A 72,089-nucleotide genomic window follows, 5' to 3' on the forward strand; every position below is an offset into this window, starting at 1 on the left:
GTTAAAACCGCACACATTTAATAGGTCAAAACCGCACAATTTTAGAAATTGTCGTATCTAAAAACCGCACAGTTATGATTTTGACCCCAAAAAGATCGATAAACAAAAAACGCACGTGTATATGTACAATTAATAATTTGTTCTATTTTTTTTTAAATTTTATTTAAAAATTTTAAAAAAATGTCAACTTAAAAATGTATAAATTCAATAATTTAAAATATTAATTTAAAAAAAATGTAAAACAAAAAATGTATAGGTATATTAAAAAATTTTAAATATTAATTTTAAAAAAAATTAAAACTTTCAAAGTTTGATTGGCTGAAACCGACTGCCGACGTTTTTTAAAAACTTTATACGATCTCCGTCACGTAAAAATTCTTCCTAAAATTGAAACAATAGTACATATCATATAATCTTATCTTTTCACTATTTTTACTAAAAATAGCGTGCCGTTTTAACCCACTATAAATGTACGGTAATTTGTTATACAATGACCGTTAAGCTGTGCGGTGTTTGGCTATCGACCTTTTTTGGGCTAAAATCAAAAGTGTACGGTTTTTGGGTGCAACCGTCCTATCCATATCTTTATTATCTATGATGGAGCCATACCCAGCTCACTCGTGTAAACTTGTTGCCGGTTGGGATGTCAGCGCACTATTTGTTTTCCATCTTTGACCCACGCGTAGCATACCAAATGTACGATTAAGAAAACACTAAAATGATTGGGTCAGAGAGAGAAATAAATGGTGCGCTAAAAATCTGACATCCTATTAGTGTTATCAAGTTGAAGAAGCAGTTGATTGTTGACAATTTGACATTTAACATTAACTGTGGTAGGTATTATGATTGGAAGTAAAAGTAATTAGCAGGGTTGTGAATTTAATGCAATGAAAAAGTGTTAAATATTTGCCTGCATGTATGCACTTAAAATTCAAAAAAATACTGAATGAAAACATTTTTATTAAAAATTTTTTAAATTGATAAATTATAATTCAAATTGGTCTACAAAAAAAATTCTTTATTTACACATTTGGTAGGTAGGTAACGGTATGTAGGTAGGTAACGGATGAACCGAAAATATAAAAACATTTTAAGAAAATAAGCATAAATACGAAATCATGAAAACATGCAATTATATTAACTAACCCCCAAAAAAAAACGCGTATTGGTAACGGTGTTGTAATAATAGGGAGATAATTGGAAGACTTGATTAAGTATTTAATCATTTATCTAAAAGAGATGTGCCGGGTCGCCACATTACTATATCAAGGGACCATTCCAATCGGAAATCCACAACAGGCGCAGCATTCCGCCAGTACTGGCTAATGCTGGCATATTACTGGCAGGCAGATTTAGACCAGTACTGAATAACATTATTGGTGTAGTACTAAGTAATATTACTGGCGCAATAATATTCTGTACTGGTGACTGGTCTACCATTGCTGGTTCTGTGCTGGCATGCCCTTACTAATAAAACTTATATAAATATTTTATAATATATTTTTAATGATCTATAATTGTCAGTTTATGTATTGTGCCAACATGCAATGTAACAATGATAAATATATTAATATCTATTCCTATGTATGTATAAATATAAAAAAATATGTTATAAAATGAGTAGAATATAGTAGGTAACTATAAAAAAGTTGAATACAATTTCCAAATTAATATATAACTTAGCATGTTTATGCCTAGTTCAAAAAATAAAATGTTCTTATAGTGATCAATCTTTAGTATTTCTAAGATATAAATAATTTATAAAGTATAATTCAATTTAGTTCTTCAAAATCTTTATTAAACAACACCTTTTTAAAATACAATTAATATATTTTAATCACTTTTATCTTCTCTACTAAGGCTGTGTTTCATTTTCTTAAAAATCCTTTCTTTCTTCCCACCTTCACGATCCTTAGCACCCGAAAACCAACGGCTTAGTTGGCTTGAAATATCCTTTAGTTTTAAATTAGGGTCTTTGGTAGTAATGGTTTCTGAAATCAAAAATAAATAACACTTAAAAAAATAAAATACAAAATATGAACAATATTATATACCTAATAAGTATGATTGTGTCCCAGAAAAGTTCAGTTTCTTGCTTCCATTTGTTTCCCTTCCAAAAGCACTATAATTATTATAATAATTGTACTTCCTTCGAAATTATTCTCGGAATAACTGCTTTTAAACTTTCAGATAATTTATCTCCACTTTTAATGGTGATCAACATAAAACATTTCTAAAAAATAAAAAAATAGATTTACAAATCAAATAAAACCGTGCAGTTTCAGTAGTAATTCTACCATCTTTTTTATTAACTCCAAGTTATGTTTTAATTCATTATCAAACTGTTGGAAATCTTCTAAGTTTAATTTGGGCATGTCATCTAAGTTTTCTTCTTGCATGATTTTGTTAATATCTCCTATATTATAGTGGGATGCAAATAAGTGCCTTGTTTGTTTGGCCTCTTCTGTGATTTTATATTCTAAGCTTCTTTTGACCGATTCTAAATTTGCTTTTGAAACATAAGTTTCTGAAGGTGGCATACCTAATTTAAAAAAAATACATTAGGTGAAATTGGTAAGTGGCATAACAAATATTTATTTTTTTTTTTTAGATAATCACTAAAAAGTATACTTATAAAGTAATATTTTATAATGTGCTTGGTATTGTAAAAATGTGAAGAGATACTAAAGTGAAAAAATAATGAGCATACATGCAATGATACTTAATCTTATTGATTAAAATATAATTAGAAGTAGTATGCTAACATATGTGACTGGACGACATAATATAAAAATGCATACCAATGTATGCCCATGTATACCAAAAGTTAAAACCCATTAAAGGGGGTTGGGGGGTCTCAACTTTTTTTAGTCTTCAATTACCTACTGCACATTAATTGTTGATGTAATTTAAAAACTATTATGCTTTACTCTTATAAATATTTTTTATTTTGGTATAAACATAGGCGTGTGCAGTTGCCCCTCCTACGAATCCAATTTTTGCTCTAATAAAGTCAAATTATAAAGAATTACAAATGTTAATTTAAAAAAATGATTTAACTACCATATGACTGCCCCTCCTGCCAAGGACTGCGCACGCCTATGAATTAAACATTAATTACAATTATACAAACCTATTGGCTATTACATTGAATGAAAATAATCAATATGCGTATACAAAATTGAATACCTATTTTTTATATTATAGCATAGGTAACCTATTATTTTTATATTAATTCTGATTCATGTAAACAGTGAGTTTTAGTACGAAGTTACAATTTATAATATTAATAACAATAATGAGAACGATAATAATTAAAAAAGTAGATTAGTATGTACTTACCGAAAATGCACCTGCACAACTAAACTTTTTTGATGTAGGTACGTGGTACGTTACGTCAACACGTGCGTCGTAGCTGGGTTTAGTAAGTAAGTTTAGCTGGGTTAGTAAAAAAATTTAAAAACCGACGACACAATATAGTTTACATAATTTAACAATATTCATAAACATTAACAAGACGTATTGCGCTATAACACTTACACAGGCGTAGACGGTAGAATAGTAACTATTTTTTTTTTATAGTCACTGTTCAGTGAACGCTGTAGTACGTATGTGTGTATCGTATTCGTATATATCGTGTGAGTGTGTGAACGCCGTGAAATGATCGAACGATAATACATTGGCAGTGCGGCGTACGGCGGGGGCATACAGCCGTTATATTATGGTTTTCTCCGAAAATTGGCTGATTAACAACAACAGAAATCATTATACTAAACAATATAATAATTAATAATACAATACTATATTATAATATATTTGTTTATTAAACTGTCATCTTCATGAAACTGTGTAACTGAAATTTGAATATTTGTATTGGAATATACTAATATTATAATTTGTACGACTTCGTGAATCGTGGCTAATACAAATATAATACTTAGGTAATAGTATTTTGTTACACATACATTTAAATAAAACAAATGTGGTTCAAATCGCTTTTAAATATTAACCAAGTTAATTGTAAATCATTATAGTCAAATACGAGTATACGACATACCTTTGATACACTGACACAAAGACAAGGCAAAATACTGTTTTAAAAACAATACAATTAAAATCAAAAGGTACCCCTATAAAACTATAAAATAGCTACCATTATAGAGTAGAACTAGAACAAACCTTTACAAAAATATGTACCTACCAATATTATATCGTAATTCGTAATATATACCCACACAATTAGATATTCAGACTACTCAGTCTTAAACGATTACCCTTTATAACACAGTAAGTAAAAAACAGCTGTACATGATACCTATGTATTTAGGATGACTGAATACGCCGGTATATTTATATTATTTGCACAGCTATATTATACCTACCCCTAAGCGCTATGCCGAACATTGGCATGGGAATAGGTATACTGATAAAATGTATGATATCAATTTAGAAAATTTAAACAGCTTGAAAAAAGTTTATCATTGTGGATGGTTGGTTTTATTAGTGTCCTGGATATTTGTCCTGTAATATTAAATACCTACGAAATCAGAAAAAGTGCCAAAAAGCATTTTATTCATAAAAAATATAAATTAAGTATTATAAGTTCAAAACTTCAAACAGAGCCCGTAATATTCTATACTTATATACTGTCAGTATCAAGTATCAAGTTAATGTTGATCTGCCATTATATTTACTTCTATAGTTGATTGCCGCTAATCATTATCTGGTACTCGACTTGAATGGGTATCCCCCCCCCCCCCAAAAAAAAAAAATCATCCACTGGCTGTGGGACGAGAAGCTATATATTCACCGTCGAAACCATTGACCGACACCGACCGTGACAGCGTCGCCGCCAAAACCGAAGAACGAGTTACGGACTAGGATGGGTCAACTATATACAATAATAGTTATAGACACAACTACGAAAAACACTGGCTGGCCCTTGCTCGCCATTGAAACAAAGCCCGTAAAATGCCAGTACTCAGTCAACCTAGGCTCAACTACGAGGAACAGTGGCTAGCCTTTACTAGCATATCGATTGGAGCACGTAATATGCCCGTATTATGCCAATGTAGGCATAACTACGACAAACACTGGCTGGCCCTTGCTCGCCATTGAAACAGAGTCCGTAAAATACCAGTACTAGATCAGCACTAAACTACCAGTGCTGGTTTTCCAGTACTACACCAGTACTGGATAAAATTATGGCCAGTACTGTACCCGTAAGGGCCATCCAACTGTTGGCTTCCAGTACAGTCACAGTACTGCGCCCTTCGTGAGTGTCGGCGTAAGTCACAATTTTCCGATTGGGATGGTGCAAGTGTCGTATCATAACATATATTATATTAGAAATACAAACTTAATATTTCACTAACAGTAAATATTATAAAAAAATATTACGAATGTACTATACTCATATTATATTATGATTGTATTAGTTACAAGCTCTTGAATTAAGAGTTATGTTTGAGGATTTAATTAATTTCCTAAAAGGAAATGCCTCAAGGATATGTACTTCAAATTGTTTACACGAGTGAGCTGGGTATGGCTCCATCATAGATAATAAAGATATAACATAATGGTCTTATCAGCGGTCTTCGAGGGGAACAATTGATGCCAAATAAAGTATACCTATATCGACTATCAATATAAATGAGCCTCAATCCGGGAACGCAACCTCAAGTGTATTCAACATAGGCGTGGACTATCCATATCTTTATCATCTATGGGCTTCATCCATAGCATGGATTAAGGTGTCAACAATCTAAGGATCAACTTGATAATCAATCACTTATAAGTTCGGCAACCTGCAATTCAGGATCATTTTATTCAAAGTGTCCTAATACTATAAGAAGGCTAGTTTGGTAAACCTAAGATTAGTTGAAGCTATGGTGAGGATAGACGACTACAATCACTAGTCGAGAGCTTTGCGATGATCTTTTCCTACTAACTATAAAGGTATTCGATATTGTCAACATAACAATGAAAGAAAATATTTAAATATTATTAATTTGGTTATGTTAGGTTAGGTTAGGATAGGACAGTAAATTAGACGTTAACTAATTATTATAGTTTTTAACACGGTCTTAAAGACTGTCAGCTGTTGTACCAGTATAGTTATTAAAAACTTAAATACAGCCAACATTAAATAATGATTTTTCCAACACAACAAATTATAAAATGTATTTTAAAATATAACAAAATATAATTTTTTTAGGATTTTATAAGGTTTTTAATACTTATGAGCTTTTGTAAATAGAAAATGTATAAAATCAATAGTTTTAATTTAATATATAGTTTTGTGTTTTATTATCCTACTGTCAAAGAATTCTCAGGATTTTCTTTCCACATTTTTTTACATTGTACTATATCTCATTTTTTTCCGCACATATTTACAAAGACTAAAACAGATATCTGACTATGTTTTTATTTGCATTTAGACTTTATAGTTTGTTATTTAATATTGACTGTAGACCCAGCCAAACATAATATTATTTTAAATTAAACATTATTTTGTGTCCTTCATAAATTACAATCACATAATAGACTCCGTGCAGGACCTTTTTCTGATTTAATTTTTTTGCATCCTTTATAAATTACATTCGTTTTTATACATTTTCTAATACATATATTACGGTGATACACCTCTGATCATAATAACTGTTCGTATTATTATAATGTAAACAATACCTAGTTTTTGGATTGTAGTTAATATGTATTGCAGTATTTAGCTTCCAGCGTATTCTTTTGTTTAGTGTTATTTCACACAGATTTCTCAAACAATTTTTTTTTCAATTCATTGAACTCTAGTAGATTTATTTATGTATTTGTATAAATATTTTTCAAGATTAACCGGCTATACCTGGGAGTACGCTGAGTACCCGTGTACTCCTAAAATGTGTTCCTACAGTCAAATTTTTTCTAAAATCTATTTGCTTGCGGGCGCCAACATCTCCCTTCAATTTTTTTTTTTATGTTTTTAACTCTAGCCAAATTTTTTAAACATTGACAATCTGGTGCCCCATGAATAATCATTCTTTAATGAACTAAATATTTTGAATAGTTTTTTCTGTTTCAGTTTCGGGACATTTTAGTTTGTACTTTGTAATGTGTAGTCCTACAGTTAAATTTTTTCAAAATTTTTTTTGGTTTCCTAAAATGCATTTGCCTGCGGGCGCCAACACCCTCCTTCAATTTAAACATTGACAATCTGGGGTACCTCTCGAATATTCCTTGTTTAATGAAATAAATATTTTAAATAGTTTTTTTGTTTAAGAATATGGGCATTTTAGTTTGAACTATGAATTGTATTTTTCTTCTGTAAAATTTTTTCAAAATTTTTTTTTTAGGATTTAACCTCTAGCCAAATATTTTAAAAATTGACAATCTGGGGTACCTCTTGAATAATCCTTGTTTAATGAAATAAATATTTTAAATAGTTATTTCTATTTAAGAATATGGGCATTTTAGTTTTTACTTTGTAATGTAGAGTCCTACAGTTAAATTTTTTCAAAATTTTTTTTTGGTTTCCTAAAATGCATTTGCCTGCGGGCGCCAACACCCTCCTTCAATTTTTTTTTTAGGATTTAACCTCAAGCCAAATTTTTTAAATATTGACAATCAGGTACCCTTGAATAATCCTTATCTTTAATGAACTAAATATTTTAAATGGTTTTTAAGTTTAAGAATATGGGCATTTTAGTTTGAACTTTGAATTGTATTTTTCTTCTGTAAAATTTTTTCCAAATTTTTTCCAAATTATTTTTTTTTGTTTTTAAAATGCATTTGCCTGCGGGCGCCAACAACACCCTCCTTCAATTTTTTTTTTTAGTAATGTAACTCTAGTTGAATATTTTAAACATTGACAATCTGGGGTACCTCTTGAATAATCCTTGTTTAATGAAATAAATATTTTAAATACTTTTTTCTGTTTAAGAATCTGGGCATTTTAGTTTGTACTTTGTAATGTAGAGTCCTACAGTTAAATTTTTTCAAAATTTTTTTTTGGTTTCCTAAAATGCATTTGCCTGCGGGCGCCAACACCCTCCTTCAATTTTTTTTTAGGATTTAACCTCTAGCCAAATATTTTAAACATTGACAATCTGGGGTACCTCTTGAATAATCCTTGTTTAATGAAATAAATATTTTAAATACTTTTTTCTGTTAAAGATTCTGGGCATTTTGGTTTGAACTATGAATTGTATTTTTCTTCTGTAAAATTTTTTCAACATTTTTTTTTTTTGTTTTTCAAATGCATTTGCCTGCAGGCGCCAACTCCCTCCTTCAATTTAAACATTGACAATCTGGGGTACCTCTTGAATATTCCTTGTTTAATGAAATAAATATTTTAAATAGTTTTTTCTTTTTAAGAATATGGGCATTTTAGTTTGAACTTTGAATTGTATTTTTCTTCTGTAAAATTTTTTCCAAATTTTTTTTTTTTTGTTTTTTAAAATGCATTTCCCTGCGGGCGCCAACACCCTCCTTCAATTACTTTTTTAGGATTTAACCTCTAGCTAAATATTTTAAACATTGACAATCTGGGGTTCCTCTTGAATAATCCTTGTTTAATGAAATAAATATTTTAAATACTTTTTTCTGTTTAAGATTCTGGGCATTTTAGTTTGTACTTTGTAATGTAGAGTCCTACAGTTAAATTTTTCAAAATTTTTTTTTGGTTTCCTAAAATGTATTTGCCTGCAGGCGCCAACACCCTCCTTCAATTTAAACATTGACAATCTGGGGTACCTCTTGAATATTCCTTGTTTAATGAAATAAATATTTTAAATAGTTTTTTCTTTTTAAGAATATGGGCATTTTAGTTTGAACTATGAATTGTATTTTTCTTCTGTAAAATTTTTTCAACATTTTTTTTTTTTTGTTTTTTAAAATGCATTTGCCTGTGGGCGCCAACACCTTCCTTCAATTTTTTTTTTAGGATTTAACCTCTAGCCAAATATTTTAAACATTGACAATCTGGGGTACCTCTTGAATAATCCTTGTTTAATGAAATAAATATTTTAAATACTTTTTTCTGTTTAAGATTCTGGGCATTTTAGTTTGTACTTTGTAATGTAGAGTCCTACAGTTAAACTTTTTCAAAATTTTTTTTTGGTTTCCTAAAATGCATTTGCCTGCGGGCGCCAACACCCTCCTTCAATTTCTTTTTTAGGATTTAACCACTAGCTAAATATTTTAAACATTGACAATCTGGGGTACCTCTTGAATATTCCTTGTTTAATGAAATAAATATTTTAAATAGTTTTTTTGTTTAAGAATATGGGCATTTTAGTTTGAACTTTGAATTGTATTTTTCTTCTGTAAAATTTTTTCCAAATTTTTTTTTTTTTGTTTTTTAAAATGCATTTGCCTGCGGGCGCAAACACGTTCCTTCAATTTAAACATTGACTATCTGGGGTACCTCTTGAATATTCCTTGTTTAATGAAATAAATATTTTAAATAGTTTTATCTATTTAAGAATATGGGCATTTTAGTTTGTACTTTGTAATGTAGAGTCCTACAGTTAAATTTTTTCAAAATTTTTTTTTGGTTTCCTAAAATGCATTTGCCTGCGGGCTCCAACACCCTCCTTCAATTTTTTTTTTAGGATTTAACCACTAGCTTAATATTTTAAACATTGACAATCTGGGGTTCCTCTTGAATAATCCTTGTTTAATGAAATAAATATTTTAAATAGTTTTTTCTGTTTAAGATTCTGGTCATTTTAGTTTGTACTTTGTAATGTAGAGTCCTACAGTTAAATTTTTCAAAATTTTTTTTTGGTTTCCTAAAATGCATTTGCCTGCGGGCGCCAACACCCTCCTTCAATTTAAACATTGACAATCTGGGGTACCTCTTGAATATTCCTTGTTTAATGAAATAAATATTTTAAATAGTTTTTTGTTTAAGAATATGGGCATTTTAGTTTGAACTTTGAATTGTATTTTTCTTCTGTAAAATTTTTTCCAAATTTTATTTTTTTTGTTTTTTAAAATGCATTTGCCTGCGGGCGCCAACACCCTCCTTCAATTTCTTTTTTAGGATTTAACCTCTAGCTAAATATTTGAAACATTGACAATCTGGGGTACCTCTTGAATAATCCTTGTTTAATGAAATAAATATTTTAAATACTTTTTTCTGTTTAAGAATCTGGGCATTTTAGTTTGTACTTTGTAATGTAGAGTCCTACAGTTAAATTTTTTCAAAATTTTTTTTTGGTTTCCTAAAATGCATTTGCCTGCTTGCCCCAACACCCTCCTTCAATTTTTTTTTTAGGATTTAACCTCTAGCCAAATATTTTAAAAATTGACAATCTGGGGTTCCTCTTGAATAATCCTTGTTTAATGAAATAAATATTTTAAATAGTTTTTTCTGTTTAAGATTCTGGTCATTTTAGTTTGTACTTTGTAATGTAGAGTCCTACAGTTAAATTTTTCAAAATTATTTTTTGGTTTCCTAAAACGCATTTGCCTGCAGGCGCCAACACCCTCCTTCAATTTAAACATTGACAATCTGGGGTACCTCTTGAATATTCCTTGTTTAATGAAATAAATATTTTAAATACTTTTTTCTGTTAAAGATTCTGGGCATTTTGGTTTGAACTATGAATTGTATTTTTCTTCTGTAAAATTTTTTCAACATTTTTTTTTTTTGTTTTTCAAATGCATTTGCCTGCAGGCGCCAACTCCCTCCTTCAATTTAAACATTGACAATCTGGGGTACCTCTTGAATATTCCTTGTTTAATGAAATAAATATTTTAAATAGTTTTTTCTTTTTAAGAATATGGGCATTTTAGTTTGAACTTTGAATTGTATTTTTCTTCTGTAAAATTTTTTCCAAATTTTTTTTTTTTTGTTTTTTAAAATGCATTTGCCTGCGGGCGCCAACACCCTCCTTCAATTACTTTTTTAGGATTTAACCTCTAGCTAAATATTTTAAACATTGACAATCTGGGGTTCCTCTTGAATAATCCTTGTTTAATGAAATAAATATTTTAAATACTTTTTTCTGTTTAAGATTCTGGGCATTTTAGTTTGTACTTTGTAATGTAGAGTCCTACAGTTAAATTTTTCAAAATTTTTTTTTGGTTTCCTAAAATGTATTTGCCTGCAGGCGCCAACACCCTCCTTCAATTTAAACATTGACAATCTGGGGTACCTCTTGAATATTCCTTGTTTAATGAAATAAATATTTTAAATAGTTTTTTCTTTTTAAGAATATGGGCATTTTAGTTTGAACTATGAATTGTATTTTTCTTCTGTAAAATTTTTTCAACATTTTTTTTTTTTTGTTTTTTAAAATGCATTTGCCTGTGGGCGCCAACACCTTCCTTCAATTTTTTTTTTAGGATTTAACCTCTAGCCAAATATTTTAAACATTGACAATCTGGGGTACCTCTTGAATAATCCTTGTTTAATGAAATAAATATTTTAAATACTTTTTTCTGTTTAAGATTCTGGGCATTTTAGTTTGTACTTTGTAATGTAGAGTCCTACAGTTAAACTTTTTCAAAATTTTTTTTTGGTTTCCTAAAATGCATTTGCCTGCGGGCGCCAACACCCTCCTTCAATTTCTTTTTTAGGATTTAACCACTAGCTAAATATTTTAAACATTGACAATCTGGGGTACCTCTTGAATATTCCTTGTTTAATGAAATAAATATTTTAAATAGTTTTTTTGTTTAAGAATATGGGCATTTTAGTTTGAACTTTGAATTGTATTTTTCTTCTGTAAAATTTTTTCCAAATTTTTTTTTTTTTGTTTTTTAAAATGCATTTGCCTGCGGGCGCAAACACGTTCCTTCAATTTAAACATTGACTATCTGGGGTACCTCTTGAATATTCCTTGTTTAATGAAATAAATATTTTAAATAGTTTTATCTATTTAAGAATATGGGCATTTTAGTTTGTACTTTGTAATGTAGAGTCCTACAGTTAAATTTTTTCAAAATTTTTTTTTGGTTTCCTAAAATGCATTTGCCTGCGGGCTCCAACACCCTCCTTCAATTTTTTTTTTAGGATTTAACCACTAGCTTAATATTTTAAACATTGACAATCTGGGGTTCCTCTTGAATAATCCTTGTTTAATGAAATAAATATTTTAAATAGTTTTTTCTGTTTAAGATTCTGGTCATTTTAGTTTGTACTTTGTAATGTAGAGTCCTACAGTTAAATTTTTCAAAATTTTTTTTTGGTTTCCTAAAATGCATTTGCCTGCGGGCGCCAACACCCTCCTTCAATTTAAACATTGACAATCTGGGGTACCTCTTGAATATTCCTTGTTTAATGAAATAAATATTTTAAATAGTTTTTTTGTTTAAGAATATGGGCATTTTAGTTTGAACTTTGAATTGTATTTTTCTTCTGTAAAATTTTTTCCAAATTTTATTTTTTTTGTTTTTTAAAATGCATTTGCCTGCGGGCGCCAACACCCTCCTTCAATTTCTTTTTTAGGATTTAACCTCTAGCTAAATATTTGAAACATTGACAATCTGGGGTACCTCTTGAATAATCCTTGTTTAATGAAATAAATATATTAAATAGTTTTTTTGTTTAAGAATATGGGCATTTTAGTTTGAACTTTGAATTGTATTTTTCTTCTGTAAAATTTTTTCCAAATTTTTTTTTTTTTGTTTTTTAAAATGCATTTGCCTGCGAGCACCAACACTCTCCTTCAATTTTTTTTTTAGTAATGTAACTCTAATTGATTATTTTGTATTGACTTGAAAATTGATAATTTGGTGCCCTATGAATAATCATTCTTTAATGAACTAAATATTTTGAATAGTTTTTTCTGTTTAGGATTCTGGTCATTTTAGTTTGTACTTTGTAATGTAGAGTCCTACAGTTAAATTTTTCAAAATTTTTTTTTGGTTTCCTAAAATGCATTTGCCTGCGGGCGCCAACACCCTCCTTCAATTTAAACATTGACAATCTGGGGTACCTCTTGAATATTCCTTGTTTAATGAAATAAATATTTTAAATAGTTTTTTTGTTTAAGAATATGGGCATTTTAGTTTGAACTTTGAATTGTATTTTTCTTCTGTAAAATTTTTTCCAAATTTTTTTTTTTTGTTTTTTAAAATGCATTTGCCTGCGGGCGCCAACACCCTCCTTCAATTTCTTTTTTAGGATTTAACCTCTAGCTAAATATTTTAAACATTGACAATCTGGGGTACCTCTTGAATAATCCTTGTTTAATGAAATAAATATTTTAAATACTTTTTTCTGTTTAAGATTCTGGGCATTTTAGTTTGTACTTTGTAATGTAGAGTCCTACAGTTAAATTTTTTCAAAATTTTTTTTTGGTTTCCTAAAATGCATTTGCCTGCGGGCGCCAACACCCTCCTTCAATTTTTTTTTTAGGATTTAACTTCTACCCAAATATTTTAAACATTGACAATCTGGGGTACCTCTTGAATAATCCTTATTTAATGAAATAAATATTTTAAATACTTTTTTCTGTTTAAGATTCTGGGCATTTTAGTTTGTACTTTGTAATGTAGAGTCCTACAGTTAAATTTTTTCAAAATTTTTTTTTGGTTTCCTAAAATGCATTTGCCTGCGGGCGCCAACACCCTCCTTCAATTTTTTTTTTAGGATTTAACTTCTACCCAAATTTTTTAAACATTGACAATCGGGTACCTTTGAATAATCCTTATCTTTAATGAACTAAATATTTTAATTGGTTTTTCTTGTTTAAGAATATTGGCATTTTAGTTTGTACATCGTAAAGTGTATTCCTACAGTTAAATTTTTTCTATATTTTTTTTTGGTTTCTAAAATGCATTTGCCTGCGGGCGCCAACATCCTCCTTCATTTTTTTTTTAGGATTTAACCTCTAGCTAAATATTTTAAACATTGACAATCTGGGACCTCTTGAATAGTCCTTGTTTAATGAAATAAATATCTTAAATAGTTTTTTTCTGTTTAATATTCTGGGCATTTTAGTTTGAACTTTGAAATGTACTTTTCTTCTGTAAAATTTTTTCAAACATTTTTTTAGGTATATCTACCATTATAAAATATGACTGATAGAAACATTCAATTATATATTTTATACAATATGATTTTTTTGATATAATATTTTATTAAATGTCGTTGTCGTGGAATTTAAAGCGGGCCGCCGGTTGCCGACCACTGGTATAGTGTGTACTGAAAGAATTCAGATTTGTTTGTTTAATTAATATAGTATTAAAACAATTTTGTTAATTTAACACAAGAAATCGATAATATATTTAATATTTTTTAAAAAAATTAACTTAAATTACAAACTTGCTGTATATTTTATTATGATTGCTTTTAATAGTAATTCAAGATAGATAATGTGTTTATTGGTGCAAATGTATGTTTTCTTGCCAATTATAAAAATATTGAGTGCTGAGTGGGTATAATATTACATATAAATAATAATGTTTATTTTAGTAACAGTATAAAACTGTATGATGGATACATTTTCAATTCAGAATTAAATTAAAAGTGTAAAATTAAATGTTATACCCAAAATACGTATTATATAAGATGTAACAACTAATAGTTATTAGGTTAAGTTGCGTTCGGTTGTATACGACTTAAACAATTATTATATTAATTTATAACTTTTTATTTTTAAGTTAGTATTGCTAACCTGTGATTATAATTTATAAGCGGTAGTTATGTTTTTAGATATTTTAAATTAAGATCTTTGTATTTGTATTTTAGAAACACTGGTATTTAATTTTTAAATAACCTAGGAATATTTATAACATAATATTATTATATTATTCATATTATTATAATACAATATTTAAATATAATATATTATGAACCTGCTGCCCTACTATTTCTAAACGTTTACATGGCAATAGTAAAATTCTATTAAACCTATTAGGTACGTAAACAACATTTATTAATATGAAAAATATTTAAAATTTCGAAGAAGGGCGACCCTCGTGTTAATACCCCTCACTTTGTTTTTTGGATAGTGCTGGGAGTTTTTGTGCACAAACGTCGGGACCTGGTGCACATTTCTGCACAAACGTTTGGCACCTTAAAAATTTCATTTCAATGCCCCCCCCCACTTTATTTTTTGGTTAGCGCCGGGAGTTTTTGTGCACAAACGTCGGGACCTGGTGCACATTTCTGCACAAACGATGCACAAACGTTTGGCACATAAAAAATTTCAATTTTCCAAAAATTGGGTGTCTCGTTTCAATGCCCCCCCCCCACTTTGGTTTTTGGATAGCGCTGGGAGTTTTTGTGCTAAACGTCGGGACCTGGTGCACATTTCTGCACAAACGATGCACAAACGTCGGCACATTCAAAAATCCAAATATTCAATGTGGGGGGCTACAGTTTCAATGCCCCCCCCCCCCCCCATTTTGTTTTAGGGATAGAGCTTTCAGTTTTTGTGCACAAACGATTGGACTTGGTGCACATTTCTGCACAAACGATGCACAAACGTTTGGTGTGGTCAGAAGTTCAAGTTTCGAAACTTGGGGGGCCATTGACATGGACCTATTTGAGTTGAGAATTCATAAAAATTTTTCTTTTTAAATCTAAGATTTGAAAATGTAATATAAGATTACTCATAAGTTTTTCTACCTTTATCAAAAAAAAATGTCTACAAGAAACTTAAATTCAATTTTTATGAGCGTTTGAAATTTATATTTTTACAACATTTGATATTCACTCGATTTGTCATGTAACAATTTTCTTATTTTATAGTAATTAAAAAACGAATGACTGTAGATACTTGAAAATTTCACTGAATGTTTATATTAGTATTATCTATACACATAATATAAGGCTCCTGATATATCGTTCTAATAGCAGTTAAAAAATATTAAAAATACATAGGCACAATTTTTTTTTATAAGCATTTAAAGTTCAAATGTTGACAACATTTATCAAATTTATAATTTATTAATTATTTTGTAGTTGAAAATGTATAAAATGTTTAACTTTTATGGCTAAGGATTGAAAATTTTAAACAAAGCTCCACGTTAATAGGTTATATATAAATTACTTTATTCACAATAATATCATCAAATATATTTGGTAATATGATGGGCTGACTGACCGTTTTCGCTCAGAATCATTTTTCTTATACAATGATATTATATCATTGAATTCAAATTTAACACCATCCATTACAGTGACCCACTTGTAACCAGCTACTGTACAGCAGAGCGACATCCACTTATCCACCTTTTTTTTATTATATTGGAGTAAAAGTATAGACCAGTGTTTCTCAATCTGGGGGTCGCCAACTTATTATTTAGGGTCGCAATCGAATGATTTAAAATTTAAATCAATGCGAAAATTAAAAGCTCAAATAATAAAATAATAAAATCAATAAAATATTATTATATTACATACCTATTACGAGTATAGATTATTTATATTAAAATGGAAAACACACTATTATCATTTTTAAAGCGACATTACTCTATGACGTCTATTAAAGAATCTATAATAAACGTCGAATATAGATTATCAAGTATCAACCTAAGATAAGGCTACCGCGGCGGCCGCAGTGCACACTGCACATATTATATTATTATATATTTATGTCACAGTTCATCGTTAACATCGCCGTGTCGTGCGCCGTTGTAAAATATATGTTAATAAGTTGCATTTTTATATTGTTTTTCACATTTTTATACACTTTATCTTTATTTGACTTTATGTATTATTATAAAATATTTCTAAACAGTCGCAAATGACGAACTTTTTCAAACAACCGCACAATACATCGACTTCTGATAATCAAAACTCAAATATTACAAAAAAACATAATTGGGATACTACTCAAAATGTTGATGAACCATCACTCAAAAAGGTAAAAATATTAAAATATAAAGATAGTTACATTGAATATGGCTTTACATACTTAAACGAGAATGGAAAGGATGTTCCTCAATGTGTTATTTGTGGTATGACATTAGCAAATGCATCACTAAAACCAAATAAGCTCATTAGGCACATGGAAACTAGTCATGCTCAGTATAAAAATAATACAAGGGACTTTTTTTTAAGAAAATTCGAAGAATTAAAAAAAAATAAAAAAATGATAAATACTTATACGGTCGAAAACAAAATCTACCTAAAATGTTCTTATTTGGCAGCCTTACACATAGCTAAATCAAAAAAACCATACTCAATTGGGGAAAAATTGTTAAAACCGTGTATGATTGATATTTGTACAGAATTATTTAGTAATGAGCACGTGACAAAGATTAAAAAAATACCTATGTCTAATGATACGATAAGTAGAAGAATAAATACTATGTCTAATGATATTGAAAATCAGCTTAGTGAAAAAATCAAAAAATCAATTTTTTACGCAATACAGCTCGACGAATCTACTGATATAAATAATGAAGCTATATTATTGATGTATGTGAGGTATGTAGATACTGATCTGAACGATATACAAGAAGAGTTTTTCTGTTGCTTAAATTTAAAAACATACTGTACTTCTGAAGAAATTTTCAAAACCATTTCATCTCATTTCCAAAAAATTAATTTACAATTTTCTAACTGTTTCGGTATTTGTACTGATGGAGCTGCAGCTATGACCGGAAAATTTAATGGTCTTGTCACACGCGTTCAACAAATTGCTCATAAAAATATTATATCAACACACTGTTTCATCCATCGTGAGCAATTAGCCGCTAAAGATATGAACGAAAACCTATTTAACGTTCTAAATATATGCATAAAAATAGTAAATTTTATTCGAGCTAGTGCCGTAAACACTCGCATTTTTAAAGTAATGTGTGAAGAAATGGGTTCAGGTTTTAAAAATTTGCTATTACACACTCATGTTCGATGGTTGTCGCGAGGAAAAGTTTTGACTAGGTTATTTGAACTGAAAACGGAAGTAGAAATATTTTTGAGAGACAAAAAATCACCACTTAGTGATTATTTCGAAAATAATGTGTGGTTAGCCAAATTTGCATATCTTTCCGATATATTTTCAATTCTTAATGAATTAAATTTAAGTATGCAAGGTTCACATACTAATCTTTTTATATCGTACAACAAAATTGACGCATTCCTAAAAAAAATAAGACTATGGACAAATCGAATAAAAAACTACACATTTGATATGTTTCCAAATTTTTTTAACATGACTCAGGAAAAGATATTAACAAAAAATGAAATAAATGAAATGTGTATTATCATAAAAGAACACTTAGGTAGATTAAGAGAAAAAATGTCCAAATATTTCGACCCCACAAAAGACATTCGTAAAAATTGTAATTGGGTAATAAATCCATTCGTACAATCTGATCAAAATATACTATCATTAACAAATAAAGAAAAGTTGATTGAATTGAGTGCAGATGTGGGCTTACACGAGATTTTCAGAAGCAACAAAAATATAGGTCAATTTTGGATAAAGGTTCAAAATGAATATCCCTAGTTTGGCTGAAGAAGCATTAAAATTACTTATTCCATTTTCTACTACATATTTGTGTGAAAATGGTTTTTCCACATTAACAACAATAAAAAATAAAACTAGAAACCGTCTGGAAATTTCATCGGCTATGAGAATTAGCTTGACGAAGTCAATTAAACCAAGAATTGACGAAATAATATCACATCAACAGCAACAACCAAGCCATTAAAAATCTTAATATAAAAATATATTTATATAATAAAATGAAATATTTAATGTACGTTTTTTTTAATTTTAAATAAATATAATATTATAATATGTATCTTTTATATTTCTAGTGTATAATATTTGTAGTAACTATAGACTCTAGATTATTTATAATGATAATCTAAGCGAGTATGTAAAAATATATATGTAGGGCCGTAGGGGTCGCTAAAAAATTTAAATTTAAAAAAGGGGTCGCCACAGTAAAAAGGTTGAGAAACACTGGTATAGACTATAGGCTATAGGGCGAGGGGGGCCCATAAAATATTTCGCATCAGGGCCCCACAAAACCTAGTTGTGGCACTGGTTTATACACAATAATATGATAGTAATAATAGTAACCAGTAACCACGGTTCTCTCAGATAACTTTGATAGTAACTGGTAAGTATAAAATTATGTAAGAAGGCTATTTGTATTGAGATAAAAATGCAATTGTAATGTAATTGTTAGCGCGTGGTTTTTTTTTCAGTTTGTAAAGGAATAGCTTTACGTACTAATATATAATATATGTAGGTAATCGATTCACGCATTAGTGTATAAGTGTTACTCTACTCGCAGAGGCGTAACCTCATAGTTAGAAACCACATTCTATTTTGGCAAGCTAATCAAGAGGAGCGGGCAACAACTAATTATCATTACGAGGCGGCGGTTGCGAAAATAACAACTTTATGAACCAGCTACATCCACCTCAAGGACACACTGTCCACGCGCAGGATCCACCAAACTATCAAAGGAACCGACATCATATATAGGAGGGCTGGGAGCACAACATAAACAGATGCACCTGGACCAGCAACGCAGAAGCGACTTCACGCCACTAGCCATATACAGGACGACTACTACTACTACTACTATTACCACGACGATATTATACATTTTATTCTTTTATAATAAAAACATTCCATTTACTATTCTAATTTGACTACTATTATTTTCAAAATCATCTACATAGTGAATCCCTGAAGGGGCAGCACGTAACAAATTTTATTATTATTATTTTTATTATATTCGTTTTGATAATACAACAAAATATCAAAATCGATATAATCGATCCTAACCGAATCGGGACTATACCGGCACGTACCTTTATGGTAGATGTAGCGGCGTCCGGTTTGCGTTCACCGTCGGCAGCCAAGTCGGAATATGTATCTGATATCCAGCATAATTTCTAAAAGTTCGACGACGACAGTAACTGACAGTTGTAGGCGTGGTGTTTTGTTTCTTCTAGCACTGTTATTTTGTCTATTCTCGGCAGCGACGACGGCGGTTAAATTATATAATACGAACGGTATTGCAATGACATAAAGATATTTCTATAACTGTAACTGATCGAAAATATAATAATTCGTCGATGTCCGTTTTTAGTATTTATTCGAATATCTCCGAGACAACGTTGTTAAATGTTTTGACCGTCAGCAGCCAGTATAATATAATCGCGACGCATAGAATGATTTACGGCACTTTTTTTTCCCAAAAAGCATCGATACACGGATATTATATAATTAATATTAAATACAATTACCTATTATATGCTGTAATAATTAAATTATGAATGAACATAACACATGTTTTAATTGTTCATAAAATAATTATTATGTTTATTGAAATAAATACGTGAAATATTTATTAGATCACAATTTTTTTTTTAAGTAATTATATCACTCAATGGTGATTTGACACATAACATGGAAATATATTTGACGGATTCAATGACTTTGGACTTACGATACTCCTTTGCTCTTCCTTCTCGGGACGGCTGGGATGTGATTGAATTGACAGGTTGGTTGATGGTCGTTGATATGAACGTAGGTATCGTATTGTAAAATACGGGCAGTCAGTCGGCGGCGGCGTGGACGAGCGACGATTGACAGATATTAATACGGTTTTTATGTAATCGTTAGTTATTACCAGGGCTCGGAACTTTATGCGCTAAAAAACCATGAAATATGTGCATACGTATGCACTAAAAAAAACCAAAATATGCGGTATAATATGCATTTATTATTTTATAAAAGATGTATTTAAAAGCATAATTAATAATTACAGAAACAAAATTTTTTTTTATTTTATTTGTATTTTTCTTTTGATAATGAAGCTGTTCTATACTGGATCTATTCCCAGAGTCCTAAATTTAAAAAAAAAATAGAATTTATCAAATACAGCGATTATTAAATCATGTTAGGTATTCATTATTATATTTACCTGAATTACACTGAATGATAAGATGCTTTTGCACTGGGGCCCCTGCAAGGTCGGACAAGCGGGGTCCTCGTGGTCTCGTCTAAGTCCTATAAAACCTAACTTAACTTGCAGTAGTGCAATTAATCCAAAAAAACCTGCTCTAACTTATTACTAGACAATTTCATTTTACTATTATTCATCTATTCATCATCATATTATAGGCCATAGGGAATGCTGGACAAAATTGACGACACTAAAAAAAAAAAAAAAGGTAGGGGCCCCGGCCGCATTCGCGGCCCAGCGGCCATGGCCAGTCCGACACTGGGTCGGACGGCAGCTGCGGCTCGTTCTCGAGGTATTTTAAAAGCGGCGATTCAAAGTGTGCGGGACATCCAACGGCGCGTGCGTGTCGTTCGCGGTATAAATAACGATAGTCGGACGACGGCGGCGTGTCGGCACGTCGTTCATGATTTGCGGGGAACGGATAGATATTTGACAATTACTATCGAATGACGGCTATGCTCATTCATTAACGATATTGTGTATTGTGATATATATGGGGACATGTTAACTTCTAATCGTCTCGTTTGACATGGGTTCACCATATCCGAATACGATAGAAATGAAAAGTACGGCGGCGGGATAATACGTATTGGCTAGTTTGACCTGGTCTGGTGGACCATATCCAAGCACAATACGTATTGTCGGAACGCGTCGGCGGCGGCGGTATTATTCGTACCGGCTCGTTTGACATGGTCTTACGATCATATCCGAGCTCGGCAGAGGTAGTGGGCGGCGGAGGGCGGCGGTGATATTTAACTCTAGAGAGTTTGACCTGGATTAACCATATCCAACCACAGAGGTAAATACGTATACTAGTGACTTGCATTACGGAAGACGACCTTAGGCTCTGGCCTATATTTGTTAGTGTATGCGACTGCTGGCGTGGTTAGGATTAATAATGACGGTAGTACATGTTTTCGTAGTTTATAGATGTTTCACTTGATGTTGCGGACGCATGGTTATTATAGTGATCTATTGGGATGACGCGCTTCACAATCTTTTATTTGTTGTTGCATATTAATTAATATAAAATGATTAATTAATATGCAATGATGACAATTTGAAACGTGTTTCTTACTGCACGCTATCTGTTGTCCATGCTCGGCGGCGGCGTTGGCGATTTTTGTTTTCTAATGTTATTTTCTTCTACTGGTGGCGCGTCGATCTACGGCTACAGCGATGATGATTCGTATAATCATTGATTATAAATACTAAAATAAAACAAGGTTCCACGTAGGTAGTTTATAATATTATATAAATTACTTTATTTACAATAGTATCATAAAATATACTTGGTAATATCATAGGCTAACTGACCGTCTTCACTCAGAATCGTTTTTCTTATAAAATTATATTATATCACTGAATTCAAATTTAACAAAAATACACAATCCAATACTTGTAACCTACTGTTAAGCAGAGCAACAACCACTTGCCCACCTTTTTTTTATGTGCTTAATCATTACAGTTAGATCGAAAGAAAAAGTAAAAACAATAACTATAGCGGTACTTACCTACTTAAAGATAAAGTGATTATCACAAAATTACAACAAATCTCTTATCCCTAGGACGTAACCATAATATATTTAAGTAAATTGTATTTATTAGATTTACCGGATTCGTTACCTAATTTTTTATTTATTTTTTTCATTACATTTGTGGTTTTGTATATTATTTTAGTACTTTTATTATTGGCATTTTAAAACCGGACTCGACAAGAAGAAGAATAGTAAAATGCACTGTTTCTCAGGTATAAGTAACTCCTATGAGCTCTAATATTTACTACGGTAACCATAGGTGGTCTTGGGATTTGGATTTTGAAAGGAATTTTTAACCTCGTACACATTTTAAACATAATAAATGAGCCTATGTGCCTCCCGCAGATAAATTATTCAACTAAAAGCCGGTTTTTAATAAATTTGGCCTATCGAATGTATCCTAAGTGAACCTATCGTTCTATAACTAATTTCAACTAGGTTAAGTAATATTAACGCAAGTAAAACAGAATCTAACTACAACTGAACCTATTTAGTATAACTTCGACCTGCAGCCACATCTTAATGTTGGTTGACAGCGCGTGAAACTTAGCACGCTAAGTACTAGTCAGTAGTCGGCAGTAGCCACTAGTCGAGGAAAAAAAATTGATTTAATTGATTTTACATTATTTTACTTTAAACACTATAATATATAAACCAAAGTTAAACAATTTAAAAATTATTCAGTTAAATATAAATAAAGTAATTTTATTCGATTAAACATTTACAAAGTGTATATTGTCATCAAAAATAAACCAGCTTCCTATAATAATAATATTTATAGCCATGCAGCCAGCACAGTATTACATATAATATATAAATATTTTTATTTAAAAATAAAAAAAGTATAATATAATATAACACAGTATAATATAATATCAATTTTATATACGACATAAAGTATATACATAATATTAATATGATAAAAAAATATAATTACAAACTAAAGTTTAACAAGTTAGAAAGAAATATAATACTAATAACCTATGTAGTTGATGCTTAACCAAAAAAAAAAAAAAAAAAATACTAATGCATTTTTATATCAACATAACATTATAACAAAAGTGAATGTTATTTGAAAACCAACAATGTGTAGATTTAAAGTATATAAATAATTAATTAACAAGGGTTTCGTTTTAAATTTAGTGATATCAATATTTAATTTCCTAAACATGAGTCTATTCCTACATTAACAGTATTACATTTTCCAAAATGTCTGTTTACTTTTATACAGTTTAAATGACTTAAAGTTTTTAATCGAGTATTGTAAGAAACAATAAATGTAATCAAAATTTAAACATCGTCACAACGGCACTTTTTTTCCAAAAAAGCATCGATACACGGATATTATATTATTATTATTAAATACAATTACCTATTGTACTTAAACGAGAATCGGTAATGCGTAATTTCAGTTTTTTAATATATATTGTCACTCGTGGACACGAAAATGAGCCCTGCTACATGGTGTATACCTATAATGAATAAATATACATTTTGCACAAATAGTGGCAGTTTATAGGTAGTGATAATCAAATCTTAAAACAAAAACCTGTAATATTTTAAGGAATTCAATAAACACAAATAACTATTGTTTATAGTTTATATTATAATAATAATATATTGTAATAACACATTATCAGAGCCCGTTTTCATTTTTGTAAATACGAAACGTTAGGCAACCTACACATTATACATATATTACTTGTATTGCATTATAAATAACTTCTATATTTTAAAATATTTATATTATAGTAATTAGGCGGATAGATCGTATAGTCACTCAGAATCGTTTTCCTCGTATTTTTGTCATGGTATTAGGTACAGGCATTGGCGTAATTGTAAATGTTTCATGGGAGGGGGGGAGATCGAAATTAATTTGTATGGCAAACTTGTGGGGGGCTTTGCCAGTGATACATCATCAGATTTCTCTGTTTTCCTTAAATAATAAACAAGAAAATGTGTAGGTAAAATTATTATTATTATTATAAATTATTAAATTCTATTTTTTTTTAATAAACTCATTCAATTTTTATATAATAATTAGTATGACATAATAGTTTATTGAATAAACTGCAGTGACTGCAGTTAAATTTTGAATACATTTTTTAACTGGTGTTTATTTAATTTTGTATAATTTTAGCGAGAGTTGTAATGCTAATTATAAATTATAATAAATGTATAAAATACGTCATACATATTTTGTACGATTTTAAAACATTTAATTCCGGGCCTAATAATGTTTAGTATTTTGAATAATTTAAAATTGTAATACTTACATCAGTTCCAGGCTTCTTTTCAAAAAATTTCATTAGAGTACCGAGTACCTACTACTAGTTGCTGGTAATTTTCTTTCTTTTTACTCCATTTTTCGTTTAGCTTATAAAAATAAAATCAATTACTATGTTATGTGACACTGTGACTATGAGGGAAAGACACGGTGTGTACCTACAGTACAGTAGGTACCTACTGCAGTGTCTATACGTAATCGCAATAATCGATGTTGATACTTAGTGTCGGCGCTTCGTAGTATTCGTTCTACGAAATGTAAATCTTCAAGTTATATTTTTATTATTATATTATGTTTTTGGAATGGTGGTTTTTCGCATTGTCGAATTACTCACCGTCTATAATCTTTATGCATGTAGTGTATAGGAAGTAGGTAGGTAATGTAATTTGGTACAGTATGTGACTGGCACCCAGTGTTTATTAATAAATAAGAATTAAAATTAATCAGACCATTTATTTTGAAATCATGCTTATCCTTTACCGGGTAAATATTTATAACCAGGTAATATTTATACCGACACAACCAAACATTTTATTTTATTTTCTAGTTGCGTAATCATTTATAAGTTTGTATTTGAACTATTTGTAGATATAAGAAAATATATAAATACAGCTAATAGGGGGGATCTATCCCCCATATCCCCCCGTAATAACGGCCCTGGTCCAGGAAGTCAAACTGAGTTTTAATGTTTCGGATTTCGTATATTAGAAACTGAGAAAAAAATTTTATAAACGGGTTGTGGGTACTCCCTCCATTTGCTGTATATAATAAAATATGCAAAAGTTTTTGGATTCCTAACTTAAGGTTTCTAACTTTAAATGATATTTTATAAACATAAAAATGTCCAAGGTTTCAATGATTTTGATGAAACCATAAAATTTACTTATACGATGAACAATATATTTGATGCATTAAACAGAAAATATCTGAAAGAAGGAATAAAAATAAAATAGTGAAGATTTAGAGGTTTATTGTATTTGTATTGTCTGTGTTGCATACTTGTGTAAGTAGAAATGGAAGTATAGTTTATATTATGATTAATGTATTTCTTATTCAAATGGTGTTTGCATAAAGCAAAATTAAAACATAACTTTTTATTTACTCGGTTACTGCTCACTGAAAAAGTTAATAATTGTTGTTTGGTTTTTGTGATGGATGATGGATCTAAAAAATCTCAAAAATGTAATTAAATTTAACTAAGATTTAACAAAAATATATATTACATATATATATTGTAATGCTCCTTATATTACTTATTATTAGTTATGTTCTATATCCAATATTATATTGTACTTTTTCCCATATTATTTATTAGATGGCATATAAAGATCTAATAAATACTTATAAATGTTTTAAATGTATTTGAAAGGGCATACTATTTACCTGTTTATATTAATAATATTATAAAATTAAAATTGATTATCATTATTGATACAATTGTTTAGATAAAACATTTATAATATTATATGAAATAACTACTTGGAGTGCTACACATTAATTATTGCAATAGCCAATAGTAATTTTGTATACCATCTTTGCAGTTACTGCTGTAGTTGTTGTGCAACCTATATATATTTAATCATAGTCCGTGGTCCATGGATAGTTCGGATTATGATAATATTATACCTATGGTATGTTAAATGTTAATTAATATTAAATTATTAACTACACATTTTGTTTTACACATGGTTGTAATTACTATAGTTATTAACGTCCACAGGGGTTTATTACAATTGTTCATAGTAATTCATAATGCAGTTTAATAAATGGTATGAAGTGTGGTATAATTTAGATATTAATACATTGCAAAGTAATTAAATTAGAAACATAAATGACATGTATTTAACCATGGAATATATACATTTTTGACTATTATATCATTGTACATAATAATAAGTTATTTTTATTGCCTATAGTATAACTAAATTGAATACAAACTAAATTTTAAAAATTTTGTAGTATGGCTAATATTGTTAAGTTTTCATTTGTTTTTGCCTATCATATTATTTATATTAATTTTTTTGGTTTTGTGAAAGTTTCTGATCCTTGATTCTTGATTTTCCTGTATTGTCCAGTGCTCCCAGTACCCACAACTGATATAAAGAATTTGAAATGTTGTCCTAAAACATAATGTTGACTTAGTAAAAATCATAATAATTTATTAAAGTCGTTGCCAGTTAGATAGGCATGGCGGCGGTGGAGCGATAATGGTACACCTGCAGGGCAATCTCTATTTTGTGACTAAATGTGAAACATATTTAGTCAATTGAATTTTGGCATCTTGTTATTTTAATGATTCTCTACTTTGATAATTTAGATGACTTAATTTCAAACGGCCAAAAGTATGAAAGTGTCTAAAATATCGAATGACTTAATGTGACAACGATAATATTGTAAAATATATAGTAGAGCCAACGTTATTTTACCATAATATCAATAAATCATATGATATATTGATAATAATTTTTGAAAATTATTAATCGTCTTACAAATTCTAAACATTTAGCATACCTAATTATATTACTTCTTTTTGTTCGAGTTAATTTTTATATTTTTAGTGTTCACCATTCTGTATTTTTAGTTTTAATTTTTTAAAACATAAAATATACAATACAATGGCTTCTCAAAGGTAAGTTAAAGATATAGACAATAATATTTTGGATATTAATAGTTCAGTGTTGAAATATGAAATATGATTTTATTTTTTTAATCAATAGTACCTACTAATTGTTATATGTTAACTTTTTAGATTCTAAGCGGAGTAATGAACTTATTGATTTTACAATTTAGAAATTTTTTTTAGTTTAATTAATTCAACCATTTAATGTTGTATGAATAATGTCTAATAGTAAAATAAATTACTTTAATAACAAGTGGAATCATTAGGTACTTGGCCACCTTTTAATGGCTAATGTATTTATATTAGTGTGGAAAAGAAAAAAAACGAGTATCCGACCAATTATCTGTGCTTATTCAATATATGGATGAGCACAGGCAATTTGCTGCCGGAAAATTTCAGGATCCACATAATGGAAAACGTCGAAATGAGTTGGAGTGGTCAGAATTGACATCATGTCTAAATGAAATTGGACCAGCTAAAACATCAGATCAATGGAAAAAGGTAAATTTTTATTTGAAATTTGAATGCATATAAATACTAATTAATAATATATCTATCAAATGTAATGTACAAATAAAGTGGTATTCATTTATTGTAAGTAATAAGTAAGTATACTTAATAGTAGGTTACCTACTATTGATACCTTAGTTATTGATAATGTATATTTGTGTATCATTGGGTATCAATATATGCCCATTGCCCATTTTGTACTCAAATAACAATGTAATTAGTTATAAAGTGTAATGATAATATGACAGATTATGTTGTTATTTTTAAGTTAAAATGGTACTTTGAAGACTATTTTACAAGATTCTTCACTAAATGAATGTTAATACTCTATTACTCTAGTTAAAAAAGCATAGTTTATAAATAGTACTATTTTTTTTATATAATAAATTAACATATATTTTAAAAGTAAAAAATATGTAGTATTTCTAAAATGTTGTTAACTTAAAAGAATAATCGATTACTATTTTTATTTTTCAGTGCTGGCGTAATGAAAAATGCATTCTAGCAGCAATTTACCTCCTGAATCAAATGACCGCCAGAGTCTCATTCTTTAAATCATCGGGACTGAAACATCTGAAGGAATTGGTACAGGGTTTGATGAAGTAAACGTATAATTATACCTATTAGATGCTAATTTTATTAAAATTTAACCTAAATCACAACTACATTTCAAATTTAAATATTTATATTTTGTTAATTGACTGCTATTGTTGATAGGGAAATGTTGGTTGATGCCACAAAAGGGTTGGAGGATTAAGAAGTATTTACATTCAATGTTATATCTAATTTTTTTTGTATTTAATTTAAAAATATCTATCATTCTTATATTTTTATCTATAGGAAATTATTGAGGTATCAAATGTTATAAATGGAGTAGAAGTCCTAAAAACAAATATTGAAGTATACTCTATTTCAAATAAAAAACACCATGAAAACCACGGGCAAAAACAGTTTTGCTACGTAAAAGTGGGTGTTTTTCCTTATTTGAAATAGAGTATTAACTAGTAAATATCCATCTTAATAAATTAGTATATTCAGATATTACATAGTTTCCATATCACATTAATTTGTTAATACTGTCATTGTCAGCCAAGGTCATTTATTTTATACATTTACAGTACTCCCTCGTTAACACGAACTCGGTTAACACAAATTATTGTATAACGCGAACCGGTTTTTCAGTCCAGAGAAAGGCTCTATACTATAAGATAGGGGTTTTTTTATTTCCTCGGTTTATACAAATTATTTCGGTTAACACGAAACTCGAACAAATTTTAGGTACCATATTGTCGTTTTGTTGATTAACACGAACAGAAAAATGTCAATCTGTACATATGTATCTAATTTCGTTTTATTACTCGTATACTAGTCGTTAGTAATTTAATCTTTATAACACAGTTTTATCGATATCTTATCTTATCCCTACTATGTATGTACATATTCTCTATTGTAGGTACATACATATGTATACATGTGTACATTTGTATGTGTGCAATCTAGTTCGGCGATAATCGCTCTCGTTTAAACTAATAATTGCTCTATCAATCAGTTGGTCAGTTGACAAATATTTGTTTATATGTAGTATGTACCAAAGAAATGTAAATTTTTATTTTGAAGATTACTTAATAAAAAAAATGTATTTGAGTGTAAAATAACGTATTAGATTTAACCTTCTCTGATAACACGAACAAATTCGTGTTAAGCCTATCAGTTTACACAAATTTTTTTAACACGAACAGGTTATTTTGTGGTCCCGTCGTGTTCATGTTAACGAGGGAGTACTGTATGATAAACAACTAGGTGAGGCGCGTGTTGTGGCCCAAAGTTTAAACACTGTGAGTTGCAATTAGTTTGGGGTACACCTACTGAAAATTGGCGCCGTAGCCTTGCCAATCTATCTGGTAACACTGTTACTGTTGTAAAACTATATTACTTGTGGAGGTGGCTGGAGGGTCCATTAAATGAAACTGGAGTAAGTATTGGATTCCCAATGATTTCAGTAATAACACGGTGTTAGCTTTAGATTGGTTCTTAGGATTTCAGGAACTATACTGATTGGTAAATCGTCTATGTATTTCTTTTTTGTGTAGAATCTTAAAATTTAAATAAAAATATATATGTACAACTAAAAAGCTTATTCAATTATTAAATTCTTACAAAAAAGTTTTTATACCGGAAATATTGCCTGGGACTTCTATACGACCAGCTATACCACTTCCTTGATTAGTATTTGCTTGTCTGGATAAATTTGCAATGCATTCACACCAATTTGAAGATTATAAATTTTCATTTTATAATAACTAGTAACAACAACAAATTTAATTCCATCAACTGTTTTATTTGTTGGCATATGTTTCGCTGATATCACTAAATGGATTTTTAGTTTCATCAACTCCTTCATCTGAATTATACCACCGCCTATCTAATCAGTTTTGGGCTTCGTCCCATTCATCTCTATCAGTTTCACAAGCCCACAATAGAACATTTTCTGTAATAAAATACAATTTACTGGTCTTAATATAATATAATTGTCATACTTATTCACAATAATCGCTAAACAATATTACAACAAATAACTAATGCATAATAATAATAATAATTAATAATGGTGTCAAATTAAAATATTAAAAAGGTAATTTATTTATAGTTAATTTTAATAAGAACACCTAATTATTTGAATTATACCTTTTCCAGGATTAGGTGTAGCTCCTGAACCACGATAACTATCCCACTTGTTATACTTCTACGCTGGCGTAAATCTTGTTGTTTAAGTAGAATCATCATCAATACTTGATATGGGTGGGCATGTCCCAAGTAGATTTATATAAAGACATATTTTGATTATCTTCATCTCAAGTAGTTCTAAAAAATAAGAGATTGTTATAATTTTGTACAAAAAACCAATCACTTGGCTATATTCTTGAAAATGTTTACAAATAATATTTATAAATGACAAAGATAAGTGGGCAGGTATTTAAATATTAAAAAAAAAATGTATTTTAAAATTTAATATACGTTTATAAAGTAAAATACATGAATAATTTATTTATTCATATTATAACTTGTTTTTATGTAAATATAGGGAAAAAAATTCTACTCGGGCCTTGTTTGATCATATGTTAATTTGCTTTAATTATAAGTTAACTGTAGTAGGAATCCAGTAATTAGATTTTCTAACACGAGTGCAAGATAAAAATAACACATGCGGGTGAAGATACTAGGTTCTACACTTTTAACTATTTTTAATCCGAGAGTTCTCCAAATACTTTTAATTATTTGAGTATTAGCACCGGATTTTAGATTCACAAAATTCTTAGTGATAAAAATAATACTAATGTCTATATGCACATGTAATGAAAATGCATTTGGACATAAATCAAGTCAACTGATACAAATAAACAATTTTATGGCATTAGGACTAAGAGATTTATAAAGACAACATGTATACTCAGTTATTTTAAATATTATAGTGAATTTACCAGTTATTAAAATTAAAGGTAAGAATATTATTTAAGACCCCAGTACCCCATATTAGGTTTTTTGATACTTTAATTTTGTAAACAAGTTATGAGTAGGTATTATAAAATTGACAAAATTATATAATGTTAAAACGCTCATAACTTGTTCAAAAAAACCATACATAGACAACAAAATATAATATTAAAAGTTTATGAAAATGTAACTATATTATCAATATTAATGTAGGTAATCGATTCAGTTACAGAAAACTAACTATTTCATACTAGTACAATTTTAAAAATCCACGAGGTCCCTTTCACTCACTCGAAGACTGTTAAAAAAACTCACCTAATTGGTATATCTTGAAGTCTGACATTAGGAATTGAAGGTTCATCTTTATTTCTAATAGATGGTATTTTACTGGATCACAGTTAGATACCACTTTTTCTTGTTTTTTTTATAATAATATGGTTAATTTTGTTGGTTCCATTTATCACTTTTGTTACCTATAAAAGAAGTATAATATGATAATTTAACTTCAAAATGTTTACTAAACAATCATTACTTACTAGTTACTAATCCTCCTCAAACGATAACGTTTCTGCTTATCTTTAGAATCTGAAGATGTATAATTTACACTACGGTTATATGATTTTTTCAATATTTCTTGTTTTGATAACTCTCCAGCGTCTGTTGCAGTTTCTTCAAGAGCAGATTGATAATGTCTATCCATTACCTATATATTAAAATATAAAATTAATATATTTACCACACAACTTATTGTTAAGTCATAAATTCTTAATGGCTTTTGATTGTATGTTTTAGATTGCTTTTTAAAATTGTCTCTTTAACATCTTGTTCTTCATTGTCGTTATCTGTAAAGAAGTGTCAAGTCGATTTCTTGGTTTTCTACAATTCTTTTTCCAACAACTTTTGGGCTGAAAATTATTATACATTTGTAATGGAATTTGGTTTGTAAATAATTTCTCAAGTTATAATATTGTATCAAATACAGTGGTTAATAGACTACTTACCAACCTATTTGTCCAATCTGAGCAATGAACCTTTCGTTAAGTGAGGTATTTTAAAGGCTGTGTCCGACCATGGTCGGTATTATAATGTACGCCCGACCATTTCGGATATCCAAACTGAACCTCAATAACTTAAATGCCACAGAATAAGAAATAATAATATAATCCTTTAATTATTCCGTTCTTATACGTACCAAAGAATCTATTTTTTCTATTCATCTATTCTATGGTTATATCAAGACAAATCAAATAGGTATCACCACCATTATGATGACTGCGAATGAGCGCATTTTGAAAAGCTATACAGCACGAACAGGGTCGACGATATTATGTCCTAGTATGGTCAAAGTTTTAAGCAGTGACAACAAAATACGTTGGGTCGGTGAAAACAGCAAACACTGGTACGGACAAACAACCGGCGATTGTAGAGACGAAAATCAACAAAAGCCGAGGTCGAGAGTAGCGTAAAGTTCGAGCTGCGAAACAGTCGTCGTTCGTATAAAAAAACGGTCGTAGGTACCTACTTCGTGACGGTGCGTGAGACGTGAGTTGGCGCTTGGCTCGACGGTCAGCTGGTCGCGGGTGGGAAACTTGGAAAAACGTTTCGCAAAACCCACTGTAAAATACAACAATATTATAACATGCGAAAAGGCGGAAATTAATAATTATTAAATTTTTCAGGGTTTTCTTTACGATTTATGATCATAATATTATTACTGTATGATCTGAAGTCCGAACCTCCGAAAAACATGGAAACGAGCTGGCGCGGGCGCACTGATATGACGTTAGACCTATGTTCACCCGATAACGTTAACTTCCACGGTTGGCGGACAGTCTGTATACGCTTGATTAGTGGGACGTCACAAATGTTATCAATCCTTATCAAAATTTTGATTTGGATCCAAACAAAATAATGTAATATTATAGTCTCTGCTAAATACCTTCATAATATTCGTTTTAATTTTTTTAATTCAAATTTAAAATTGAAAGAAGAAACTATTATTATTATTTTAAGTTCTATTTGCAAATGGTAATGGCTGGAAATCATTTATCATCAATTACATTAATTTCAGACCATTTAAAAAATAATATCAAGCAACTTAAAAGAGGTGAAATAGCTTATGAGGATAACCATGTACTTAAATTTCAAATGGATCCTAATCTAGGTATAATTGTAGGGTAAGTTAAACCTAGTATGCGTAGTAAAGTTTACAAATAAAAGTTGAAATTTTAATGAATGACGATTGTATTACAAATTCTAAATGCTCTTGCCCCCGAGGCACAGCTATTTGCCATCACATAGCTTTATACACTCATTATAATCTAAGTTCAACAGACAAAGCTTGTTCATGGAGTGTTAGAAAAAATAATTTGTCTACAGAAATTAAAACCATTAATCAAATATATGGTAGTATTGATTTTCCAAACGCCATTGTTTCAGAAATAGATATAAATAATTTTAAAAATGCATTATTCAATTTAGCAGAACCTGATGGTTTTTTTTGGTTGTTACAACCTGAACCAGAATCATTTGAAAATAATGTGGAATTAGTTGAAACCATTGGTAATATTGTTCTTGATCCAGAATTTAGACGTTTAGTTAAAATTAAAGATTTTATTTCTCTTAAAAAATTGTTATACACTAAACTCCATATTGATGATAGTACTATATTACAGTTGGTTAAAGACACTACAGGACAGCAAAAAAATCATTTATGGTTTCATGATAGGCAACATAGATTGACAGCTAGTAATTTTGGAAAAGTGCTAGCGGCTTGTAAAAGAAATAAGTTCCCAAAGTCATTATTTAAATTATTGGAAAATAATAATAATATTACTGTTGTGCATGCTGTATAATGGGATAATACCAATGAAGTTGGCGGTATTAAGGTTCTAGAATAAGACCAAAATGTAAATGTAATACCAACTGGGCTGTGGTTAAAAAATTGTGGATTATTAGGTAATACACCAGATGGACTTGTTAATTCAAGTCATATTGTAAAAGTGAAATGTCCGACAGTGCACTATTGTTCGTTTCCAGTACTGTCAATCAAAGTCTGTGGTCGCCGACTGCCGGCTGCCGAGTTCCCTGGAATTCATTTATTTCATTTATTTGCGGTTTCATTGTACAATTAGAAGGCGAAAAGTAAGTACTCGAAATTCGATCCCGGCTGTCGACGATCCACATAGGTAATAGGTAACCTACCTATTATAATATTTATAGTCTCGTCAGGCATTTGCCATGTTCCACAGAATATTTTGATTGAGCAGTTCGGTCGGCCAAACTACAGTTTTGCGATCTCTCGTCGCCAAACACCATCATCGTTACTACATTGTTCCAAAATTGTGTACGAAGAGTATGGCGATCCCATAAAAATCGTAAGTCTCGTAGAGCAAACGCTACCCGACAAACTTGACGACGAACAGGTACCTATGGGCTATGATGCTACTGACAGTCTTTACACAAACAATTTAATAATATATTTACTTGTTTATTCCTAAGGTCTTGGTGAAAATGATTGTTGCGCCCATCAATTCTGCCGAGATTAACACTGTTCAAGGTGTGTATCCCGTGAAACCGCCGTTGCCTGCTACTGGAGGCTATGAAGGAATTGGGAACGTATTGGCAGTAGGATCGTGCGTTAAAAATATCTGCCCTGGAGATTGAGTTATAGCTGACGGTGCTATGGGTACTTTGTGTACAACTGGCATGTTCGATTCTAGACTTCTAAGAAAAGTTAGTAGTATAATACTATAACATAACATATTAACATATTATAAAATATGTTTATTTTGATTGACTTGTAATGTTACAAAAATAAACATAACGAAAATCGTCATATTATTTAAGGTAATTCACAAAACATGCTCATCCCCATTTTACCTTTAAAAATGAATTTATTCAATTTCTTATTTTTGGAATTTTTAAATAAACTTAGGTATTTTATAATTATTGGGATGTATAGTACTACTTAAGGAGTGTCCTGTACTGACACAAACTTCTGTTTTTCAAATGATAACCCCCCAGTAATGAGTTGTTGTAATTAGTAAACAAAATTATTTAGCTGATAATTTTTTTGAAAATGTTGACGTATAAAATCAAAATTTGAACATGTAGGTAGTTTTTGATTTATTTAACTTTATATATTATAGATAATGTGTTTGGAAGATATGGTGGCTATAGAAATTTAAAAATGTTAGTAATTTTATCAATATTTATAATTTATTAAAATGGTCAAGTACCTATCTATAAATTATAATAAATACTAGATATTACATAATATATTTTATATTCGTGTAAAACCATTTTTAAGGACTATTATCTGTATTGGTCTGGCACACCAAAGGCCCATCATGGTCCATCGATCAGTTTTTTTAGGGAGTTTGGTAATGAAAAACAAAATTTATTTGACATTTTGATGAAAAAATGCTCACCGCCTTTTTTCCTTTAAAAATACCTTTGTTCAAATTTTGATTTTTAGAATTTTTAGCAGATGATGTTTTTGTAAATGTAGATGTATCTAAATCGAAATTCTATTAAGTAGTTGCTGAATTATTAAAATGTTTATACTAAGGATAATAGTCCTTAAATATGGTTTTACAATAAAAAGTTATAAGTACCTAATATTAGATGTAGTACCTATTCACTAAACCTACTTAATAATTTTTACAAATTATTTATCTCAATAGATCAATGGTAATTAGTACTAATTACTAACATTTTCAAATCATCTAAGCCTCCAAATCTACTTAGCCAATTTCCATATACATATAAACCTTAGTATACAAAATTATATAACTCAAAAACTACTAGTTCAAATTTTTATCTAGGTGCATCAAAATTCTCAATAAAAAATATATGCTGAATAAAAATTAAAAAAAGAAGATTCCTATTTGAAATACAGAAATTTGTATTGTAACAACATCCTCCTTAAATGGAATAAAAAATCTTAAGTATTCAAAAATCTTAAAGTGCATTTAAAAATTCTAAAAATTGTAATATAATATGTATAGTTTAAGTAAAAAAATACGGTGAGCTCTGTATAATATTAATGCAAAGCCTGATGAGGGGAATCATTCGTTTAAAAATAAACAATGAAATTATTGAAATATTAGAAACGGCAAAATAATAAATAATAATTATTAATTACAAAGAAACAGAATTATGAAAACCAAAAGTATATTTATATTAACTAAATAATTTACAGTAAAAATGATGGTCCTCATTTGTAAAACAGAAGTTTGATTCGCTGCAAGATACTCCTTAAGCGTACTACAAAAAATCTCAACAATTTAAAAATATCGCCTTTTTAAAATTTTAAAAATGAGATTTTAATAATTAATTCATTATAAATAATAAAAATAGGGATGAGCATGCTTGGTGAATCATCCTATATTCGAATATGTATGAAATACAACAATATTCTAAATACATTTTTGGATACATTATGATACGTATGTCCTATCATGATTCTTGATTAATAATTATATTATTATGTTTCAGGTAAGTAAAGAAATCAATATATATGCATTAAGTGGTATTTCTTCTAATCCGTGTGCCGCGTATAGAATGTTACATGATTTTGTTTCACTAAACAAAAATTATGTTATTATACAAAATGGAGCAAACAGTACATGTGGTCAGAACATTATTCAATTGGCAGACATTTTTGGCTATACAACTGTAAATATTATACGCAGTCGACCTGAACCAGACTTGGAAAATTGAAAAAAAATAACGTCTAAAAAAAGAGTAAATATTGGATATACTAATCAAATTATTATTAAATTGTTTTTAATTACTTTCATTAACTGGTGCTTCAGCATAAATAATTGACCAACACTCATCAATCTCTTCGATAGGCACTAGTGCTAAGGCACATATTCTTTGAACAATTTTTATTACTACATCATTGTGTGTATAATTGGCACTAGTCCAACTTTTTGTACTTGATGCCATATAGATTGTCTAAAATAGCATCTTTTTATTTCTATTTTATATCCAAACTAGGATTTCATTCATGTTCTCTTATTATAGTTTAGGTGCTTATGTTATTAATATAATTTTTTTTTTTATAATTACCTTCCTATAGTATATCATGTGATACACATTTTTGGTAACAAAAAATGTTTTGATATTAGAATATTTATAGGTATTAGTATGTATTAATATGATTACTGATATGTAAGATTTAAAGAAGATGTATTATCAGTTTCAATCATTTGTATTTTTTTTAAATCTAAGCAAACCTATTTTACTATTTAATATCTGTCCCTCAATAATTACATAATTACCTATAAGGAATCAATTTATTTTATAATAATATTTTACATTTAAAATTTAAGTTATATAAGCTTATTTAAAATATTTTTAGGTGGTTGTGGTGCAATTTTTGAAGTATTTATTTCCATTTCCACGACAGAATTCAAGGGAATGAGTATGGTAGTAGTATTACCGAAGTATATACCTAACTATTATTGATATAAATTATAAACCAAGCATGTATACAGAAAATAATTCTAAGAGGGAGGTGTGTGTTTATAACTAAAGTGAATTACAAATTAACCATAAATAGCCTTGTTAAGAAAAAAAAAAAATGTTTTTGAAATATTTCGAAGGATTGAACCCTTCCTTATCTATTCTGTTTATGGGTCTGTTATTAATTATAATTTATAATCTTATAGAAACCTATGCTTTTCCAAATATTTAAATTAATTATAGTCATAATTTTTTAGATGACATTTAAAATATATTTATTTTTTTTTGGTATGGGAACTTCCATTTTTTTTTACTAAAAACTCTTGTTTTCCATACCAAAAGAAAATTATTAACCAATTGAAAAGTTTGTAATATTATAGTATTTAATATATTAAATATTCTGTCACATCAATATACTTATACATTTAATTCTTATATATTTTGAACTTTATACATTTAATGCAACAATTTACAATAGGTGTTAATTAAAAAAAGTAATTTTTATATTATTTGTTTCAGGTTTTAAAAGATGAAACTAAGTCAATGCATGGAATACGAATACATACAGAAATACCTAAATACCTGTTGAAAATAACAAATAGAATTAATTATGTATAATAAAAAGAAAATAGTTATTGTAAAATAGAAAATGACTTTTCTGTTGTATACATTTTTTTCATTAGGAATAATATGCTTCACATGCGAAGAGCCGAGGGCCATTGGCTGTTTAATGTTCATTAATTTTGTACCATTATATCTACCGGTGCCGGCTCCACAGGTGTTACGGGGGCAGGTGTCACGGGGGTGGCGGTTGATGCTGGAGGTGGTGGCCTTGTCAGTGACGGTGTGCGGCTGCCAGGTGTTTGTGTCGATGGTGGTCGTTGTGGCCGCAACCAGTGGCCGCGCAAACTTTTTCGACAGTGAGGCAAGAAAAATGTTAGTTGCAGCACACACGACCCACCTTTTTATTTTGCACACCCCCTATTATAATTCTATATCAAATTAGCCTTTCTAAAAATTCATGTTACGGTTACTACAATAAAAATAACTTTTATAAATTATATAAATACTGCTTTCCATCACGTTCTGTAGGTTTAAAAAAGTTTGAAATGGAACTTGAAGCACTTCTTTTAACAGACTTTTTTTTTTTACAAGATTCCTTATGTCGAATCCAGTCGGTATTGTTTATAAAATCACGATTTTTTCCACAACTGGGACACAGTGAATTCATGTTTCAATAGTTAGTGATTTAAGGGATGTGGTAACAAATTAACGTAATACGTAAATAAAATAATAATTATAAAAAAAAGGTGGATAAGTGGATGTCGCTCTGCTGTACAGTAGGTTACAAGTGGGTCACTGTGATGGATTGAGTTAAATTTGAATTCAATGATATAATATCATTGTATAAGAAAAACGATTCTGAGCGAAAACGGTCAGTCAGCCTATGATATTACCAAGTATATTTGATGATATTATTGTGAATAAAGTAATTTATATATAACCTATTTACGTGGAGCCTTGTTTTAAATTTTCAATCATTAGCCATAAAAGTTAAACATTTTATACATTTTTAACTACGAAATAATTAATAAATTATAAATTTGATAAATGTTGTCAAAATTTGAACTTTAAATGCTTATAAAAAAAATGATGCCTATGTATTTTTCATAATTTTCAACTGCTATTATAACGATATATCAGGAGCCTTATATTAAATTTTCACGCTTTTTTACCCAACAGAAAAAATTTTATTGATATTTATAGAAAAAAAAACTAAAAAAATTGAAAACTGACAATGTCCGTAAACAGTTCAAAAAGAGTCAAAATATTTTCAAAATTGTATTGTGTATAGAAAATGCCAATATAAACATTTAGTGAAATTTTCAAGTATCTACAGTCATACGTTTTTTAATTACAACAAAATAAGAAAATCGTTACATGAGAAATCGAGTGAATATCAAACGTTGCAAAAATATGTATTTCAAACGTTCATAAAAATTTAATTTGACTTTCTTGTAGACATTTTTTTTTTTGATATAGGTAAGCTTATAGATAATCTTGTATTACATTTTCGAATCTTAGATTGAAAAAGAAAAATTTTTATGAATTCTCAACTCAAAATAATTTGATAATTTTCGTGATTTTTCCATATTTTGTCAATATTTGAACTTAAAATGCTTATAAATAAAAACCGTGACTAAGGATTTTTAATTTTTTTTATCTGCCTTTGAAACAATAACTTAGGAGCCTTCTATTAAATTTTCAAGCTTTTTTAACCAAAAAATAACATTTTATTGATATTTATAGAAAAAAAAACTAAAATAAAATGGAAACTGAAAATGTCCGTAAACAGCTCAAAATAAGTCAAAATATTTGGAAAATGTTATGGTGTATAGAAAATGCTAATATAATCATTCAGTCCAGGGCCGGCGCTAGCAAATATTGATGGGGGGGTATAAATATACGAATTTGCCGACTACATTCATAAACATGAACCACAAGTGTTGTCTTGGTCGACTGTCTTACACGCAAATAACATAGCAAATTTTTGCGTTCAAAATAATCAATTTTTTTATTTAATTAAATTAAATTATTGATCAATTTACTCTAATTTTTAAAATAATAGATACTAGAGTGAAATACATACTAAACGCAAAAGTTGTAATATAACGCGTGTGTAAAAGAGAGTCAATAATTGGTGTCTTAATAATTTATTGGATATTAACAAAGTTAAACAATAGAATACAAATTATAATATCATATTATTCATATTATATAAAAATACAACAACTTCAACATTGTAAATAGGTGGGTAGTTGAATAAATTAAATTTTAATCCTTCTCTCCTTTAATAGTGACCATGATTTCACTGAACTTTTTAAATCTATAGAATCCAAAATATCTTTGTTACTAAAAAGTAACATTAAATGTTGAAGACGATCTGCTCCCATAGTCGATCGTAAATAGTTTTTAACGATTTTCAGTTTACTGAAAGCACGTTCGTTTGAAGCAGTACTTACGGGAGCTGTAAGTACTAGCCTGCATAGCTTGTTTGCAGTTGGCAAACAAGTTTTACAATCTTCAGATAATTTAAATATTTTTGTCAAGCTATCCAATTTTTTCACGTTACACTGGTGATCTAAAACTTTCAATTCGGCAATCACTCCGTCATAGTCATTCATTTTAAAATCTTTGCATCCCGGTGGAAATAGTTCGTAGTTCTGTAGTTTGAAGCAAATCCTAAAAAAAAAATTTGAATGAGTCACTATTATGTTATAAATACAAAACCACTCAAATCATATTTTTACAATCAATAAGTTTAGAGTGCAATATTTTATTTTTAACAATAAAAATGTTAATGCTTACCGATTCTGTTACTTGCTTTTGCTTAATGTTTGCTGTAAACGGATTTTCTGGTGTTCCTGCATACTTATTTTCACTGCTATTATTCTCATTTACAACTGATTTTTCAACTTGAAATTCATTCTGATGTAAGCAATTATAATAGAATATATAATTTAAACTTGTAATTTTAAATAACATGGGAGTATAAAAATTATTATAATAAAAGTAATTACTAGAGGCTCTAAAATATGTTTTCTATCCTCGGTGATAATTTCTTCAAAGTATAATTCTGTAGTTTGAAGCGAATCCTTTAAAAAAAATTTGAATGAGTCACTATTATGTTATAAACACAATTACACAAAAAATCTCAAAGCATATTTTTATATTTAAAAAGTTTATTATTTTTTTTTTACAATGAAAAAAGTTAACACTTACCGATTCTGTCACTTGCTTTAGCCTAGCTGCAGCTATAAATGGATTTTCTGGGGCTCCAACATGCTTCACTAAAACTCTTTTACCCTCATGTTGTTTAGTTTCATGTTTCTTTCTATAATCATCATCAAATATACTTCCACATGCCAAACATTCTAATTTCGTTCGTTTTCTTTTTTTCGTATTTGTGCAATTCATAACGAACAAATTAATAAAACACAAACGAATAAATAAACTGTGTTAAGTCAACTCGGTATAACACTCTCACAGTCATCACAGAACTACAGAACACAGAAGTACAGAATAGCAATAGGCAATTGTCGACAATCTTTATTATTTATTATCAATTATAATATATTGTACTATTGTAGCGGTGAAGTACGATCGTCGATCACAACAATAATCAATAAATCAAATCAAATATCTAAGACTAAGATAACGACGTACGTATATTCCGACTACGGCTATAAATACATTCGTTGCCCTATGATTCGGGAATTGTAGCCGTAGCCGTACACGAAAAATGTTTTTGTAATACCAACTAGCGGCTAGCGCAATCTAGTTCTATAGTTCAAATTATTGCCGACTATTTAATTTTATTCAGCGTATGTCTATATATGCCGACTATATAATTGGGTTATTCGTTGGTGGGGGGGTATTGCACCCCCCCACACCCCCCCTAACGCCGGGCCTGATTCAGTCAAAATTTAATGTACCTAAGGTCATTTGTTTTAGAGTTGCACCAAAAACCAAAATCGATTTTCTCGAAAACGGACTTTGCGTAAAAAATTCCCGTTTTTCCTTTGTTTTTCACGTCACTTTTGAAAACTTACTTTTGACCCCCCCATAGTACCAACTAGATTCACTTTCCTATAAGAAAAGTTACTGTTAAAGGAAATTCAAGCACTTTTACTGTCCTTAAAGGTGATGACAGACAAAAAAAAAAACACACATCATTGTAAAATCAATACATTCATCGCTTCCCTCAGAAACTAAAAAAAAAAATTGGAAGTGACTCTGCTGAACAGTAGGTTACAAGTGGGTGACTGTTATGGATAGTGTTAAATTTGAATTCAATGAGATAATATCATAGTATACGAATAATGATTTTAAGTGGAGACGATTTGTCAGCCTAGAATATTGTATACTATATTTATATTGATATTATTAAATATTATTAATACCGTAGCCGGTTAAGTTGAATTATTATTATTTGTTTATTATCGTATTTGTATATGATAATATATTTTTGACGTTTCAATTACCCACGAATAATATTTTTAAAATAGGCATATGTATATATTACAAGTAACAACGAATTAAGAACGATATTGCAAAAAATAATTGCCGGAAATCATTAGTTTTTAACTGAAAACAACAGGGAAGTCTGAATTTGGCGGTCAGTCTTATTTTTAAGTTATATGTATTATAACCAGGGCTCGGAACTTTATGCATTTGCATCTTTCTCAGGAAGCTGCATATTTAAAATCTGATTCGATACAAATTCGTTTCATGAACCATACAGTTGAAATACAAAAGTTGATGTTGCATATTTTTGCATATTTTACCAAATTTATATGATTATGCATATTTAAAGATTTTGAGTATATAAATGCATTTTATGGCAAAAATGTATAAGAAATCAACAACAAACAAGTTTTTGATAATTGAATATTGTTTAAAATGTTTTCAAGAATAAAATATTTATTTTTCCAATAGCTGTCACTATTACCGTCGGCGACGTTTATAGTGTTTTTACTAAGAAATAAGAATTGGCTGTTACTCTTACCGTAATGACTGCACAGATTATAATTTATATTGAAGTCGCTCGTTAGATAAAATTAAACAAAATACCCATATACCAATGGGCAATGATATTGGCATATTGTATATTTGTGGTGTGTGTTAGTATGTGTTTGATCGTGTGTCGAAAACATATTCGATAACGGTGGTCTGTTACTTTAATAAATTAGTGTGTTCACTGTGTTCGTAGTTCGTATTGTTCGCTTACCGTGCTCGATTACCGCTTATGTGCCACGTAATATTCTGATTTTAATATTTGTCAGACAAAAGTTAAAATGCCTAAAGAAAAAAAAAATTTAAGTAGTCGTTTAAATACTTTCGTGTCTGAGTTCGGTAAAAATGTTTTTAGTATTGACACTAGGGTATTATTTTGCAAATATTGCGAAACGAAAGTCGATTCGGAAAGAAGATCCAGCGTAATACAGCACTTGAAAACAGAAAAACATTTGCGTTCTGTTAAACGTAAAGAAAATCAAAAAGAGACCAAGTGCCAACAACTATTAACCAATGATTTACCGTCTAAAAAATCGAAGTTCAACCTGGATTTATGCAAAGCTATGGTCTCGGCTAATATACCACTAAATAAACTATCAAATATAGAGTTTCGGACATTTTTGGAAGTTTATTCTGGAAAAGATGTCCCCACAGAATCTGTGCTTCGAAAATTCTATTTAGACGACTGCTACAACGAAATGATGGAAAAAATTAGGCAACGTGTTTTCGACCGAAAAATTTGGGTGTCACTTGATGAAACAACAGACGCAGAAGGTCGGTATATAGCTAATGTAATAATAGGGACTTTAGAAGAGGATACTGCTGGTCCAATTTTTTTACTGAATACTGAAGCCCTAGAAAAGACCAATCACTCTACAGTTTGTAAACTTTTTGACAAATCTTTAAGCATTTTATGGCCTCATGGGATAAGACACGACGACGTTTTATTATTTTTGTCCGACGCTGCGCCGTATATGGTAAAGTGTGAAAAATCTCTGAATGCACTCTACTCCAAAATGGTACATGTGACTTGTGCTGCTCATGGCCTCCATAGAGTTTCGGAGGAAGTACGAAATCAATTTGGTACTGTTGATAAAATTGTAGCTAATGTAAAAAAAATATTTAAAAAAGCACCATCACGCATACAAATTTTAAAAAAATACGCACCGGATATCCCTTTACCTCCAGAACCAATCATAACCCGATGGGGTACCTGGATCAATGCTGTACTTTATTATTGTAAATATTACGAAAAAATTCGTGATGTTGTAAATATGTTGGACTCCAATGATGCTTTAAGTATAAAAGTTTCAAAAAAAAATTTGGTAAAAGAACACGTTCAAAATAATTTGGTTTATATTACTTCAAATTTTAAAGTTCTTTCTGAATCAATTTTGAAACTGCAGACTAAAAACATGCCTTTAGCTGAATCATTGAGTATCGTGGACAATGTTCAAACACAATTAAAATCCGTTCAAGGTGAACCAGGGAAAAAAGTCTATGAAAAAATGGAAAATGTTTTGTCTAAAAATATCGGTTTAAAAACATTAAAACAAATCTCGTCAATACTTAGTGGATCTATCTCCACCATGGATGGTCTTCCCGAAGATCTAACAACAAATGACCTTATTTTCTACAAGTACGCACCAATTACGTCAGTGGATGTCGAAAGATCATTTTCTGTTTACAAAAACCTTCTGAGCCACAACAGACGATCATTTAAACTTGAAAACATAAAAAAGCATCTTATCATTCAGTGTAATTCAGGTAAATATAATAATGAATACCTAACATGATTTAATAATCGCTGTATTTGATAAATTCTATTTTTTTTTTAAATTTAGGACTCTGGGAATAGATCCAGTATAGAACAGCTTCATTATCAAAAGAAAAATACAAATAAAATAAAAAAAAATTTTGTTTCTGTAATTATTAATTATGCTTTTAAATACATCTTTTATAAAATAATAAATGCATATTATACCGCATATTTTGGTTTTTTTTAGTGCATACGTATGCACATATTTCATGGTTTTTTAGCGCATAAAGTTCCGAGCCCTGATTATAACTAATTGAAATTTTTGGTATTTTCAAATGTACCCGGTGTACCACACTGCGCTTGCTCGAACAATTAAAATCAAAAACATCCCTCGACTTGTTATGTAAAACCACCATGGGTGGGTGTCAGAATTATTTTTGCATCATCAATTTTAAAACGTTGATTTACCTAGATTAAAAAAAAAATTAATTTGTAATACTTAAGCTCGGTAAACTTTAAGCGTTGTACAGGTGCGTAAAACACCGAAAATCGTGAACTTCGTAAGGCCATACCATAAAAACCAATGATTTGCAGGTAGGCGAGTTTTGGACAAGTACCTACATAGGTAACTTATAATAATTCATATTGTAAATTAGTTAGGTACCAAAAAAATATAACTTCTCAAACACTTTGTCTATTGGCACTGGCGGGAGAATGTATTAGAATGTCTATAAACTTGCGGACCAGTTTGTATAGTTAAATTTGGCATGCGAACTATAATTGAAATAGAAAACCAGAATAAGTGCATTGCAGATCACAAAGATTTCTGTAAAAGAACATACGATTTATAAATATACCGTATAGGTATACTGAGTACTTATATAATAATATATAAGTTCTTTGGATTTATCATAGTAAATAATAATATATTTTATGATATCTATGGCAATCGTCAATTGTCGAAATTCTTCGGCGACGGTTAACAATTCTAATAATTTCAGCAATACTATTATATTATAAATATAATATATTTTATATATTGTATATTTTGATTTCGGTGAACAAAAAAATAATAGGCCACAAATATAAACGGACAGTTCGTTAAACCGTATATATTATAATGTAAGTTTTAACACAAACTTCGCAAATTTCGTTATGATCAGGTTATTTTCATAAAATATTTCGATACTTTCAAGTTTCAGTTCATCGGAGTGAGATGATTAGATAAAGATGGATGAAGATAGCTGTTTCTTCGGCGATGGCGGGACTCTAGCTACGTTTAACCGGAAGAGTAGATGTTTACGAGTAAGTTTGTTTTCATTTTATTACCTACTATTTAACATTTACTTTTTAGACTTAAATTAAATATTTATTGCCACGGACAATCTGTTAACTAGTTGACGTAGAAGCATTTATAAGTTTAATCCCAATAGCGCAATGTATAAAATACGCGAGACCGTCTTCGTTTCACCACGACAAGTTTAATACGCACCTTTTTGCGGGTCTAGGCCAAAATAGCGAAACAATTTACCGCGAATGTAAAAATCGCGAATCAATAATAGCGTAAATAAAAACAGCGAATTTCAAAATAAGCGATCATGCATAATAACGAAACTTAAAATTATATATCATTTTAAATATCTCGCAGGGAAATAAATTTAGGACAAAACCCTATGCAGGTAGGTCACAATAATATCGTTATACCTACTGATATCGTCAATATGCTATCTTAATTATTATTGAACTTATACAATGTCATATACTAATGAAAATAAGAACTTCATAAAAGGTATAGCATATAATTTGTCACTGAATGTCTAAATATAATTATATTTAAATTTTTAAATTGAATATAATTATTTTATTTAAAATTATTATTATTGCTACTATAAATACTTATTATTAGAACTTAACGATATTATAATTATAATGAATGTATTCAAAAAATATATAAGAGACAAATAAAACACTAAATATAATGATTTTTCATTTATATTCCATGATCACTCCATATTTTATTGTATGCTTTACTTTTTTAAATTTATTAATCTCATTTATAAACTATGTATATCCATTTTTTATTTTAACAAATATGTTTGATTTTTACACTGTGTCATATAAGCAACCCGACAGACAGATGTTTCTCTTTTCGCTATTATGTATTTTCGCTCTTTTTTACAATTCGCTATTTTTATTTACGCTATTATTAATTCGCGATTTTTACATTCGCGGTAATTGTTTCGCTATTTTGGCCGGATACCCCTTTTTGCATGTTATACTATACGCCGGGTATCACCTTAGGTTTGCGCGAAGTATTTAAAACAATATAATGTTATTAATCTTTATATTTTATATTTTTATATACATAAATACATTATACACCTCATATATTTTATTAGCATACTTACACCTTTTTTAGTGTAGTTTATACCCTAGATGGCTATAGATATAGGTATTAAATGTCTTGCAATTATATATTTTACTATAATTATTAAGTTCATTATAATATAATATAACAATACACTCTAAATTAAATTAGTTGTTATCAAGACAGACAGTCTTAAAACAAACTCTTTTCTGGACGTTTTCAAAACGTATTGTGCTTAAAAAAAATTGCACAGTTGTCGTAGCAGTCAGTTGCTAGATCAACCCGTGTGACATCAAATAGGAATTATTCTTGTTTTTTTAAATAGTTTTTCCGAAAAATATATGTAACATGTATAGCTCATATAATTATGAATTTATAGTTAATGGAAATGCGGATGTTTATACTTCATAGATATTTTTTTAGTTAATAATCGTGTAAATAATTTGATTAAACAATAAGGTACTTACCTACTCATCACTATAATATCAATTTTATTATATTACGTATAAAATCACCGACACAAGGTGCATTCTGCATTTAAAAAATTAAAAACATAAAATAAAATATAAAATAATGTTGTAGTAGAAGCTGCAAACTATAGTTTATTAACTACCTACATTTACTCACTATTAAATTTATCATTGAATGATTATTCAGAGATCACTTTGGGATAAATGTAAATTAAATTAAAAATAATTAAAAAACATTTTGTGAAAGGAAAAGATTACTGCTAACATTTAAGTCTTAATTATTATTAACAAATAAATACAAATAATAGATTTTTTAATAGCTTTTTTACTATTAACATTCAGTGTAAATATAGTTTCTGATCGACTTACCAATTGGTATGTAATAAACCTAGATGTAATAAAATAATTATTCATATCAAATAATCCTAACAATTTAATGTGAGGATTCTCATAAATTGATCTTACAGCAGCCTTAAAACACCAAAAATACATTTGTACATCATTTACAAAATTTTAGTTCCCTATTATGGTGTAGGTATTAATACAAACAATAAATTGATATTCGAAAACACAATTTCGTATACCTATTATTATTTACTAAATACCTACAATTAAATTAAACTAAAAATAAACATATGATTACATACCGAGTGCCTATAATATAATATTATATATGAAAATTGAATCTTTATTACGAATACTTATCGTTTACACAGACCACAAGAAAAAATAATTAAAAATAATAAAAAAAAAATCATTGTAAAAATATAGTTGGTATTATAGTATTTGATGAATTTACTGTATACGTTTATGGTTTTATGTTAACTCTAAAATCCAGTAATCACATTTTTATTTAATAATTCATAAAATACAATACGCTCTTATAAAAATATTCTTGTGCTTCTGATATCTATTCACCACCTTAATCAATAATTAAATTGATAAACAAAAATAATAATTTAAATAATACCTATATCATATTATTATAACTCATATTCAAAATTATAAACTATTTTGGTTTATTGTCATATCAAATTTCAATGAACAAATTGTTCCTTAACACAGAACTCTTTGATATAAAAAGTTGCATTATATTATATCCGTGGATTCATCATATTGACGTACCTAGTATAATATCTATCATTTATTTATTTAATCTATGGCAAATCTCAAAGTCGTTGCAGAAGACACAGTCGATTAATAATTCTAAAATTTCAATAAGCAAAGAAGATATGAGCAAAAAACTTACTGCGTTTCGTATAATTTTATTTTTCATAAATCACAATATTCTAAGTTCTGGCTGTATTCTGGAGCGTTTCCTCATGGGCGTCGCAGTTCACACACGTCACGGATTCCGCCGAAGGAGTCGATAATTAAAGTAAGTTTGTTTTTATATTCTTTTGGGGCTTGAATTTACTTTTAAGACTTAAAACAAATATTTAATGTCACGAAAAATGTGCTATCTAAGTGTTGTAGTCGCATATTTTAATTCCGGACTAGAAATGTATAAAATACGCGAGATATAAACGCCGTCGTCGTTTTTCCAGTCCCTGTTTGTAGAATAATTATAATTAATAGGTGCATACCAATACACTATACAGGGTACTTAATATAAATATATAAATATTTTGGTTTAATTTATAGAAATATATGTTATGACTTATAACTGATAATAGTCATAAGATACAATTTTAATTAATAACTGGTAATTTTTTTTCCAAATACAACGTCATAAGTTATAGGTAACTATTAATTTAGTTTCACATACTTAACTTATATTGTTCACCTAATATCTATATTCTATATCATAGGGATTAGGGATGTATAACCATGTACACATAAAAGTATATTCACGGAATTGTCAACTGCCTATCCTGACGTGTGCGCACTTATGAATAATATACCTACTCATATACTGTATATAAATAGTGTAATACTACATACATACATGAATGTGTTACCTATTATGTCCCTAAAAGTTCAACAGTTATTATTATATTTATTTATTTTTTAAATATAGGTAGGTACATTACAAGACTAATTAAAATCACATTTTTTTAAAATTTTTTTGAACACAATGTTTTAAAAATTATTAATTAATATATAATTTATTGGTATAGTACTAAATAAATTAATGAAATAAAACAAACACAACTACTATAATTATTAGTAATAATAATGTATCCACGTATAAATTATTAAAATACAAAACGAACAAACGAAAAACGATTCTGAGCAAAGATATCGTTGACTAATAAATAATATTGAGATTAAAGTAATTTATTTTTTCGGTAGAAAATCGGTATAAATATGAATTATAAATATTTTTTTATTTTCATACCATGACGCGTGTGTGAAAAATTGTTTATATTAAGTGTTTAAGATGTTAGATTTCGGTTCGGCTAATTGTCCACCCCCTCACTCTTCCGCATCAATAAAGCAGAAATTATTATTTATAAAAACTGCATTTTCTGAATTTTCTAAAACATTGCTTTCCAAGCAATGAATTCGTTTCATATATTATCAACGAATTGAAAAATGAAATTAGAAAACATTTATATGGGATAAAGTCAATTTTACAAAAACTTATTAGAAAAAAATTAAATACAATTAAATAAAGGTAATTTTTTTTCTGATATTTCTATTTTTTTACATACCCATTATGTTCGATACTATAACTTCAGTCTTCAGTTATAGAAAACAACACTTGCCAATATAGAATTACTGTCGAATTATTTTTATTTTAAAATATTAAATAGCATCTGATCGACTGATGTGCTATAATGAAACTCAAAATATAACGAATACACTACCTATACACGTCTTATCTAAATTCTATTTTATATTCGTTTAAATTGGACTTTAATTTTTCTGGCCATTTTATTTAGCTTTGTAATATAAGTGCATTAAATCGTATTTTTAAGGCATTTTTCTTATTTTTAATGCATTTAAATCCACGTCCTATTTATAACTTAACGTTAATTTGTATATACCAATCGATTAGTGTGCACAATAAAAAATATAATATTATTGATGGGTTAATAGGTTGATAACTATTATGTAGGTAGGTACAGTTTTGTACGTTCAATGTATCGTTCTTAATTCATAAAGTAACTAAATGAGTCACATGATTTTGTCAAGTGGTGGGGGGGGGAAGGATATGGCTGATTTTTTAACATGCACTATTTCAAGGGCTCTTAACCTAAGGGGCGCACCACTCTAAGGTTAGGTTAGGTAAGGAGGAGTGACACAATTTCGTAAGGGGGGGGGGGGGCGTGAAAATGTTTAAAAAAACACGAATTTATTTAGTTATTTTGTCATTTAGGTAATACATATTAATTAATAGGTATTTCTTAAAATTTTTTTATTATTTTATTTGAAACATTATTTTTAAATATTGGGATCAATAAAACTATTTTTATATAATTACTATTTTATATCAATTAAAATTTGTTAATAAACCAAGTAATAAATAAATGGTTACCAAGTAAAAAAAACCGTTATCTATATTGTAAATTTGAATTCAATTTACCGCATAGAAAAAAATAAATGTTTTTTTGAAGATAATGTAAAAATATCCATCATCCATCGGTTAGGACCATATATATATTTTCTATGATTGGGACGGTTAGGTTATAATTATAAATAATGTATGGCAATTAAACTAGGTGCCTATTTTTATAAATGTTATTAATCTCAATACTTCCAGACTGAACTTTTGGATCGGAGATATGAAGACGCGCGCTGCATTTTCCTTGGCGGAGATGCACAGCTCTGACACTAGACAATATTATACACTCGAAGGTAATGCGTGTCGCCGGAAGAATAAATAATTACGTAAGTTTTGTCCTTCTATTCTGTTGACGCGGTAGACTTAATGTAAATATTTATTGTCAGACAAACTTATATACTCACTAGGCGTAGAGTAGTTTTTAAAATCCAGTTGTTATAGGTGTACAAAAATAAGGATATTATGAAAAATACCTTAAATTATAATACTTTGCCTACAACTGTTAATTTATTGTTATAGTAGAATAATTTTTAAAATTTGAAATCAATGATTAGGCAATGGTTTTATAAGTAGGAATAAGGTAGGTTTTTATACCTACCTAATAAAATAAGAAAATAGGTACATAATGATTAATGTTATTTAATATGATTTGTAAGTACATAGCAGATTATACCTACCACTTGGTGACGATTATTTTTGTCTTATACGTTCTTCGTAATTCCGTTCCGTCACGATAGTTTTAGTTTTCGTTAAATGTGAAACATACATTTTCTACGCATACGGGATACGGGTATTAAACATTTGGGTTTTAAGAGAACACCTCAAACGTACGTTTTATTTTGGGGGTTTTACGGGATATACCTATAGGAAATTTTCTTCAAATTTTCACATTTCACTATTTGATATTATGATATTATTTGTACCTAGGTTAAGTTTCTGTTTTAGAATCGATCGATAGGTTACCTAGGTATATCACATTCTTTAATTTAAATTCTGGTAGTCGAGTATTGGACAAGTACCTAGTCCGAACAATCCAAACGCTGTCTTACTCGTAGTCGAGTTCTAGTTGATAACTGACTTGTGAATAATTGTAATTTTTGTTAGGTATAAAAATAAAACTAATAAATCCTTGAATACAACATTTAAAAATACAAACTCTGTGTAATAAAAATTAATATTAGGTATTTATTGGTAGGTTTATATAATATCCGTAGACTGTAACGCATAGGTCATTAGAATATTGTAGAACATTTTACTGCATAAGATGCGTGTTATTTTAGTAATGGTATTCGTCAGTGAAAATTTTCAAACTGGGTATAATATTATATCATAATCAGATTGAAATGTGTGAACGTTTCAGTGCTTCGAAGACTAAGTTTCGTCACGGGGTATGTATTTTCTTATTTCTCAGTAGGTTTTTTTTTTATTATTGTTAATTGATCAAAGGATGTATTGCCCGAAATTTTTCAATATTTGTATTGTAATTATACTGGTATAACACTATTCCGGCTATCAATAAAGTCGTGTTAAAAATTAGAAAATTGGGAGGTATGATATTTTTTTAAGTAATTCTTTCGAGTAGGGAATTTCGCTCAATGATATTTAAATATTTTCACCGATAATCAAGTACGATGACTTGTAGGTAACTAGAGACTGGGTAAATAGGAATTAGGTAGTGTGTGATATGGCGAAGATAAGGAAATGGGTCAACAGGATTTCAGAATGTTTGGTGTATGAAAGGGAAAGATGAAAAAGAAATGTAAGGTTAGGGTAGGTAAGTGGAGTGAGGGTAGCAGATATGAGAATAATAAGTTAGGTGTTAAGGTACAAAAGAGGATAGAATAAGAAATTAATTAATTAAGGGTAGTGTAGGTTAGTGTACATATTGTAGTGAAAACAAGAGAGAATAGGTTTAGGTGGTTCGGTCACTGTATGATAAGAGATAGTGAGAGTGGCTATAGAAGTTAGTTAATTTAGGTGGGAAATGAGGGGCGAGAAGACTGAAGAAGAGGTGGATAGACAGAATACCGATCATATGGAGGTGTGGAATGAGAGTGGCTGAACCTGTATATAGCTGTGAGAGACGGGGGAAGAAAAAGTGTAAAGGTAGAATAGTTATGTTAACAATGCCGAATACGTAGGAAAAGATCTTGAATTGCAAAGGCTATTACTACTAGCTTCAACTAACCATAGGTTTACCTAACTAACCTTCTTATGACTCATTAGGACACTTTGAATAAAAAGATCCTGAGTTGCAGGTTGCGGAACTTAAGTGTTTGATTATCGAGTTGATCCTCTGATTGTTGACACCATGGATAGTCCACGCCTATGTTAAATACATTTGAGGCCGCGTTCCCGGAGGGGAAGGCAATTGAGGCTCCTTTATATTGATAGTCGATACTCGATATGAGTATACTTTATTTGGCCTCAATTATTCCCCTCGAAGGACGAAGACCGCTGATAAGACCATTATATCCTATCCATATCTTTATTATCTATGATGGAGCCATACCCAGCTCACTCGTGTAAACTTATTGCTGGTTGGGATGTCAGCGCACTATTTGTTTTCCATCTTTGACCCACGCGTAGCATACCAAATGTACGATTAAGAAAACACTAAATTGATTGTGCGTGGGTCGGAGAGAGAAATAAATGGTGCGCTAAAAATCTGACATCCTCTTAAGTGTTAAATATTTGCCTGCATGTATGCACTAAAAACAGGCAAATATATGCACTGAAATATTCAAAAATATTCAAAATAATAAAATATTCAAAAAAATACTGAATGAAAACGTTTTTATTAACATTTTTTTAAAATAATAAATAATAATTCAAATTGGTTTAAAAAAAAAAATTCTTTATTTACACACTTGGTTGGTAGAAAAACGAATGAACTGAAAATATAAAAACATTTTAAGAAAATAAGCATAAATACGAAGAAATCATGAAAACAGCTCCATAATTTCTGTTAAAATATTAGGAAAATGTATTAAGTACCGTAAAAGTGGTAAATTTGAGTTATTACTTTAAATATTATATTCATAACAAATTATAATAGAAGGTTAGGTACTGTTATTCCACATACCTATTATAGTTTAATTTAACTACAACATTCTAGTAGAGTCTGATAAAATTTGGTTCCACGACTTTGATCATACACACTTTAAATACTAAACTAGGTGTCTGAAATTTAGTTTATATAGATCTGAATAATCCAAAACATATAATATTGCTTCAAAATATAAAAATAAAGTGTCTTGTATTGTAGTAGGTAGGTAACTATAAAAAAAAAAACTAAAAAAAATCATACTTGAAATCTATGTATAATATACGTATATTGTAATAAACGTTCAAATGTTTACTATAGTACATTATAAAAAATTAACTTAAGTTCAATATAATACATTATAACAGGTGTTCAAATAAACATTTCATACCACAAATTTTGTTAATTCACACAGTCTCTCTTCAATTTTAAATTTTTCTTCAAATTATCTACAAAACATAAATGTTTAGTAAATTGGAAGACTTGATTAAGTATTTAATCATTTATCTAAAAGAGACGTGCCGGGTCGCCACATTACTATATCGAGGGGCCATGGTGCAAGTGTCGTCCATAAATATCATAACTTTTATTATATTAGAAATACAAACTTAATATTTCACTAACAGTAAATATTATAAAAAAATATTACGAAATGTACTATACTCATATTATATTATGATTGTATTAGTTACAAACTCTTGAATTAAGAGTTATGTTTGAGGATTTAATTAATTTCCTAAAATGAAATGCCTCAAGGTTGCCTTAGTAGATCGAGGGACCGTAGTTAAAGTGCCGTCCACCAATAAAGTACCCGAAAAAAAAACGATTAATTCAAATATAGAAGGTACTTATATCATATACTTTTATCAAAGTATGATTGTGTTAGTCACAGTCTTGCAAATGATATTGTCTTATGTTTTCCCAATCTAATTATACAAAATACTGAAAATTAATGAAATCACAAATATTAGTACAATAGAGAGACTGTGCATTGATTTACAAATTTGTCTTAAATTTACTTTTTGCATAGAGAATATGAAGGTGTGCTGGGCTCTTAATATCAGAGTATGGGGGACAGGTCTGGGATTTCATATTATCATTAATAGAGACTCGTTAATCGTTTTTATGTGCTTCAAATTGTTTACACGAGTGTGCTGGGTATGGCTCCATCATAGATAATATAGATATAAAATAATGGATAGGACATAATAGTATATGGTAATAGTCTTACCAGCGGTCTTCGAGGGGAACTAAGGTGTCAACAATCTAAGGATCAACTTGATAATCAATCACTTATAAGTTCGGCAACTTTCAACACAGGAACTTTTTATTCAAAGTGTCCTAATGTAATTAGTCATAAGAAGGCTAGTTTGGTAAACTTAAGGTTAGTTGAAGCTATGGTAATGATAGACGACTACAATCACTGGTCGTGAGCTTTGCGATGATCTTTTCCTACTAACTATAAAGGTATTCGATATTGTAAACATAACAATGAATGAAAATATTTAAATATTATTAATTTGGTTATGTTAGGTTAGGTTAGGATAGGACAGTCAATTAGACGTTAACTAATTATTATAGTTTTTAACACGGTCTTAAAGACTGTCAGCTAGAGTTGTACCAGTAGAGTTATTAAAAACTTAAATACAGCCAACATTAAATAATGATTTTTTTAACACAACAAATTATAAAATGTATTTTAATATAATATAACAAAATATAATTTTTTTAGGATTTTATAAGGTTATCAATACTTATGAGCTTTTGTAAATAGAAAATGTATAAAATCAATAGTTTTAATTTAATATATAGTATTGTGTTTTATTATTCTACACTGTCAAAGAATTCTCAGGGTTTTCTTTCCACACATATTTACAAAGACTAAAACAGATATCTGACTATGTTTTTATTTGCATTTAGACTTTATAGTTTGTTATTTAATATTGACTGTAGACCCAGCTAAACACAATATTATTTTAAATTAAACATTATTTTATGTCCTTCATAAATTACAATCACATAATAGAGTCCGTGCAGGACCTTTTTCTGATTTAATTTTTTTGCATCCTTTATAAATAAATTACATTCGTTTATATACATTTTCTAAAACATATATAACGGTGTTACACCTCTGATCATAATAACTGTTCGTATTATTATAATGTAAACAAAACCTAATTTTTGGTTTGTAGTTATTGAAGTATTTAGCTTCCAGCGTATTCTTTTGTTTAGTGTTATTTCACACAGATTTCTCAAACAATTTTTTTTTCAATTCATTGAACACTAGTAGATTTTTTTGTATAAATATTTTTCAAGATTAACCGGCTATACCTGGGAGTACGCTGAGTACCCGTGTACTCCTAAAGCGTGTTCCTAAAGTAAAATGTTTTCCACATTTTTTTATGTTTTCTAAAATTAATTTGCCTGCAGGCTCCCTCCTTCAATTTTTTTTTTTAGTTATGTAACTATAGTTGAATATTTTGTATTGACTTTAAAATTGATAACTTGGTGGTGCCCCAGGAATAATCATTCTTTAAAAAACTAAATATTTTAAATAGTTTTTTCTAATATTTTTTCCAAATTTTTTTTTGTTTTTTAAAATCTATTTGCCTGCGGGCGCCAACACCTCCCTTCAATTTTTTTTTTTTAGTACTTTAACTAGTTGAATATTTTGTATTGACTTGAAAATTGATAACTTGGAGCCCCATGAATAATCATTCTTTAATGAACTAAATATTTTGAATAGTTTTATCTAAATTTTTTTCCAATTTTTTTTTTGTTTTTTAAAATCTATTTGCCTGCGGGCGCCAACACCTCCCTTCAATTTTTTTTTTTTAGTACTTTAACTAGTTGAATATTTTGTATTGACTTGAAAATTGATAACTTGGAGCCCCATGAATAATCATACTGTAATGTACTAAATATTTTGATAGTTTCTTCTGTTTAAGTTTCGGGACATTTTAGTTTGAACTTTGTAATGTGTATTCATACTGTCAAATTTTTTCCAAATTTTTTTTTTGTTTTCTAAAATCTATTTGCCTGCGGGCGCCAACACCTCCCTTCAATTTTTTTTTTTTAGTACTTCAACTAGTTGAATATTTTGTATTGACTTGAAAATTGATAACTTGGAGCCCCATGAATAATCATTCTTTAATGAACTAAATATTTTGATAGTTTCTTCTGTTTAAGTTTCGGGACATTTTAGTTTGAACTTTGTAATGTGTATTCATACTGTCAAATTTTTTCCAAATTTTTTCCAAATTTTTTTTTGTTTTTTTAAATCTATTTGCCTGCGGGCGCTAACACCTCCCTTCAATTTTTTTTTTTTAGTACTGTAACTAGTTGAATATTTTGTATTGACTTGAAAATTGATAACTTGGAGCCCCATGAATAATAATTCTTTAATGAACTAAATATTTTGATAGTTTTTTGTGTTCAAGGGTTGGGGTATTTTAGTTTGAACTTCGTAATGTGTGTTTCAACTGTAAATTTTTTTTCAAAATTTTTTTTTTGTATTCTAAAATGCATTTGACGGTGGGCACCAACCCTTCCTTCAATTTTTTTTTTTAAATTTTAACTCTAGCCAAATTTTTTTAAACATTGACAATCTGGTACCCGTTGAATAATTCTTTAATGAACTATATATTTTGAATAGTTTTTTCTTAATTTTTTTCCAAATTTTTTTTTTGTTTTTTAAAATCTTTTTGCCTGCGGGCGCCAACACCTCAATTTAATTTTTTTTTTTAGTACTGTAACTCTAGTTGAATATTTTGTATTGACTTGAAAATTGATAATTTGGTGCCCCATGATTAATCATTCTTTAATGAACTAAATATTTTGAATAGTTTTTTCTAATATTTTTTCCAAATTTTTTTTTGTTTTTTAAAATCTATTTGCCTGCGGGCGCCAACACCTCCCTTCAATTTTTTTTTTTTAGTACTTTAACTAGTTGAATATTTTGTATTGACTTGAAAATTGATAACTTGGAGCCCCATGAATAATCATTCTTTAATGAACTAAATATTTTGAATAGTTTTATCTAAATTTTTTTCCAATTTTTTTTTTGTTTTTTAAAATCTATTTGCCTGCGGGCGCCAACACCTCCCTTCAATTTTTTTTTTTTAGTACTTTAACTAGTTGAATATTTTGTATTGACTTGAAAATTGATAACTTGGAGCCCCATGAATAATCATACTGTAATGTACTAAATATTTTGATAGTTTCTTCTGTTTAAGTTTCGGGACATTTTAGTTTGAACTTTGTAATGTGTATTCATACTGTCAAATTTTTTCCAAATTTTTTTTTTGTTTTCTAAAATCTATTTGCCTGCGGGCGCCAACACCTCCCTTCAATTTTTTTTTTTTAGTACTTCAACTAGTTGAATATTTTGTATTGACTTGAAAATTGATAACTTGGAGCCCCATGAATAATCATTCTTTAATGAACTAAATATTTTGATAGTTTCTTCTGTTTAAGTTTCGGGACATTTTAGTTTGAACTTTGTAATGTGTATTCATACTGTCAAATTTTTTCCAAATTTTTTCCAAATTTTTTTTTGTTTTTTTAAATCTATTTGCCTGCGGGCGCTAACACCTCCCTTCAATTTTTTTTTTTTAGTACTGTAACTAGTTGAATATTTTGTATTGACTTGAAAATTGATAACTTGGAGCCCCATGAATAATAATTCTTTAATGAACTAAATATTTTGATAGTTTTTTGTGTTCAAGGTTTGGGGTATTTTAGTTTGAACTTCGTAATGTGTGTTTCAACTGTAAATTTTTTTTCAAAATTTTTTTTTTGTATTCTAAAATGCATTTGACGGTGGGCACCAACCCTTCCTTCAATTTTTTTTTAAAATTTTAACTCTAGCCAAATTTTTTTAAACATTGACAATCTGGTACCCGTTGAATAATTCTTTAATGAACTATATATTTTGAATAGTTTTTTCTTAATTTTTTTCCAAATTTTTTTTTTGTTTTTTAAAATCTTTTTGCCTGCGGGCGCCAACACCTCAATTTAATTTTTTTTTTTAGTACTGTAACTCTAGTTGAATATTTTGTATTGACTTGAAAATTGATAATTTGGTGCCCCATGATTAATCATTCTTTAATGAACTAAATATTTTGAATAGTTTTTTCTAATATTTTTTCCAAATTTTTTTTTGTTTTTTAAAATCTATTTGCCTGCGGGCGCCAACACCTCCCTTCAATTTTTTTTTTTTAGTACTTTAACTAGTTGAATATTTTGTATTGACTTGAAAATTGATAACTTGGAGCCCCATGAATAATCATTCTTTAATGAACTAAATATTTTGAATAGTTTTATCTAAATTTTTTTCCAATTTTTTTTTTGTTTTTTAAAATCTATTTGCCTGCGGGCGCCAACACCTCCCTTCAATTTTTTTTTTTTAGTACTTTAACTAGTTGAATATTTTGTATTGACTTGAAAATTGATAACTTGGAGCCCCATGAATAATCATACTGTAATGTACTAAATATTTTGATAGTTTCTTCTGTTTAAGTTTCGGGACATTTTAGTTTGAACTTTGTAATGTGTATTCATACTGTCAAATTTTTTCCAAATTTTTTTTTTGTTTTCTAAAATCTATTTGCCTGCGGGCGCCAACACCTCCCTTCAATTTTTTTTTTTTTAGTACTTTAACTAGTTGAATATTTTGTATTGACTTGAAAATTGATAACTTGGAGCCCCATGAATAATCATTCTTTAATGAACTAAATATTTTGATAGTTTCTTCTGTTTAAGTTTCGGGACATTTTAGTTTGAACTTTGTAATGTGTATTCATACTGTCAAATTTTTTCCAAATTTTTTCCAAATTTTTTTTTGTTTTTTTAAATCTATTTGCCTGCGGGCGCTAACACCTCCCTTCAATTTTTTTTTTTTAGTACTGTAACTAGTTGAATATTTTGTATTGACTTGAAAATTGATAACTTGGAGCCCCATGAATAATCATTCTTTAATGAACTAAATATTTTGATAGTTTTTTGTGTTCAAGGTTTGGGGTATTTTAGTTTGAACTTCGTAATGTGTGTTTCAACTGTAAATTTTTTTTCAAAATTTTTTTTTTGTATTCTAAAATGCATTTGACGGTGGGCACCAACCCTTCCTTCAATTTTTTTTTAAAATTTTAACTCTAGCCAAATTTTTTTAAACATTGACAATCTGGTACCTATTGAATAATTCTTTAATGAACTATATATTTTGAATAGTTTTTTCTTAATTTTTTTCCAAATTTTTTTTTTGTTTTTTAAAATCTTTTTGCCTGCGGGCGCCAACACCTCAATTTAATTTTTTTTTTTAGTACTGTAACTCTAGTTGAATATTTTGTATTGACTTGAAAATTGATAATTTGGTGCCCCATGATTAATCATTCTTTAATGAACTAAATATTTTGAATAGTTTTTTCTAATATTTTTTCCAAATTTTTTTTTGTTTTTTAAAATCTATTTGCCTGCGGGCGCCAACACCTCCCTTCAATTTTTTTTTTTTAGTACTTTAACTAGTTGAATATTTTGTATTGACTTGAAAATTGATAACTTGGAGCCCCATGAATAATCATTCTTTAATGAACTAAATATTTTGAATAGTTTTATCTAAATTTTTTTCCAATTTTTTTTTTGTTTTTTAAAATCTATTTGCCTGCGGGCGCCAACACCTCCCTTCAATTTTTTTTTTTTAGTACTTTAACTAGTTGAATATTTTGTATTGACTTGAAAATTGATAACTTGGAGCCCCATGAATAATCATACTGTAATGTACTAAATATTTTGATAGTTTCTTCTGTTTAAGTTTCGGGACATTTTAGTTTGAACTTTGTAATGTGTATTCATACTGTCAAATTTTTTCCAAATTTTTTTTTTGTTTTCTAAAATCTATTTGCCTGCGGGCGCCAACACCTCCCTTCAATTTTTTTTTTTTAGTACTTTAACTAGTTGAATATTTTGTATTGACTTGAAAATTGATAACTTGGAGCCCCATGAATAATCATTCTTTAATGAACTAAATATTTTGAATAGTTTTATCTAAATTTTTTTCCAATTTTTTTTTTGTTTTTTAAAATCTATTTGCCTGCGGGCGCCAACACCTCCCTTCAATTTTTTTTTTTTAGTACTTTAAGTAGTTGAATATTTTGTATTGACTTGAAAATTGATAACTTGGAGCCCCATGAATAATCATACTGTAATGTACTAAATATTTTGATAGTTTCTTCTGTTTAAGTTTCGGGACATTTTAGTTTGAACTTTGTAATGTGTATTCATACTGTCAAATTTTTTCCAAATTTTTTTTTTGTTTTCTAAAATCTATTTGCCTGCGGGCGCCAACACCTCCCTTCAATTTTTTTTTTTTAGTACTTTAACTAGTTGAATATTTTGTATTGACTTGAAAATTGATAACTTGGAGCCCCATGAATAATCATTCTTTAATGAACTAAATATTTTGATAGTTTCTTCTGTTTAAGTTTCGGGACATTTTAGTTTGAACTTTGTAATGTGTATTCATACTGTCAAATTTTTTCCAAATTTTTTCCAAATTTTTTTTTGTTTTTTTAAATCTATTTGCCTGCGGGCGCTAACACCTCCCTTCAATTTTTTTTTTTTAGTACTGTAACTAGTTGAATATTTTGTATTGACTTGAAAATTGATAACTTGGAGCCCCATGAATAATCATTCTTTAATGAACTAAATATTTTGATAGTTTTTTGTGTTCAAGGTTTGGGGTATTTTAGTTTGAACTTCGTAATGTGTGTTTCAACTGTAAATTTTTTTTCAAAATTTTTTTTTTGTATTCTAAAATGCATTTGACGGTGGGCACCAACCCTTCCTTCAATTTTTTTTTAAAATTTTAACTCTAGCCAAATTTTTTTAAACATTGACAATCTGGTACCCGTTGAATAATTCTTTAATGAACTATATATTTTGAATAGTTTTTTCTTATTTTTTTTCCAAATTTTTTTTTTTGTTTTTTAAAATCTTTTTGCCTGCGGGCGCCAACACCTCAATTTAATTTTTTTTTTTTAGTACTGTAACTCTAGTTGAATATTTTGTATTGACTTGAAAATTGATAATTTGGTGCCCCATGATTAATCATTCTTTAATGAACTAAATATTTTGAATAGTTTTTTCTAAATTTTTTTCCAAATTTTTTTTTGTTTTTTTAAATCTATTTGCCTGCGGGCGCTAATACATCCCTTCAATTTTTTTTTTTTTAGTACTGTCACTAGTTGAATATTTTGTATTGACTTGAAAATTGATAATTTGGTGCCCCATGAATAATCATTCTTTAATGAACTAAATATTTTGAATAGTTTTTTCTAAATTTTTTTCCAAATTTTTTTTTGTTTTTTAAAATCTATTTGCCTGCGGGCGCCAACACCTCCCTTCAATTTTTTTTTTTTAGTACTTTAACTAGTTGAATATTTTGTATTGACTTGAAAATTGATAACTTGGAGCCCCATGAATAATCATACTGTAATGTACTAAATATTTTGATAGTTTCTTCTGTTTAAGTTTCGGGACATTTTAGTTTGAACTTTGTAATGTGTATTCATACTGTCAAATTTTTTCCAAATTTTTTTTTTGTTTTCTAAAATCTATTTGCCTGCGGGCGCCAACACCTCCCTTCAATTTTTTTTTTTTAGTACTTTAACTAGTTGAATATTTTGTATTGACTTGAAAATTGATAACTTGGAGCCCCATGAATAATCATTCTTTAATGAACTAAATATTTTGATAGTTTCTTCTGTTTAAGTTTCGGGACATTTTAGTTTGAACTTTGTAATGTGTATTCATACTGTCAAATTTTTTCCAAATTTTTTCCAAATTTTTTTTTGTTTTTTTAAATCTATTTGCCTGCGGGCGCTAACACCTCCCTTCAATTTTTTTTTTTTAGTACTGTAACTAGTTGAATATTTTGTATTGACTTGAAAATTGATAACTTGGAGCCCCATGAATAATCATTCTTTAATGAACTAAATATTTTGATAGTTTTTTGTGTTCAAGGTTTGGGGTATTTTAGTTTGAACTTCGTAATGTGTGTTTCAACTGTAAATTTTTTTTCAAAATTTTTTTTTTGTATTCTAAAATGCATTTGACGGTGGGCACCAACCCTTCCTTCAATTTTTTTTTAAAATTTTAACTCTAGCCAAATTTTTTTAAACATTGACAATCTGGTACCCGTTGAATAATTCTTTAATGAACTATATATTTTGAATAGTTTTTTCTTAATTTTTTTCCAAATTTTTTTTTTGTTTTTTAAAATCTTTTTGCCTGCGGGCGCCAACACCTCAATTTAATTTTTTTTTTTAGTACTGTAACTCTAGTTGAATATTTTGTATTGACTTGAAAATTGATAATTTGGTGCCCCATGATTAATCATTCTTTAATGAACTAAATATTTTGAATAGTTTTTTCTAATATTTTTTCCAAATTTTTTTTTGTTTTTTAAAATCTATTTGCCTGTGGGCGCCAACACCTCCCTTCAATTTTTTTTTTTTAGTACTTTAACTAGTTGAATATTTTGTATTGACTTGAAAATTGATAACTTGGAGCCCCATGAATAATCATTCTTTAATGAACTAAATATTTTGAATAGTTTTATCTAAATTTTTTTCCAATTTTTTTTTTGTTTTTTAAAATCTATTTGCCTGCGGGCGCCAACACCTCCCTTCAATTTTTTTTTTTTAGTACTTTAACTAGTTGAATATTTTGTATTGACTTGAAAATTGATAACTTGGAGCCCCATGAATAATCATACTGTAATGTACTAAATATTTTGATAGTTTCTTCTGTTTAAGTTTCGGGACATTTTAGTTTGAACTTTGTAATGTGTATTCATACTGTCAAATTTTTTCCAAATTTTTTTTTTGTTTTCTAAAATCTATTTGCCTGCGGGCGCCAACACCTCCCTTCAATTTTTTTTTTTTAGTACTTTAACTAGTTGAATATTTTGTATTGACTTGAAAATTGATAACTTGGAGCCCCATGAATAATCATTCTTTAATGAACTAAATATTTTGATAGTTTCTTCTGTTTAAGTTTCGGGACATTTTAGTTTGAACTTTGTAATGTGTATTCATACTGTCAAATTTTTTCCAAATTTTTTCCAAATTTTTTTTTGTTTTTTTAAATCTATTTGCCTGCGGGCGCCAACACCTCCCTTCAATTTTTTTTTTTTAGTACTGTAACTAGTTGAATATTTTGTATTGACTTGAAAATTGATAACTTGGAGCCCCATGAATAATCATTCTTTAATGAACTAAATATTTTGATAGTTTTTTGTGTTCAAGGTTTGGGGTATTTTAGTTTGAACTTCGTAATGTGTGTTTCAACTGTAAATTTTTTTTCAAAATTTTTTTTTTGTATTCTAAAATGCATTTGACGGTGGGCACCAACCCTTCCTTCAATTTTTTTTTAAAATTTTAACTCTAGCCAAATTTTTTTAAACATTGACAATCTGGTACCCGTTGAATAATTCTTTAATGAACTATATATTTTGAATAGTTTTTTCTTAATTTTTTTCCAAATTTTTTTTTTGTTTTTTAAAATCTTTTTGCCTGCGGGCGCCAACACCTCAATTTAATTTTTTTTTTTAGTACTGTAACTAGTTGAATATTTTGTATTGACTTGAAAATTGATAATTTGGTGCCCCATGATTAATCATTCTTTAATGAACTAAATATTTTGAATAGTTTATTCTAATATTTTTTCCAAATTTTTTTTTGTTTTTTAAAATCTATTTGCCTGCGGGCGCCAACACCTCCCTTCAATTTTTTTTTTTTAGTACTTTAACTAGTTGAATATTTTGTATTGACTTGAAAATTTATAATTTGGTGCCCCATGAATAATCATTCTTTAATGAACTAAATATTTTGAATAGTTTTTTCTAAATTTTTTTCCTAATTTTTTTTTGTTTTTTAAAATCTATTTGCCTGCGAGCGCCAACACCTCCCTTCATATTTTTTTTTTTTAGTATTGTTACTCTAGTTGAATATTTTGTATTGACTTGAAAATTGATAACTTGGAGCCCCATGAATAATCATACTTTAATGTACTAAATATTTTGATAGTTTCTTCTGTTTAAGTTTTGGGACATTTTAGTTTGAACTTTGTAATGTGTATTCATACTGTCAAATTTTTTCCAAATTTTTTTTTTGTTTTCTAAAATCTATTTGCCTGCGGGCGCCAACACCTCCCTTCAATTTTTTTTTTTTAGTACTGTAACTAGTTGAATATTTTGTATTGACTTGAAAATTGATAACTTGGAGCCCCATGAATAATCATTCTTTAATGAACTAAATATTTTGAATAGTTTTATCTAAATTTTTTTCCAATTTTTTTTTTGTTTTTTAAAATCTATTTGCCTGCGGGCGCCAACACCTCCCTTCAATTTTTTTTTTTTAGTACTTTAACTAGTTGAATATTTTGTATTGACTTGAAAATTGATAACTTGGAGCCCCATGAATAATCATACTGTAATGTACTAAATATTTTGATAGTTTCTTCTGTTTAAGTTTCGGGACATTTTAGTTTGAACTTTGTAATGTGTATTCATACTGTCAAATTTTTTCCAAATTTTTTTTTTGTTTTCTAAAATCTATTTGCCTGCGGGCGCCAACACCTCCCTTCAATTTTTTTTTTTTAGTACTTTAACTAGTTGAATATTTTGTATTGACTTGAAAATTGATAACTTGGAGCCCCATGAATAATCATTCTTTAATGAACTAAATATTTTGATAGTTTCTTCTGTTTAAGTTTCGGGACATTTTAGTTTGAACTTTGTAATGTGTATTCATACTGTCAAATTTTTTCCAAATTTTTTTTTTGTTTTCTAAAATCTATTTGCCTGCGGGCGCCAACACCTCCCTTCAATTTTTTTTTTTTAGTACTTTAACTAGTTGAATATTTTGTATTGACTTGAAAATTGATAACTTGGAGCCCCATGAATAATCATTCTTTAATGAACTAAATATTTTGATAGTTTCTTCTGTTTAAGTTTCGGGACATTTTAGTTTGAACTTTGTAATGTGTATTCATACTGTCAAATTTTTTCCAAATTTTTTCCAAATTTTTTTTTGTTTTTTTAAATCTATTTGCCTGCGGGCGCCAACACCTCCCTTCAATTTTTTTTTTTTAGTACTGTAACTAGTTGAATATTTTGTATTGACTTGAAAATTGATAACTTGGAGCCCCATGAATAATCATTCTTTAATGAACTAAATATTTTGATAGTTTTTTGTGTTCAAGGTTTGGGGTATTTTAGTTTGAACTTCGTAATGTGTGTTTCAACTGTAAATTTTTTTTCAAAATTTTTTTTTTGTATTCTAAAATGCATTTGACGGTGGGCACCAACCCTTCCTTCAATTTTTTTTTAAAATTTTAACTCTAGCCAAATTTTTTTAAACATTGACAATCTGGTACCCGTTGAATAATTCTTTAATGAACTATATATTTTGAATAGTTTTTTCTTAATTTTTTTCCAAATTTTTTTTTTGTTTTTTAAAATCTTTTTGCCTGCGGGCGCCAACACCTCAATTTAATTTTTTTTTTTAGTACTGTAACTAGTTGAATATTTTGTATTGACTTGAAAATTGATAATTTGGTGCCCCATGATTAATCATTCTTTAATGAACTAAATATTTTGAATAGTTTATTCTAATATTTTTTCCAAATTTTTTTTTGTTTTTTAAAATCTATTTGCCTGCGGGCGCCAACACCTCCCTTCAATTTTTTTTTTTTAGTACTTTAACTAGTTGAATATTTTGTATTGACTTGAAAATTTATAATTTGGTGCCCCATGAATAATCATTCTTTAATGAACTAAATATTTTGAATAGTTTTTTCTAAATTTTTTTCCTAATTTTTTTTTGTTTTTTAAAATCTATTTGCCTGCGAGCGCCAACACCTCCCTTCATATTTTTTTTTTTTAGTATTGTTACTCTAGTTGAATATTTTGTATTGACTTGAAAATTGATAACTTGGAGCCCCATGAATAATCATACTTTAATGTACTAAATATTTTGATAGTTTCTTCTGTTTAAGTTTTGGGACATTTTAGTTTGAACTTTGTAATGTGTATTCATACTGTCAAATTTTTTCCAAATTTTTTTTTTGTTTTCTAAAATCTATTTGCCTGCGGGCGCCAACACCTCCCTTCAATTTTTTTTTTTTAGTACTGTAACTAGTTGAATATTTTGTATTGACTTGAAAATTGATAACTTGGAGCCCCATGAATAATCATTCTTTAATGAACTAAATATTTTGAATAGTTTTATCTAAATTTTTTTCCAATTTTTTTTTTGTTTTTTAAAATCTATTTGCCTGCGGGCGCCAACACCTCCCTTCAATTTTTTTTTTTTAGTACTTTAACTAGTTGAATATTTTGTATTGACTTGAAAATTGATAACTTGGAGCCCCATGAATAATCATACTGTAATGTACTAAATATTTTGATAGTTTCTTCTGTTTAAGTTTCGGGACATTTTAGTTTGAACTTTGTAATGTGTATTCATACTGTCAAATTTTTTCCAAATTTTTTTTTTGTTTTCTAAAATCTATTTGCCTGCGGGCGCCAACACCTCCCTTCAATTTTTTTTTTTTAGTACTTTAACTAGTTGAATATTTTGTATTGACTTGAAAATTGATAACTTGGAGCCCCATGAATAATCATTCTTTAATGAACTAAATATTTTGATAGTTTCTTCTGTTTAAGTTTCGGGACATTTTAGTTTGAACTTTGTAATGTGTATTCATACTGTCAAATTTTTTCCAAATTTTTTCCAAATTTTTTTTTGTTTTTTTAAATCTATTTGCCTGCGGGCGCCAACACCTCCCTTCAATTTTTTTTTTTTAGTACTGTAACTAGTTGAATATTTTGTATTGACTTGAAAATTGATAACTTGGAGCCCCATGAATAATCATTCTTTAATGAACTAAATATTTTGATAGTTTTTTCTGTTTAAGATTTAGGGTATTTTAGTTTGAACATCGTAATGTGTGTTTCTACTGTAAATTTTTTTTTTGTATTCTAAAATGCATTTGACGGTGGGCACCAACCCTTCCTTCAATTTTTTTTTAAAATTTTAACTCTAGCCAAATTTTTTTAAACATTGACAATCTGGTACCCGTTGAATAATTCTTTAATGAACTATATATTTTGAATAGTTTTTTCTTAATTTTTTTCCAAATTTTTTTTTTGTTTTTTAAAATTTTTTTGCCTGCGGGCGCCAACACCTCAATTTAATTTTTTTTTTTAGTACTGTAACTAGTTGAATATTTTGTATTGACTTGAAAATTGATAATTTGGTGCCCCATGATTAATCATTCTTTAATGAACTAAATATTTTGAATAGTTTATTCTAATATTTTTTCCAAATTTTTTTTTGTTTTTTAAAATCTATTTGCCTGCGGGCGCCAACACCTCCCTTCAATTTTTTTTTTTTAGTACTTTAACTAGTTGAATATTTTGTATTGACTTGAAAATTTATAATTTGGTGCCCCATGAATAATCATTCTTTAATGAACTAAATATTTTGAATAGTTTTTTCTAAATTTTTTTCCTAATTTTTTTTTGTTTTTTAAAATCTATTTGCCTGCGAGCGCCAACACCTCCCTTCAATTTTTTTTTTTTAGTACTTCAACTAGTTGAATATTTTGTATTGACTTGAAAATTGATAACTTGGAGCCCCATGAATAATCATTCTTTAATGAACTAAATATTTTGATAGTTTCTTCTGTTTAAGTTTCGGGACATTTTAGTTTGAACTTTGTAATGTGTATTCATACTGTCAAATTTTTTCCAAATTTTTTTTTTGTTTTCTAAAATCTATTTGCCTGCGGGCGCCAACACCTCCCTTCAATTTTTTTTTTTTAGTACTGTAACTAGTTGAATATTTTGTATTGACTTGAAAATTGATAACTTGGAGCCCCATGAATAATCATTCTTTAATGAATTAAATATTTTGAATAGTTTTTTCTAAATTTTTTTCCAAATTTTTTTTTGTTTTTTTAAATCTATTTGCCTGCGGGCGCCAATACATCCCTTCAATTTTTTTTTTTTTTTTTTTTTATAACTAGTTGAATATTTTGTATTGACTTGTACATTGTCAATTTGGTACCCTTTGAAGAATTCTTTAATGAACTAAATATTTTGAATAGTTTTTTTTGTTTAAGATTCTGGGCATTTTATTTTGTACTTTGTAATGTGTGTTTCTACTGTAAATTTTTTTCCAAATTTTTTTTTGTTTTTTAAAATCTATTTGCCTGCGGGCGCCAACACCTCCCTTCAATTTTTTTTTTTTAGTACTTTAACTAGTTGAATATTTTGTATTGACTTGAAAATTGATAACTTGGAGCCCCATGAATAATCATACTGTAATGTACTAAATATTTTGATAGTTTCTTCTGTTTAAGTTTCGGGACATTTTAGTTTGAACTTTGTAATGTGTATTCATACTGTCAAATTTTTTCCAAATTTTTTTTTTGTTTTCTAAAATCTATTTGCCTGCGGGCGCCAACACCTCCCTTCAATTTTTTTTTTTTAGTACTTTAACTAGTTGAATATTTTGTATTGACTTGAAAATTGATAACTTGGAGCCCCATGAATAATCATTCTTTAATGAACTAAATATTTTGATAGTTTCTTCTGTTTAAGTTTCGGGACATTTTAGTTTGAACTTTGTAATGTGTATTCATACTGTCAAATTTTTTCCAAATTTTTTCCAAATTTTTTTTTGTTTTTTTAAATCTATTTGCCTGCGGGCGCCAACACCTCCCTTCAATTTTTTTTTTTTAGTACTGTAACTAGTTGAATATTTTGTATTGACTTGAAAATTGATAACTTGGAGCCCCATGAATAATCATTCTTTAATGAACTAAATATTTTGATAGTTTTTTGTGTTCAAGGTTTGGGGTATTTTAGTTTGAACTTCGTAATGTGTGTTTCAACTGTAAATTTTTTTTCAAAATTTTTTTTTTGTATTCTAAAATGCATTTGACGGTGGGCACCAACCCTTCCTTCAATTTTTTTTTAAAATTTTAACTCTAGCCAAATTTTTTTAAACATTGACAATCTGGTACCCGTTGAATAATTCTTTAATGAACTATATATTTTGAATAGTTTTTTCTTAATTTTTTTCCAAATTTTTTTTTTGTTTTTTAAAATCTTTTTGCCTGCGGGCGCCAACACCTCAATTTAATTTTTTTTTTTAGTACTGTAACTAGTTGAATATTTTGTATTGACTTGAAAATTGATAATTTGGTGCCCCATGATTAATCATTCTTTAATGAACTAAATATTTTGAATAGTTTATTCTAATATTTTTTCCAAATTTTTTTTTGTTTTTTAAAATCTATTTGCCTGCGGGCGCCAACACCTCCCTTCAATTTTTTTTTTTTAGTACTTTAACTAGTTGAATATTTTGTATTGACTTGAAAATTTATAATTTGGTGCCCCATGAATAATCATTCTTTAATGAACTAAATATTTTGAATAGTTTTTTCTAAATTTTTTTCCTAATTTTTTTTTGTTTTTTAAAATCTATTTGCCTGCGAGCGCCAACACCTCCCTTCATATTTTTTTTTTTTTAGTACTGTTACTCTAGTTGAATATTTTGTATTGACTTGAAAATTGATAACTTGGAGCCCCATGAATAATCATTCTTTAATGAATTAAATATTTTGAATAGTTTTTTCTAAATTTTTTTCCAAATTTTTTTTTGTTTTTTTAAATCTATTTGCCTGCGGGCGCCAATACATCCCTTCAATTTTTTTTTTTTTTTTTTTTATAACTAGTTGAATATTTTGTATTGACTTGTACATTGTCAATTTGGTACCCTTTGAAGAATTCTTTAATGAACTAAATATTTTGAATAGTTTTTTTTGTTTAAGATTCTGGGCATTTTATTTTGTACTTTGTAATGTGTGTTTCTACTGTAAATTTTTTTCCAAATTTTTTTTTGTTTTCTTAAATCTATTTGCCTGCGGGCTTCAACACCTCCCTTCAATTTTTTTTTTTTAGTACTGTAACTCTAGTTGAATATTTTGTATTGACTTGAAAATTGATAACTTGGAGCTCCATGAATAATCATTCTTTAATGAACTAAATATTTTGAATAGTTTTTTCTAAATTTTTTTCCAAATTTTTTTTTGTTTTTTAAAATCTTTTTGCCTGCGGGCGCCACACCTCCCTTCAATTTTTTTTTTTTAGTACTGTAACTAGTTGAATATTTTGTATTGACTTGTACATTGTCAATTTGGTACCCTTTGAAGAATTCTTTAATGAACTAAATATTTTGAATAGTTTTTTTTGTTTAAGATTCTGGGCATTTTATTTTGTACTTTGTAATGTGTGTTTCTACTGTAAATTTTTTTCCAAATTTTTTTTTGGTTTTTTAAAATCTATTTGCCTGCGGGCGCCAACACCTCCCTTCAATTTTTTTTTTTTAGTACTTTAACTAGTTGAATATTTTGTATTGACTTGAAAATTGATAACTTGGAGCCCCATGAATAATCATACTGTAAT

At 28.6% G+C, this 72,089-nt stretch overlaps 1 protein-coding gene, 1 long non-coding RNA gene and 2 pseudogenes across 7 annotated transcripts; 1 reads left to right on the forward strand and 3 right to left on the reverse strand.

The window, feature by feature from the left end:
- Positions 1–1,833: 1,833 nt before the first annotated feature.
- On the reverse strand, positions 1,834–5,332 carry LOC132947661 (uncharacterized; annotated as a pseudogene).
- A 21,086-nt stretch (positions 5,333–26,418) lies between these two features.
- LOC132946759 (uncharacterized) lies at positions 26,419–33,087 on the reverse strand. 6 transcript variants are annotated; one of them, XR_009664765.1, is made up of 10 exons: positions 33,037–33,051; positions 32,868–32,959; positions 32,538–32,741; positions 32,347–32,474; positions 31,882–32,250; positions 31,661–31,818; positions 30,539–30,715; positions 30,027–30,341; positions 29,787–29,946; positions 26,420–26,843 (listed from the first exon to the last, which is right to left on the reverse strand). It is a non-coding gene; the product is annotated as an uncharacterized LOC132946759 (long non-coding RNA). The 6 variants fall into 6 exon arrangements; XR_009664762.1 differs by having other exon boundaries at positions 26,419–26,843; positions 32,538–32,959; positions 33,037–33,066; XR_009664763.1 differs by having other exon boundaries at positions 26,421–26,843; positions 32,868–33,087.
- A 169-nt stretch (positions 33,088–33,256) lies between these two features.
- Positions 33,257–37,997, forward strand: LOC132946949 (uncharacterized; annotated as a pseudogene).
- Positions 37,998–40,650: 2,653 nt separating this feature from the next.
- Positions 40,651–41,800, reverse strand: LOC132947662 (uncharacterized). Its single transcript, XM_061017933.1, has 4 exons — positions 41,606–41,800; positions 41,404–41,478; positions 41,208–41,311; positions 40,651–41,065 (listed from the first exon to the last, which is right to left on the reverse strand). The coding sequence occupies exons 1-4, from the start codon at positions 41,798–41,800 to the stop codon at positions 40,651–40,653; spliced, it is 789 nt and encodes a 262-aa protein (XP_060873916.1).
- Between the last annotated feature and the right edge of the window lie 30,289 nt (positions 41,801–72,089).

Source organism: Metopolophium dirhodum, chromosome 6 (assembly GCF_019925205.1).
Source record: "Metopolophium dirhodum isolate CAU chromosome 6, ASM1992520v1, whole genome shotgun sequence".
Classification (NCBI taxonomy): domain Eukaryota; kingdom Metazoa; phylum Arthropoda; class Insecta; order Hemiptera; family Aphididae; genus Metopolophium; species Metopolophium dirhodum.

What these genes read in the sequence shown, in the direction of transcription:
- LOC132947662 (XM_061017933.1), bottom strand. Translation starts at nt 41,800, where the DNA reads ATGAATTGCACAAATACGAAAAAAAGAAAACGAACGAAATTAGAATGT. An exon ending in TAAAGCAAGTGACAGAATCG is followed by an intron (nt 41,479 to 41,605) that starts GTAAGTGTTAAC and finishes TTTTTTTTAAAG; the next exon opens with GATTCGCTTCAAACTACAGA. An exon ending in AACATATTTTAGAGCCTCTA is followed by an intron (nt 41,312 to 41,403) that starts GTAATTACTTTT and finishes TGCTTACATCAG; the next exon opens with AATGAATTTCAAGTTGAAAA.